We start from the raw sequence: 67,702 nt of genomic DNA, 5'->3' as shown, positions 1-67,702 counted from the left end.
GCAGTTGTGAGCAGGGACTGTTTATAAAAACTGTTCCTTGGTGAAGCATTCATGACAGCTCCAATATCTGAAATCTGCCGACTGCCAAAATGTGTTGCACAATAGGCTCTCGTCAACAAATCAAACCTGGAGGACAAACTGAAACAAACGTTAATCATGTTTTATATTGTTGTTTTGAAGGAAAGTGTAAATGTGATCCTTTCTTGCATTAAAGAGAATGCTATTTGACAGTACAGTCACCTATCCATAAATGCACCGGCACAGAAAAGAAAACAGCCCTTCTTTTGCAACTGCATCGTCATGCCATGACAGTGTTACTTTTACAAATAAATAAATGTGTTTAAAAAGCAGGACAATGTATTCTCTGTGATGGATTACTCAGGTCAAACAGGTTTAAAATATCCTCAAGTTTATTGTATTACTAAGTGCACTAAATGGAAACTAATGGCTGCCTGGAAGGTAGGAAGTCATGTGGGAAAAATGTTTAGCACTTATGTAAATTACATGAGAAAACCACAGGAATGATCCCTTCGCTGTCATCACAGCCATTGTTTTGTTGAACTCAATTTCTGCTGTGAAAATGTGCCATTTTTTTTTCACAAACATGCCGACATCTTAAACGGTTATTTTACAGTAATGTAAAAAAGGTGCTCCTGTTTTCAATGCAAGGGTTTATTACCACATGGTTTCACTGTTGTTTGAGGCATCTTTCCAGTCAAATGAGGAATGTTTCTGAGGGAAAGGTTTGATCACACCAATGGAAGCATCATCAGGGTACGATACGCCACTGCGTGCACCAGTTAAGAGTTGATGTGTATGTTATTCAGGTCCTCTAAAGCTAAAGGCTCCATACTTCCAGTGTGCTGATCCTGTAAACTCTGTGTTGCTGCCTCTCTCACACACACACAGACACACTTCCTGTTCCATTTGACAGATACGTGCTAAAGAGAGACTGGGACTCATTTGTACTATTTAAGGCTTCTGTGAGAGTTTTCTCTTCCTCTCTTGTGCTTTGCTCAGCATCTTACTCATCTTCTGTGTGTACAGTGTGCCAATTTCCCTCTCTCATTAACTCTAGATGTCTTTCACACACACACACACACACACCTACTCAGCTAAATTTCTGTGGGTCTGCTGCTGTCCATTTCGTCACCTCCCACTCTCAGTGATCACTCATATCTTGTGTCAGTACAGCAGAACTCACAATATACTTTAAACATAAATCTAACCTACTTTTACTTTCTGTTTCTGACGTCAAGTGGATGACAAGTAAAGAGTGTTTTGATCAAATGCTACGTGTTCATCAAGGCGAACCAAGACTATTCTTCAAATCATTATTTTAGTCTTACAAAGCCTTCTGGCAAAATAAATGCAGACCAATGTCGTGTGTTTGGCTGTATTGACATTCAAATGAAGGTTATCAGAAAGAGTTTGAGGCACTTGAAGCACTTTCTGAAATGCTCCACTTTAATGTGAAAAACACCAGCTAAATGTGGACTGAAGACCAAAATTATGCATTTTCAAAATTGCTGGCTTGGTTTGGACACCACAAAAGATAACTGTGTGACAGGACGAAGCGAGGGTGGTCGAGTGTGTGTGTGTGTGTGTGTGTGTGTGTTTGTCAGTCCCATGTTAAAGGGAAGTGTCTGTGCTTATCAAAGAGCAGGATGAGGTGACATGTACCTGCTGAGGAGCTATCAGCTTTTTTACTGTGTCATTACCCCCAACCACATACAGACAGTGTGTGTGTTTGTGTGTGTGTGTTGGGGTCAGTTATCAGACCCTGCAGAGACATTTTTCCATATTAAAACATTAAGTTAGAACTGATGGGCTTTTATTGTCCAAAGGTTGACAACAGAAATTGGTTTCCTGTAATTTTTGTTTTCTTCTATAACATATGTCCATGTGTGCTTTTTTTATTTTGGGTAACTTACAAGTGGTGTCTGTTCCCACCATGGCTCGAAACCCCTTCCCCTGACATGGATGCCGTTATTTAAACCTGGAGTATAAAGTGTATTACAAAATGTTGTAGTGCTGCTCACAGTGACGTATTCAGTCTGCAGTCTAATTTGATCAGTGTGATAATAACTCTTTGACACACAATGTTTGTCTTCTAAATTCCCCCAAAGGTGCCCAGTTGGAAAAAGATGACCTGGCAACGCCTGGGGTTCACCTCACCAGTGAAATGTCCTCTCTCATTTTTTTTTCACTGTGATCAAAGAGGTTCCAGTCAGGCATTTACAGCCATGACTTGTGATTTACACAGAGGAAGACGCCACTGTGGTGTGACAGACTTTAAAAGGTCAGTTAAACTGCTGCTTTTCCATTTCTCCTTCTCAGACAACGATGCATTTTCAAAGCATATTCTGGAGACAATTGTGATGACTAATTAAGATATTATGCTTGTTTCGATGAGCGCTGTGTTCACTTCACAACCCAGCTGGCTTGCATTGCTGCCATGTGGACTGACTGGCAACATAAGCAAACATCTTTATTAGATGATGCGTTCTCTCTGAAATATTAACAGAAATATATATTAGGGCTGTCAATCGATTAAAATATATGATTGTGATTAATGCAAATTAATCACAGATTTTTTATCTGTTCAAAATGTATCTTAAAGGGAGATTTGTCAAGTCTTTAATACTCTTAAAAAATATGCTGCTTTATGCAAATGTAAGTATATATTTATTATTGGAAATCAATTAACAACATAAAATAATGACAAATATTGTCCGGAAACCCTCACAGGCATGACTGTAAAGGGGAGACTCATGGGTACCCATAGAATCCATTTTCATTGAGATATCTTGAGGTCAGAGGTCAAGGGACCCCTTTGAAAATGGTCATGACAGTTTTTCCTTTGCCAAAATGTTGCGCAAGATTGTACGTTATTTAGCCTCCTTCATGATAAGCTAGTACGACATGGTTGGTACCAATGGATTCATTAGGTTTTTTAGTTTCATATGATACCAATATCTTCACTCTGACTTTAAAACTGAGCCATATACAACCGCCGAAATATCGTTTGCATTAATGCATTAAAGAAATTTGTGTTATTTAAGAAATTTGTGTTAAGTTATTATCGAGTTAACTTTGATAGCCCATATATTTATATGTGTATAGTATATATTTACAGTATATATATATATATATATATATATATATATATATAAGACAAGAAACAGACAGGAGAGTTGTACAGATGGCTAAACCAAGCAGTGCACGCCTTTTACAGAGTCGCTCCTGTTGTATAGGAAACCACCTGTTGCTCACAGTATGGCACAAACAGGATGGAAACTGGCCATATGCTGCTATATATAATGTAGTTGCAAATACTGTATGTCTAAATTAAAAAGAAATGGTCCCCAGCAGAGCTAACAGCCAAATAGCAAAGAGCACAGGGGATAAAATAGTGACAAGATAGCAGAATATGTAACAACAGTCACCTGTTGAAGAAGACGTACTGCTGACGAACTGCAGATCAAAGCAGATATCTGAAGTAACCGTCCCACAGGAGGATAAGTGGCCCTGCATTGAGCTCTGGGATTTCCCTGTTATCCTGACCTCTGACCATGACCCCCTACACCCACCTCCAAAACCTGCCTGCTTGTTAACCTGGCCGTCATGCGTGTGACCCATCAGCACTTCAGAGGAAGTGCCACCACAAAGTCATCTGTGGAGGGTTAAACCGTTACCGAGGGAAAGAGAGCGAGAGAGTACGATATGAATGAGGACGAGAGAAAGGAAGAAAGAGACGCACAGAGTCAAAGTGTCATGATTCATGCATTAACACAGGAATGCTATTGAGAAGTGGAACAGGCACGGTAGTTTCCAACAGCAGGAGGGCATGCAGCTGATGATCTAAAGGGAGAATCCCCAGCAAAACAAAATCCATGTGTGCTGTTGTTTCTCTGATCTAGCACTCAGAAAAGTAAAAGTAAATATAACCATACTGCAGTACGTCAACAATAGTATATCTATTAATAATAAAGATTCACGATTGAACTACAGTGTTTTCACACTTCAAATCTGGGGACTCGTCGATTTTTGTAAAATCTCAGTTTATTGGCACCCTGATAAAGATTAAGGGGCAGCAAGGGCATTGGCTGATAGCAAGTAATGTGATTTATTACTTTTATTGAACAATATAGATGATGACTAAACTAAATTTCATGTTATGTGATGCTGCAGTAAAGTTGAGGACATTCTTTGATGCACAGTATTACTTGACCAGTGATGTTTTACAGAGAGGGAATAGATCAACGTATTCTCATGCAACAGTTCGTATGATATCTTGTGAAAAAGTTATTCAACATGTGTCAATTTCCGCTTGTTACATGCATACAATCTTTTAAAAATAAACTTCCGTCTTCACAGGAAACAACTTCCTTAGGTTTAGGAAGAGATTGTCTTGGTTAGGTTTAGGCAACACAACTACTTAGTTAGGTTTAGGAAAAGATTGACTTGGTTAGATTAAGGCAGCAAAACTACTTAGTCAGGTTTAACAAAAGATCGACTCGGTTAGGTTTAGGCAACAAAAATACTTAGTCAGGTTTAGGAAAAGATCGACTTAGTTAGGTTTAGGCAAACTCCACCTTTGTTAAATGGATAATAAATACTTTGTAAAGCATCTATAAACATTATTCAGGTAGATACTTTTGTCAATGGTTAATAATTGGTTTCTGGTCCATCCATGTAATGTTTATAAATGTTTTACAAATGATTTCTTTAAAGTTTTTATCATTTGGTAATCATCAATGAATACTTAATATAGTACATAAATATTATAATGTGTACAACAATAAACTGATAAAAAAATACTTTACTAATGTAATCAGAATGTAATTGTTATCATATCTCATCAGCTATGATACAATATATAATTTATAAACTATTTATTTCATATTACACAAGCTACTGATAAAATAACAGAAATTATAGCATTAATAATAATTAGTAAACATTATTAATTATCATTTCATTGTTTGTTAATTTAGCTGCTAAATGCTCCACTATGTTCCCCAGCTAGTTGCTAACTGTGTCTGTCTGCTGTTTGGTGCTGAGCAGGTCGTGTGCAGTCGGTTTTTAGAGCTCTTGTGCTGAAAACATCTGCCTGCTGCAGCTGAAATCAACATGAGAGCAGTGAGAGTGAACAAAAACTGATTCTTAAGGAGCTGAGGAATCCTGTGGAGAGTCAGCTCACTCTAACCCTCTGTGGGATCTAGTGTTTATATAAAAACATTAACACTCTCTAAGAGCCAATAAATATTCTTCCTTTTGATGCTTAAGCACATTTCCTGATTTTTCCACCATCGTCAAAAGATACTAGTGGGTATACCCAGCACACTCACATATATTGTGGATTACACATAAAAACCTCAGACATTTGTAAAGATCACTGTCTCACAGTAAGAGACAAAACAATGGAATTTTTGTCTCATTAGGACGAACACAAACTAGCTTCAGATGGAAGCAGTCACTGTGAACACAGACTAAATTCCTTTCTTGACCCAGTGGAGAATGAATTATCTAAACCTGTAAGCAGAACTAAAGACTTATATTTATAGTTGTAGGGAGGAAGGATGGATGTCTCTGCACAGTTGTCAGGAAAGTACAACTGCACTAAATTCCACAGAACCCAACACAGATCTGCTTAATAAAGACATGAGAGAAAAAAAGTGGAAAGAAGATGAGGAGAAAAGAGAGAGACTGATCTCAGAAAGGAGAAAACAAAACGAAAGATGTCAAGAGAAAAAAAAGAAAGAAATAAACAACAAAGTGGTCTGAGGCGCACACAACCAGATGTGCGACACAACTAGTTTGCATGCTTACATACAAAATGCAGAAAGATGTGTTGGTTAACCATAACTAGTTGACGATACTGTGGTCAGTAGTAATGCTGTGTTTGCTGAATTTTTTCTATGATTCAATTGTTTTTGTGCAATATTACACCCCCCACGTTCACAGAGAGTGTTCATCGTGTTTTTCTGCATCTGTCAACCACGATATCGTTTACAACTGCTCAAGAAACTTCAGAATCTGTCTTCACTGAGACTCTGGAGACTAGACTGGATCAGGCTTTGTGGCTCCAGAAGGGGCGGTGTGAAGTCTGATTGCCTCAAGGGATGTCGGTGTCGGTTGGGGCTGAAGACTACAAGTTTGAAATTGTGAAATGTGTGGAATAAAAAACACTCCCTGGTTCTGCTGCATTGATTTTGAGTGTAGAAGTGCAATGCTAAGTCAGTGAAGTACTAATGGCCAGCAGGGGGCGACTCCTCTGGTTGCAAAAAGAAGTCTGATTATATAGAAGTCTATGAGAAAATGACCCTACTTGTCACTGGATTTATTACCTCAGTAAACATTGTGAACATGAGTTTATGGTTTCGATCGCTAGTTTTCGATTCTCTTCTTCAATAGTCTTCTTCAATACAGCATGATGTTCATTTAGTAAATTATGGTCCCATTTAGAGTCAAATAGACCATAAAGCAGGGTATGCTTTAGGGCATGGCTACCTTGTGATTGACAGGTCGCTACCACGTTGTCCAGTCTGCGTTTTCTTCTTACAAGTTGTAACATTTATTTCGCCTAAAAATATCTTATTCAGCGTTTGGTTGTACTTAGCTCCACCCTCTCGTGTCACAAGATGGCGACGGCCAAATTGTCAAACTCGAGGCTTCAAAACGGCAGTCAACATACCAATGGGTGACATCACAGTGACTACCCACAAAACAGGCACACAGATGTCAAACACATTGACTTAAACACACATTGAACATGTCTTTTCTCTGTCTGTTGACGAGTGACGCTGTATATTCAGTCTTCCTCAAAATATTCAGTCTCATAAATCAGGAAACAATTGTCTCTTGTCTTGGGATGAGCAATGAAAACAAATCAGCATAAACACTAATAACAACAAAAGCATTACTTATGGAAACTGTAACCGTATATTTAAGGCATGTCTGTTTGTGGAGACAGTGGTGAGCGACCAAGAAAATGGGAAAGAATTTAGGTGGTTGACATTAAACCAAGATCATAATTCGGGCTCAAACTCAAAACACCACAACATGGAATGAGTCTCAGCTGCCATATGCTGCAGTTACTGTTGTATTAGAGGGGGATCCCTGTGTGGGGGGTTTTAATGCTGTACTACACAGAAAGTGATTGTTAACTTAAAACGTCTTCTGATGTCTTTACACACACAGTTTTTATGCTTTTATGTCTGTAAACATCTCCTGAAAGCATTAAATATGACTTAAAGAGTCTGTAACTTCTAAAAAGACGTAGCTGAGCTTCATACTATCCCACCATGATCATCTTCATATATTAAACATGAATTACACCCATCATCTTAACTCTTGATATATTAAACATGAATTACACACATCATCTTAACTCAAATTCTGAGTTCACGTCATGTCTCAGGAAATCAATGTCAGTGATGCCCTGCAGGCAAACAAGCCACAGGGGCCCGACACTGGGGCAGCAGGTTCAAATTAAAACACGTCTACTGGTTTTACTTCTGAAACTCACAGCAGAAAATAGTTTCTGTCTTCACCAGAAAAAGAAGACTTTAACTGTTGTTAAGCAAGACTATTTGTTACCTTTGTGAAGTTTGTTTTGGTGGATGTTGTTTGGGATTAAAGGTACAGTATGTGATTGGTGAGTACAGTCCCAGTTCAGTTTGTAGGAGCAATGCGTCCCCTTTGAAGGCTGAACTGGTTGGTCTCAACAGGAGAGTTGTTGTTTTTACTTTAGTGTGGTGGAGACTGTGGGTGAGGACAATATTTTCGGTGCATATCCCTGGTTTCTAGGGGGTCGCCAGTTTCTGGTCGCCTTTCGGCTCTGGTGGAATGACTGCATAGGTATCCACCACCGGTATCTGACCGAAGACCAGGGTTGAGACTAGCAAGATAAGTTGAATTAGTTAGATAAGGCTTGGGAGATTGGGCTCAGTGTTGGCTCTTTTATTTCACAGTTGCACATGTTCCATACATGTGTTTTTGTCTTTGGTTTTGTGACCTTAAACGTAGGATGGTTCATGGACCATCTGAACAAGGGGGAGGGGAATCATAGTTTAAAGGCACACCAGGCTGTTCTCATTCCCATGGCGTCAAATACAGATGCTTTGTCATGGCCCTCGGTGTGTGTGATACAGACGCACAAGGCACCCTTTAGCGCCGGTATGAGACGCTTCGGGCTTTCCATTAACTGCAATGTAAACCTATCTGTGTCAGTATTAAACACCCAGAGAAATTGGTCAGGGAGTGTGGTGACATAGCACTAGCAGAGCGCTAAATACTTTTTAAACTTATGAACGATTCTCTATGATGTCAAAATCAGCAGGGAGAGGTGTAGAAACAGCTGTTTGTGGCTTGTAGCTCTATACATCATCTTTTTTTCACATCCACAGCTCATCACCCAAACACCCATAGTTACATGAATTTAAATTTATGGCTGTCCCGAATACCATTGTGTGGGCTTCGAAGCCTCAGTAAGAAATATTCAAAGGTATTGGAAACTTTGCGATCTCCGTCTGAGAATGACTAATAATAATTAATGTTGAATATGAGTAATTAATAATGTAGTGGGATTATTCCTTTTTTCATGGACTATTTTTGGATTTATACATTATTATTACAAATCTATATTAAAAAAACAAAAAAACGAAGCATTCAAATACTGATTTGGAGGTCAGTTACCATGGCAACGGTCGGAGCTTCGAAGCATTCGGGTCAGCCCTATACATAAATTACACTTGTTTTAAGTAACCTCTTGCGTGGACTCAATATAGAGATAGCGAGAGGAGATGGCAAACACATTAGAGAACACACACACACACACACACACACACACACACGCACACACACATCCATACAAAAGAAGTGGGGGTCCCAGGAGAGGTGTCTCTGATGAGCTGGGCTGACATATGGCCAGCAGACCACTGTACTGGGTGGAGCAGGGTGTGTGTGTGTGTGTGTGAGGGTGGGGCTGCTGAATGGTCTGACTGGGGGTGCAGATGAATAGACCGGTGGTTAAAGACAGTTGAAACTCAGTATTCATTTTCACTGTTGCCCTGCTGCTGTTTGTGTGTGTGTGTGTGTGTGTGTGTGTGTGTGTGTGTGTGTGTTGTTGTTATAAGCACAGAACATACTTTTCTATTAATTGGTAATAAATATTCCTACTTTCCAACATCCTATATATTGTTCTGACGTCTTTTAATTATCTAATAGGATCCAAACAACAGGAAATATTTGATCATATTTTTGATGTAGTTAAAGTGAAGGAAATCTAACGCAAAGTCTTCAATAACCACAACAACAGTTTTTTTTTAGCTTCTTTAAGGCTACATTTCTTAAAAAGGAAACACTTAGGACGGATGTGAAACTCAACAAGCAACACATTTTTTAGCTCAAACAAGAAACTACTTTGTTGCTTCTTATTGTAATAGAGTTCAAACCACTCTTACCTCTCTCATTTTAAACCTTAAAAACTGCTTATATATAATTTTTATATATATATTCATATCTTTGTCCATTGTTTTGCAGTAGATGTTTGGCTGGGTTAGTAGGTCTTCTGGAGACAATGTCCTCAGTCAGCTACAGTATAAATAAAAACATCTTTGTGAATGTGGAGACCAAAGAAAAAAACGGAATAACGTAGGAGCGGGTCGTTTTAGAGGGTCAACCTCATTTCATCAACATGTGAGAATTCCTCCACTCTGCCAGTCAATTCCTAAACATAAACACATACAGACACACACATACAGAGACACACACACACACTCACACACAGAGCCAGGGGTTGTTTGACGGGCTATTTGACTGAATGGCCTATCGCCATGGTTACAGCAGCACTCCATCAGTCCATTCAAGGAACAGATGGCCGATGTGCAACAGGAGGCATATGTTTCAATGAACACACACACACGCAGTATTCACACAGGGACAGACACACAAACACACACCCACGACACTCTCTGTCTCATTCTCACACACACACACACACACACACACACACGCACACAGAGAGAGCACACACACATGCATGGATGCGCCCCCGCTCAGAGGGAGGGTATTGAACAACCAGCAGCATATGTTCCACTAGTCAGAGAGCATTCATTCACGGACAGACAGAGAGAGGAGAGGAGGAGGAGGAGGAGGAGGAGGAGGAGGAGGAGGAGGAGGAGAGATGGAGATACGCGAAAGGCAAAAGAGCGAGGGAGGGACGGGTGGAGGTGGAACAAGATAAAGGAGGATGAGAGGAGCAAGGGAGGGAGCTGATTGGAGGAGAGGAGGGAGGGTGGGCCCCGAGCCACCACTGGAACCGAACACACTGTGAGCTGATGTTGACACGGTGCCGAAGAGAAACTGGTGCAGTTTGTTTGGGCAGTTGTGAACGCAGTAATCGTACTCTGATGCGGACCAAAACAACCAGTCAGAGGCCGCTTGCAAGAGGTGGGCTTGGACCATTTCCAAGCAAACCAAAACACAGGCTGCCTGTGTGGGCATTTGTTGATATGGACAGAGGTAAATGAAAGGTTAACATGAGCGAGAGAGGACTGGCATGGACTTCTGCAGAAGTCCGATGTTTGCTCGACACCGGGGCTGAAGAAAGCATACAGAATATGCTAAATAAAGACCGCAAAAATAGTGACATTTATAAAGTAATTTGAGGTAAACTGGAGGAGAAGGGATTCGAGACAGTAGATCAGTGCCGAGTCAAAGTAAAACAAACTTCGACAGCAATCAAAGTCCACGATTCCCTGCATAGAAGTGGCAGCTCTCAAGACGAAAAAGATAAATTTGCTTCTTTGTACATGCCCCACAGCAAATTAATTTTTTATTTGGTCCTCTTTAATTTGTTCATTGAGAAACCGCAGACAGAGTTATACTTCCTGATAGTCGCATGTATTGTTATTGCCATGACACCTGTGGAGCAGCACTGGGAATAAGTTGCTTCACGGCCCGTATGAACAGGATGAATGAATACAGCAAATAAACGTACATATGACACGTGAGTATTGTGTTAAGAGATTAGAAACTCCTTTAAGAACAAAGTGTCTGAAAGTTGAGCCTTCATGATCAGCTTCAGACTTTGTTGGTGGTTTAGTAGGAGAGGAGAGAGGAGAGATCAAACAAGGAGGAACATCCAACACATTTTAGGTTAATAGAGTCCAATTCCACTACTACATTGGGCAGGAGGCTAGAGTTTATAGTTTTGGTTACTCACAAACACACTCACACAAAGCAGTCTGGGACTTGTTCCCTCTGTTTTGACCTCAGCTAAAGAAAGCAGTTTATATTTATAGACTGTGCTGTAAATACAGAAGGGTTATATTTGGTCACTATGGCTCGGTGTATTTTTGGACGCCTGTTTCACTTCTGTGCGTGCCTCTGTAAAATCGACAGAAACAGCAAAATAACAGCCATTTACAGACGTAGGCAAAGTTGTTGGTACCCTTCCGTTAAAGAGAGAAAAACCCACAATGGTCACTGAAATAACTTGAAACTGACAAAAGTAATAATAAATAAAAATTTACTGAAAATGAACTAATGAAAATCAGACATTGTTTTTGAATTGTGGTTCAACAGAATCATTTTAAAAAACAAACTAATGAAACTGACCTGGACAAAAAATGATGGTACCCCTAGAAAAGATGTAAAATAATGTGACCATAGGGACATGTTAAACTAAGGTGTGTCCTGTAAATAGCATCACAGGTGTCTTCAAACTTGTAATCAGTCAGTCTGCCTATTTAAAGGGTCAAAAGAAGTCACTGTGCTGTTTGGTATCATGGTGTGTACCACACTGAACATGGACCACAGAAAGCTAAGGAGAGAGTTGTCTCAGGAGATCAGAAAGAAAATTATAGACCTTCATGTTAAAGGTAAAGGCTATAAGACCATCTCCAAGCAGCTTGATGTTCCTGTGACTACAGCTGCACATATTATTCAGAAGTTTAAGGTCCATGGGACTGTAGCCAACCTCCCTGGACGTGGCCGCAAGAGGAAAATTGATGACATATTGAAGAGACGGATAATACGAATGGTAACCAAAGAGCCCAGAACAACTTCCAAAGAGATTAGAGGTGAACTCCAAGGTCAAGGTACATCAGTGTCAGATCGCACCATCCGTCACTGTTTGAGCCAAAGTGGACTTAATGGAAGACAACCGAGGAGGACACCAAATCATAAAGAAGCGAGACTGGAATTTGCCAAAATGCATATTGACAAGCCACAAAGCTTCTGGGAGAATGTCCTTTGGACAGATGAGACAAAACTGGAGCTTTTTGGCAAGTCACATCAGCTCTATGTTCACAGACGCAAAAATGAAGCATCCAAAGAAAAGAACATTGTACCTAATGTGAAACATGGAGGAGGCTAGGTTATGTTATGGGGCTGCTTTGTTGCATCTGGCACAGGGTGTCTTGAATCTGTGCAGGGTGCAATGAAATCTCAAGACTATCAAGGCATTCTGGAGCGAAATGTGCTGCCCAGTGTCAGAAAGCTTGGCCTCAGTTGCAGGTCATGGGTCCTCAAACAGGATAATGACCCAAAACACACAGCTAAAAACACCCAAGAATGGCTAAGAACAAAACATTGGACTATTCTGAAGTGGCCTTCTATGAGCCCGGATCTAAATCCTATTGAACATCTGTGGAAGGAGCTGAAACATGCAGTCTGGAGAAGGCACCCTTCAAACCTGAGACAGCTGGAGCAGTTTGCTCACGAGGAGTGGGCCAACATACCTGTCGACAGGTGCAGAAGTCTCATTGAGAGTTACAGAAATCACTTGATTGCAGTGATTGCCTCAAAAGGTTGTGCAACAAAATATTAAGTTAAGGGTACCATCATTTTTGTCTAGGCCAGTTTCATTAGTTTGTTTTTTTAAATGATTCTGCTGAACCATAATTCAAAAACAATATCTGATTTTCATTAGTTAATTTTCAGTGAATTTTTATTTATTATTACTTTTGTCAGTTTCAAGTTATTTCAGTGACCATTGTTGGTTTTTCTTTCTTTAACGGAAGGGTACCGACGATTTTGCCTACGTCTGTATGTCGCCAACACTCTTTCTTTGTGTGTGTGTGTGTGTATACAGACACACATACACACAGTCAACCAAGGAAACAAACAGGCCGTCTTCTTTGCATGTCTGAATGCAACAACAGTTTGGATGTCTAAAGACGCATCATTGCATAAATACAGCTGTTTATTTCTAAATGTGTCTAACCGGTTTTCCTCTGAGATCCTGAAGCTGTACCTGTATCTAAGAAAGAGAAAACACCAACTGGGTGCTTTTTACATAACAACACTTTAATCTGAAGGTGCTTGTTAACTTACTAGAACACATGTTATTCACCATATAATGATAACAATTACCCTCTGTAACAGCTTGTTTGTTGGCAGGTTGCTGTGTGTTAACAAGTGGTGTTGTGGTTGAGGTAAATTGATGTCTGCTCTCACGTTTTCTCCCAAAATGCTGTAATTGGATGCTGCTCAGAAAGTGAACAAACAAGGGAACATCATCCGTCTCACGTCACTTACTGACAACCAGCACATAACAAAAAGTATGACTGAGGCTGATGGGAAGGTCAGTTTTGCAAGTATTTGGTTGCAAACAAGTAATTTACATTTTTGAACTGATGATGGCGTTAAGCCTAGGCTTGTCGCGGTAGTCGGTGTTACCAGTGTTTGCTTTCTTTTTAATAGAAATGAAACCCTTTTTGTTAATTTTTGCGTATCAGCGCTCACGTTCATCCAATAAAAAATCTTGAATTTGTAAAATGCTATTAATGCATAGTCAGACGACGGACGCTACAATCTGAGAAAGTGTCTGCTCTGTACAGCGTCTCAGCACAGAGTAGCAGGAGTCAGATTCCACACAGACGGGACGAGAGAGAGTTGACAGACAGGACGATGGCGGAGGATTTGGTGTCAGAGCGAAAAGCAAAAGTGCCTATTTGGCAATACTTCGGATTTAAACCCAATGCTATAAAGGAACCATAACATTAATGAGATAATCGCCGTGCGCAGGATGGAGCGGTCGCAGCCGGTGTGCCACTCAACGGCGCCACTTGGAAACCTGAAGCCCCGCAGCGAAAGCTCGTCCGATGAGGTCAGACACACAGCCAACCAACGTCAAAGATCAAAGTAAGCGCTCGATAGATATTGAGCGTCATCTTTTCTCATAAAATGTCCGGTGTAATCGGTAACATCGGTGTTGTCAAGAGTCTATTAACCGGTGGGAAAATGTCCTCACCGTGACATCCTTAGTTAAGCGTTGATCATACTCATGATGATCATACTGATACATACCCAGACACGTTCCGCACATGCGCACTAAATAAACATGATGGTGACCTCCTAACAACAAAAAGAAGAGCTCCTTTCTTTGCTGTATTTGGCTGAACAACATGAAAACGTAAAAAAAAAGAAGGAAAACAAGGATATGACCGAGGATGATGAATACAGTACATACAATGTGTGCGGGCGTCCAGTTTTTATAGCACACTTTTTCAGTGTGTTTGTAGTGCGATCAGTCACAGCCACACAGATGCAGAAACGATGAATTGTCCTTTAGATGAAAAGCTGAAGAATAACCAAAGTTATTACTATTCATCCCGAGGGGAACATGAATGTCTGAACCAAATTTCATGGCAATGCGTCCACAAATGTAAACCTCATGGAGACCCTAGAGGAAACGTCAGTACTTTGACTTCAATCAGAACGCACCATTGTACTCACTAGATTGAGGCTGGAAAATCTAACATCTAAAACCCCTGTGACAAACACTACACAGCATGTTACACCTTTCCAGAGGTAAATGTGTGGGATCATGAAAGTGTAACTCTGCCTCAAAGGGCCTCTTGGCTTTGGCTGAAGTTTGTTGAAGTGGTTTTGTGGTCATGATGGGATCCATTTAGGTGCCACCCATTGTGGCCACCACTAGCCACCACAAGGGTTTAAATCAAATCCCCTTGGTCCAGCTGGGATACACAACTGGGTGCCTAGTTTGATGACTTCGGCAGGAAGAAAGCCTCAGAGAGTTTAGATAAGACAGAGAGAGACAGTGTGGGACAAAATAGAGTAGACAGCCTGTTGAATGACTGCTACCGGAGAGGAAAGAGTCAATCCCAGGGAGGAGGCCTGGGAAGGGGGTTTGACTGTTTGTCTCCCTGCTGCTGGAGGGACCACGCCCAGACCTCCACCACACACACACACACACACACACACACACAGGAAGCTGATCTGTCAGGCTGCCAACAGGGTTTCCTGTGGTTGAGGCAAGACTACCGACTCAAATTGCTTGTGTTCTTAACTCTTCTGTCTTCCCATTTCCTTTCCTCTAAATCCACCTCCTCTCTTTTCTCCACTCTCATCCTGTTTCCTCTATTCTTAGTCCTCCACCTCTCCATCGCCCACCCCTCTGCTCCACGTCTTCCTCCTCTATATGTTTACTTCTCTCTCCTTTACACTCCTTCATTTCCGTCTTCCACTTCGTTTTCCCCCCTCTTCCTCTCTTTTTAACCTTCCATCCCTCGCTTCCTCTTCACCACAAAAACATCCCTCCGTCTGTTATTGTTATTATGTAGAAGGGGCAACTGGACCCGACTCATGTATGTCTGTGTTGTGCGCCCCACCCTTGTCGCCCCTCCTCATGTACACACCCACACCCACTCCCCTCACCACAGTTACTAACTTAAAACACACTCCAGAGTTGCCATGTCCACTTATTATAAGCGACTTTGGGCTTGTTTTTCTAAAAAGTTGCTTACAAATATTGGTAGTTTGCGTTTTTTTTGGGCTTGTTTCTGACGTGTAGTTGCTAATTTGGGCTCCTGTCTCTCTCCTCTATACCGGTCTAGTTTGTCCTGTTGCAGTCGTTCACCGCCACCGCCACCACTCAGAGCGTTGCTGCTGTGAGACAAATCTTCGCGGGGTTGATGGAGTTTAGCTAACAATGCGGAGGACACCGGAGGACACCAGAGGACACAGGGGCACATGATTTTTTTTCAGGTTACCTGTTTCATGCACTACTGTCAGGATATACGGACCGTTTTATAAAAATAACTTTTTTTAATCATATTCGCTCCAACCTCTGCTACTTCAGCTTTAAATGAAAAAAATACTCAGTATGTTTCATTTGTCACATATTTAATTCACACAAGTATACAAAAAAAGACTTTACCATATAAGACTATTTATTTATTGAATTATCAAAAAACATTCTGTATTATGATATATATTATTATCGAGATATATCATATATACAGTATATCATGATAGAAGATTTTGGCCATATAACTCCAAAGAAACAATAAAAAGGCAATTATTCCCCAAAAAAGGGACACAACATAGTAACACAACATGTAAGATTTATACACAACATAGAAGATTACTATCACAGTGAATATCTGAATGATTTTATAAGTCTTCAATAGGCTTCAAAACCTGTGTGACGTGTACAGGAAACACTGAACTGTGAGAAGTCACCACCTGATGTATCCACCATGCTATGTTGTAATTAAGTCTCCAGGATTTTCATTCCTCCAGCATTGATGGTGTTGTTTTAAGATCAAACCTTTCCCACTGGATTAAATGATAAGCATGTACATCGATCAGCCGTAGCATTATGACAGCATGGGCACCCTGACCGGTCTGCGGCTACGCACTGCGATGCTCTGTGTGTTCTGACACCTTTCTATCGGAACCAGCATTAACCTTTTCAGCAATTTGAGCTACAGTAGCTCTTCTATTGGATCGGACAACACGGGCCAGCCTTCGCTCCTCACGTGCATCAAGGAGCCTCGGGTCTGACCCTGTCGCTGGTTCACTTGCTGTCTAATATATCCCACTCACTGCCAGGTGCCATTATAATGAGATAATCCATGTCATTCACTTCACCTGTCAGTAGCCTTAATGTTATGGCTGATTGGTGTATATCTTCAGTCCATGTAAGACATGTAGCTCTCAGCAGCCTGTATCTGGCCGTGTAATGAGCCAAACACAGTCTCACCATCACTGTGTCAACACTCTGATTTCCCCTCATTTGTTTCCTTTACTATCTCACATTTCTTTACTGCTCTGCTTATACAGTAGGCAAACACACACACACACACATACACACACACACACACACACACACACACACACACACACACGCACACACACACACACACGCACACACACACACACACATACACACACACACACAGAGGAATGAGAGCACTCAGGCTGTGGAACTTTCTCTGCATCCTTTTCCTCTCTGGTGGTTTTACGACGTTCACAGTGCTACAGGAAGACCGTCTGTCAGCCTGGCTGTAAAGGCTATACATTCCTCATCAACCCAACTAACACACATTCTCAATGCTCTCAATGTTGCTGTGAAAATAATCTAAACTGTTACCACAAGTAGTGAAAACGAGCACTAACATCAGGTCAGCTTCAACAAATACTGGTCATGTTTACTAGACTTCATTCTAGTCTTAATCACAATTATAAGATCAAAGTTTCATTATACATACTCGGAAAAATGTAATTATTGAGGCAATAATCTGAACATAGGCCTACTTGACCATTAAGTAACCTGCCTTATTTCATGTATAAAATTAGTGCAATGGCTTCATATAATACAGAAATATCATTCATTGCTATCAATCAATCTATCTATTTACATGTTTTGGAGTTTAAACACATTGGAAATGTTTTTCTTCTCCCTTATGTGCAAAACAAACCGAAACCGTGACCCAAAAACCACAACACAAACCAAACTGTGGGCTTGTTGAACCGTCGCACCACTAAGACATCCAGAAGAGGAGCGGTTGACGCGTCGGCATCAAGAGAAAATGTCTTTGAGACACAGAACAAAACAGTTTAACGTACAAACCTCTTTTTTTTTTTAGTATCTATTACAGACAACTCACATTCTTCTGTGTATGACAAAAGCAGAAACTCAAGTTGCCTCACTTGTGTCACAAACGGCTCTTGGTATCAGTTTACAGAAGTGTATAAGTCTCCGGTACTGATGCCCTATTTCAGCCGATATTTGATACCAGCATTACTGTTTCTCTAGTTAAAACCATTCCCTTAAAAGGATTATGCCACTGGACACACACAGCTTTTAAGATCGTTGCTCTTTTATTGTCGAAGATAAGAGGTTAAAAACAGGCTGGAGGATTAACCATTAATCCACTTCTCAGTGGCTCATTTCTGTGTTTGTTTGGTGAGTGCTCATGCGTCCTGTTCATTCTCTGTCACAGTGAGACAGGTGAGTTGCCCTGAGATTAAAGAGAGGCTTTAAAATGATTGACTTTTAAAGTATGGCTACAGGATTATTTTGCACAAAAAGACAAATTCAGGTTAAACTGGCAAATTAAATGATGTATTCCTAATCTCTTCCTTAATCCCCATTTCTCTACCTACTGCATCCTTTAGACAAACATTCCCGACGGGTAATTCCCTAATCAGTTTGTTCAGAGAAATTTGATTCCTTCACTTCTTTCATCGTGTCTTTCCCATCCTCTTAACTCCTCAAATCCTCCCCTTTAATCCTCCTCTTCTCTCCTCTCTGTTTGGGGTCGAGTTATGTCCCCGGTGCAGGAGACTGCGACCATCTGAGAGGAGAGGAGAGGACGAAATGTGACATTACAGAGCAGATAAGAACAGACGAAACATAGAAGAACATCTAGTTCCACACTGGTGTTACCTCGGAGCCAGATGGTGTCTCCCTCTGCTGCGGTACGATCGACCTCTGGACTGGTTTGGAGGACGGCTCGGGTGCTGGGGTCCTCCGTCGTGGTTGCTAGGATAAGAGTGAGGATGAGGGTGAAAATGGCCTCCTCCTCGCTCCCACAGTCTCTCTCTGTTTTCACATTCCATCGGCTCTCCTCTCTCCCTCCATCCTCCTCCATGATGGCCTCCTGTCGTCTCTCCTATCTCCCTCCATCCTCCTCCATGATGCTCTCCTGTCGTCTCTCCTCTCTCCCTCCAGTTCTCACCACCACCTGGAGGCCGACCTGAACGCGCAAAATGTAATATTTAAAGGACAGGAAAACGTATTTTCTTACAGTGAGCGATAAGTCCTACATGAACACACTATGCTCTACTGATTGTATTACTGCTGGCTGTGCAGCAAATTGCCCCTCTGGGATAATAAAGATTATCTTACCAAAGTGGAAACAGTTTCAACAGTATGTTGTGTTCTGTTCGTGACCGTCTTGTTTTAAGTGCACTGGGCTCTAATGGAAAAGTGTGATGTCGGGTATTTCTGTGTTGCAATCAAAACTGGCCACTGGCAGTCAAATCTGATTAAACGGCACCCAGATCAAGCAGTTATCAGAGTTATTGCAGGGTTCAACGTTAGTTTATTTTTAAACTTGCCCAGTCATGCAAGTGGGCCAAAAATCTACTTCCCCAAAGTCAGATTTTACTTGCCCCTATACTAATTGTTTTAGAGGTTATCAAATACCAACAAAGACTAAAGTTAATTGTCATGTTTTATCTGCCTTTCTCTCAAACTTGCGCAATAAATAATTGGAGTTTCGCCTACATCTTCTTTAACGCCACCCAGCTAAACTCCTGTTTCCAGGTTAATTGGAAAGCTCGCTTGAGCTTCAGCTCATAAACTTTGTTTTTACCCATCGCCATTTTCTCGCGGGTACCCGATCGGTACTGCGCATGTGCAACTCTCATCAGAGATGAGACGGAAACAAGATGGCTCACTCCTTAGCTACTTCCATCATCAGCTCTGGAAAAAAAAACAATGAAACAATGTTTTTGGGCAAGTGAGTTGCTAGATTTATTAGCCCGACGTGGCATTTTACTTGCCCTGGGCAAGCAGGCAATCCTTATTGTTCAGCCCTTTATTGGGTGTTAAGCTTTTTTACCTTAATATTTACTTTAATTTGTTGCTTATTTAGTTTTGGAAATTTGATGTTAATAGTACTGTACTGTCTGCTTGTCCAAACTGGGGTCGTGCCGACTGTCATCTACTGTAGGTAATACGCTGACTATAGATAAGTAACTCATACAACCCCACTTCAAAACTCCCAAACGATCCCTTTAATCTCTAATTATGGTCGGAAATATCTCGTCTCTTCAGCTGCTAAATGCTCCAAAGTCTCTAACTGTGTCTGTCTACTGTTTGGTGGTGAGTAGGTAGTGTACAGAGGGTGTATCTGCTGCAGCCAAAACCAACGCTGATGAGAGCAATGAGAGTGAATTAAAACAGTTAAGTTGTGGCAGGGAAAACCAAAACAAGTGATTTTATTTTTTTCTGCTGAATTAGGGGCCTACATCAGTCTTTATTATTTTAAGAGTCTGGAACGGACTAATGGAGCTGGTAAGTGATAAGTTAAAAAGTTTGACTTTGTTGAATTCAACAAGCTTAGTCAATCTTGGAGAAATGCCCCAGATCAACAATTGTTCCTCTCTCAAACACACACAGCTTGTCTTTAAAGTCTGTCCGCAATTATTTCAAGGCTACCCACAAAAGAAAACCCAATGCCATATCACCGAGGACATACACACTCATCAAGTCTGACGAACGCTGCTGCCACTGTTGAAAGCTGAATTATTCAGAGAAAGGCATGAAGCTGAATGCGTACAGATCTCCTTGTTATCCAACAAATAACAAACCCAAACTAAGATGAAACACGTTTTGTATTTATGGCTTGTTGCTCTGCTATTGGTTACAATCGATTAACAGGAAAAAAAAACGAACTGTTTCCCTACTTCTGTTCAGCTACCATTAAAAGCTATCCTCGCATTCAGAAAAGCCTGTGACGTACTTTTCACTTAAGGGTTTTTGACAGATGTGGCAGATTTTAAGCCAATTACAATGTGCTTGAAATAAAACACCAAGTCCAACTTTAGACCTTGCCAAAAGGGAGCTGCAGCCTGCTAGACCAAATCAGCCCGCCATCCTACCATCAATCCACTCACTGAGTGTGAAAGTAGAGGAAAATAAGCACATGAAAGCATGCCATGCATAAGTAGATGTGTCAGTCAGGCCACAAGCACCAAAACTTTTTAAGGTTTCTGTGGTTGTCTTTTGGAAAAGTTTCTCAGATTGAGATTCAGACTAAAACCAGAAGAGGGAGATAAATAAGATTAATGAGAGATTAGAGAAAATATGTCCTTTCTAAATTTGTGTTGATGAATATTAACACAAGCAGAGGACAGATTGGATGAGACTACTCTCAGCCAAAGTAAAATGTACCTTATAAAAAATGACGTTGTTTTCATTTACTTTTTGTCTTGTTTGTACAGAAATAAACTGAAGAGACGTGGGAGAGCAGCTAAACTGGATTCACTGCTGGAGTGTAATTGCGAGGGCAGGCGGGCAGAGGAGATATTTGCTGAGGAGACTAAACATCAGGCCTGATTCCAAACAAAAACCAAACCGGGCCCTCAACGATACCACATAGCGCCACCACTACTCTCACGCACACACAAACTCTCTGTCTCTCTCTCACACACACACACACAGTCCGTATCCCCACAGTTCTGTAGTAATGATTGGTGTCTGCGTCTGGCAGAAATGAACACTGAGGTATAAAGAGTGTATAGCCTTCCATCTATAAAACCAGCGACATCCTCATGAGACCCACAAGGGTTGACTTGGGCAAAGTGCAGACAGTTCGGCGCAAAATCAGAGACTCTGCGCCAACATGGCACGCAGAGAAACAGTCGCAAAAGGGTTTACGAGTCACAGGGTTGAACAGAAACTACGGGTTCACGTTTCATAAGCTGCTGCTGAGTCGTCTTCTGAGATCGACCACTGAGCAGGACAAACAGGGAGCTCAACTTAGTCTAAAGTCTGCACACTACAGTGAAGACCATCATATAGAGACAGGCCACATTAACACAAAACAAAGTAGAAGGTGTGTAAGAGGGTGATTACATTTGAAAATCTGCCTATAATAAAGCTCACCGTGTACAATTTTAGAAATGTCGTTGTGTAAATCCTGCTCCTAGTGTACGAGTAGATTGTTTGCGATGTAAAGCCATAGCTCACGATTTATGTGCTCACACTGTACGGTCTGATCGTCTGCCACGACCTGAGCGCTCACACTGTACGTGTAAAATAGAAAAAAAACCACTTCGACCCTGAGGGCTTTTCTGGCTGTTGACAGTTGTCAATAAAGATTCTTTTGAATGCACCGAGGCAAGTAAAGTTTGTTTGCTAGCAGAGGTCTGTACGGGTCACAATGCTAACAAGGCAGAAACGTGCTGCCTTGATCAAAAGTCAAAAAAAAAAAAGAGGCGCCGGCGTATATGGACTTTTTATATGGCGTATATCTTACGTTTTACTACATCTATTGTACATTGTTATCTTGATAGCTACGCTCTGATTACTGTAAAAAAAAAAGTCGAAAAAAGGCGCTGACGTTGGGGAATCGGCTCCAGTGCGAGAGCCTGTGGACGGCCGACAAAAATTTGTCAATGTCAGAAATTCATCCGACTGTCCGCCGGCTGGTCAGGAGGAGTTAATCGACCTCTGTCCCCCCTGTACACTGCACGGCAAACAACGCCCGACAAAGAAGAAATTCGGTCCGACTCTAAAATCAGTTGTGCGGGCCACAAAAATTCGGGCCATAAACGGGCTAAAATGGTACAGTGTATGCCTAACTTAAGCTGGAAAGGTGTCTGAAGAGTGTCAAGGCTCTGCACGCAGCACCAGGAAGAGAACAACAGTCAGAAATAAGAAAAAGAAATGGTGAGACGGTGAAGAAAAAAGTAAAGAAAAACAAAAGGATGAGGAGTTAGACAGAGGGGAGCGACTGAGGGGAAGGGGAGAGACAGAGGAGAGAGAGGTCTGTAATCAGTTCGCCTTGTTGTGTGTCTTAAAATAGAGCTCTCTCAGCCTATAAACAGAAACCTACTATTACTAGTGCACTGACAAAGCAAGTCTCCGATCCAAGCGTGCACGTGTGCGTGTGTGTGTGTGTGTGTACGCGTGCACAGCGGTATGCATTAAGGCCGCAGCACACATGGAGCTCGTTACAGCGCGGCCCTCTGGGTAATGTGGTTCGGCGAGGGGCACCAGAGAACTACAACCACAGATGGACTGTCAGATTAAAATGCTGCTTCTCTGTTTGGCTCCAGGAGTTTTTCATATGAGCCTCAGTGTGTTTCTACCGCACAGATCACTGGAGGCACTTTTACTTCTCCGTGCTTTGAACAGTGATTAGAAATAAAGGACTGAACTACTGGAGCCTTAAACATAATACAGACATCATAACATCACTTTTATCATGTTTTCTTGGGTGCACTTTGCCTATTTATTGTAAGTTTGATGGCATAAAAAGGAAACTCGGGAAGACAAAGAGGGATGTGACATGATGCCACAACGGTCCCCAGCCAGATCTGCACCAAGGACAATGTGGTTATATGGCATGCATCTTAACCACGGGGCCACCAGGGCGCCCTAGAAACACCATAACATTTCTTAATTCAGGTCAAAACGTTTTTCTCTCTCTGACCTTTATTTAACCAGGATGGTAACAAGATCAAAAACTCTTTTTCCAAAGAGTCCTGGCCAAAATAGCAACGTAATTATGTTACACAAAACAACACAGAACCAACTTTCACAGAAAGAGTTGAGCAAGAGTTGAGTAAGAAGGAGAAACACACAGCATCTCAACAAATTTAAAGCTATTAATTACTACTAGTATTACTTTTCAGTGCTTAAAATATCAATAATTTTGAGTTTAAAATCATCAAAGATTAATTTGAAACAGTGGGAAAATTGCCATACTTTTATCATGCATCGTGTGCATGCTTTTGATTAAGTCTGTGACTTGAAAAAGCTGACTACCTCGCTATGATAGTAGAGAAATGAAACCTGATTTTAAAAATACAGGAATTATCATGTAAGAACGAACAGACTCACACAATGTTTCTGTTTTTTATATATTTAATGTTTCCTTTATTTTGTGGGGAGAACCTTATGATATACCTTATTTAAGGTGGTTTGATTGTTTTTCACAAAACAAAATGAAAAAAAAGATGTGTGTCCGATCTGTGATGCAATAAAAATATTTGTTTTTTAACAAAATATGAGGTAAAGTGATTCCAGTATGTTTTAGTGAAATTTTAAGAGCATATTTTGATGATTATCAGGATATTATTGTGAATTGCTACTGTTTTGGCCAAGATAATTGTGAAATTTCCATATTGTCCCATGCCTAACGGCATTCTACGGTCTGTTATTTTTTTTATAGCAGACCGTTGTTATGTATAACAGACCGTTGCTATGGACGCAGTTTTGATGTCGGACTCTGGAAGACCGTTTTTGTGTCAAATTATTGATTTATTAAGTAAGTAGCTGTGTAATAAGCGGGACAATGCACAGCTAGCCGGTCATTATTGTGAAATAAACCCCTTCAGGGCGATGCAAGAATCACCCTGTCGGGGTTTATTTTCCAAAAATGACCGGCTCACTGTACATTATTCCTTACATGTCGGTCAGTCTTGTGTCTCACCTGTGTGTCTTCCTCTGTGTCTGGGTGCTGGTGTGGTTCTATGACGTTGTTCTGGTGCCCTAGGACTGGACTGCAGGTCTCTGCCTTGCTTCCTGCAGGTTTCTGTAAGTTTCTCTCTCAGGCGGAGAAACAGAGACAAACAGGACGACTGGAGAGAGAGAGAGAGAGAGAGAGAGATGGGCAGACAATAACACACTTTGGATTACACGTCTCAAATCATTCTGTTCTCATGGTAACAAATAATACAAGCAGTTGCAACAGCACATACAACACACACACACATTCCCCTTTTTGTTTTTCTGTCTCCACTCACATCGCTGTCCAGCAACACAGTCTTCTCTGTGCCGCTATGTGCCAGCAGGTACTTTGAGTGGAACAGCCGTCCGTCGAAGATGTGCCAAGGCATCGGGGCAGCGTTGGGCAGCGGGCAGCCGCTGGCACAGTTAGCACCCAGCAGGTGGCTCAGTCCTCGGACATAGAGAGATCCCAGCTGCACCGCACGACTGGACAGGGAAGGCAGCTGAGAATGGAGGAGGAAAAAAGTTTGGTTTTACATTTGGTTGGTAGTAAATCTTTATTATGAGGCTTAATACTCCAAATATAGCTGCAATAGGCAATGATCGTGGTCCAAGCCAAGTCAAGTCAAAGTATATTGTAGTCCAATATCACAAAGCATGCCTCAAAGGGCTGTACATATAACAAAAACAGGAATAAGCAACATTAGCAAAACACACAGAAACTTATAGAAGTGAGATAAACTACATACATAGCATTATAAACTGAAAAATTAGACATACATGATTTGAGCAAAGACGCAGAAGAAAAGGCAAGCCGTTTTCAAGATGATTGCGAAAACGTAAACTTGATTGTTACAGCGCCACCTTGAAGTCAATGAGTATCACTTTATGTGCCGAGTTGCCAATTTTGCAGTCATGGTTATCTCATCTTTTAAGGTCCCATATTGTAAAAAGTGAGATTTTCATGTCTTTTTATTATAAAGCAGGTTATAGTGCTATATAAATACCGTGAAAGTATCGAAACGCTCAATCCACAGAGAAATACACACAGCCCGTATTCAGAAACTGTGCCTTTGAAACAAGCTGTCAGGATTTCTGTCCATTTGTGATGTCACAAATATACAATATATAGGCCATTTCACAGTTTTAAACATAAACTTTCTAAACATGTCCCAGTTTATTTCCTGTTGCAGTGTATGTGAATGACATCAACTGACAGGAAGTACACATGGACCCAAGCTGTTGCCTAGCAATGCAGTTCTTTTGGAATTCCATTGAAATGAGCTAAAACTGTTTCAGACAGAGGGTAAATACAGGCATATTCAGGCTGACAGTATGAGGAAAATAAAGTTTTTTTGAACATTACAGCATGTAAACATGTTCTAGTAGAAACATAAAATACATGTATGAACCTGAAAATTAGCATAATTAAAGTTAAGATAGTTATTTTCTCAGCAAATGGAGTTTGTTCAGCAGTATGTCATGATTACTCAATAATATGTATCATTTTGGTTCATTCGCCTTACACACATTGACATATTTGCCATGACACTCACATAAATAAAGCTTGTTAAACTTAACTTAATTGGAAGAGAAGTAGAGGTTGAGGCATACCAACTTCAACTTCAATCAGCACACCACAAACATCTTCCTGTAGTGTAGCATCATTTAAACAGTCCTACTGCAAAGAGCCATCTGTTTCTTCAATATGCTCAGTGTCACCACCCGGAACAAATTTCTTAAGATTTTACTCACAGCTGCTAAAATAATTGGTGTTTCCCGACCCCAATTTGCCTTACCTGCTCAATCCTGACACATAAATCACACAATTATATACGACTCAGACCACCCACCTCACTGCCAATAGCCAGCTAAAGAGCCAGGTAAAATGCATTGGCTGGTGTGGTTTCTATATTTGACAGTGAAACCTCTGTAATGATATAACATAGTGAGTCAGCAAGTCATTAAATATCCAATTAAACCCAGAATTTGATAAAGAACTCTTTAAAGATAACATCTTATCTCAAACTCACTGGCTAAATTTAATAGAGAGGCTAAGAGAGAAACAAACACCATCAGGGGTGTACTGGGAAAGACATTCAGCTCTGGACTTAGGTCTTCACACACACACTGCTGGTGTGTGCGATTAATTCACATGTCAATATATTTTTTCAAACTGTTGTTTTTGTTGTCGTTTTTTCTGGAACAAAGTAGATTTTCTGAGCTTTCCCACTGCGAGTAAAGGCATCAACCAACCACATTGTGCGGAAAGGATTGAGTTGCCCCTAACAACAACATGGAGGCTCCGTAGTCCGAACCAAGACGGCAGACTTTATTATTCCGTTCAACCTTGACAAAGGCAGCGCAGACTAGATCCACTCCTTCCGTTCTTACCTTTCTAAATAAAAGCCCTAGAGACATATAATATCACAGGTGAGTACTTCGCATTTTTGTGTTGTTTATTCATCACGCCCCCAGTGTGTAAAGGCCTTTATCCAGGAGGGGTTAAGGTAAATAACACCCCAGAAATTGTTGAATAGTTAGTTCTTTTATTATCTTTCATAATTCCTACTTACTGACAAGAAATAAAAAGATGTTGTAAAATACATATCTATATATACAGTATATATATAATAATATATAATATAATGTGACCCTCAAAACTATTTATCCACCGTTTTACAGCTGCAACAGTAGCGATGCAGTAGGCTACGACAGAACCTATGACATAAGCACAAATGTAACTAACTTGGTTGTGATTGGCGAATGAGCCCAGTACGCTCTCACGTGCACGCAGGCACGCAGGCACGCAGGCACGCAGGGAGGGCCCCAAGCCCCCAGGAAGAAAGCCCGTCATTGATCCCAACTTTCGTAGTGGCCAAATGGCGGTACTACAACTTCCATGTCCGTCACGTGATGCCATCGGGCCCAAAAATACTTTTTCCCATAGACTTACATTGGGAAAAAGACATCTGTAACTCAGCGGCTAATTTTTTGTGAGGTGAATCAACTCCCTTATTTAAATCATTAGTTCCTAAAAGTTGTAAAATGCCAAATCCAGAGTTATTTTCCTTCCTCCGTTCATGTGAATGAGCCCCAGACCAAAGCTGGACCGAGGGCTCGGAGGCGGAGTTAGCAAGCAATGACGACACCGTGACGTTGTGACCCCGTGACCGAGCCATGTGACCGAGCGGACGCTACAGCGCCTGCTCTGTGGGCCCAATGGAAGCGGAAGATTGCTGCAAGATCCGGGTACTTTTCCAGTCGGAAGTCGAGCCATTTTGGCTTCATGCGCCACTGAGCAACTTTTATAGGAATGAACGGGGCCCCGCCTCCAACACTGTATCCAGTTCTCTTCATACATCCATGGGAGGGCCGGTAAAGAGACAGACTGGGCCCGATGGCCGGTAAAAAAATGTATGGACTTTTTTTTACCTCCCATCGGCCCACCGATGCGGCGGCCCAGTATTGCATTGTGGTCAGTACACCACTGGACACAATATTCTCTACAGATGTTTTATGTTTCTGCAAAATAAATGCTGGAGCAAAGTTTTTTTTGTTTTTGTTTTTTATACAATGAATTCAGTTACGATAGCTTCAGTGGACCCATTCAAGGAAAAACAGAAGGACGGTTATGTTTGCTGACAAAGAACATAAAAGGCAGCAACAGAGATGGAGAAGAAAGAAGAAACTGGAGGAGAACAATAAAGAAAACGAAGATGAGGAGGATGATGAAGAGGCAGAGAGCAAACTAACTGTTACAACAGCAGGCAGATGTTCTCCGTGTGTGTGTGTGTGTGTGTGTGTGTGTGCTCACACACTGTTCTCACCTGTCGTCCAACAGATAGCCCTGATAACAGTGATTACGTGTACACACACACGCACACACAGCCCTGCCTGCCACCTGCTTCCAGTCAAACACAGCTTCACCTTCTGAAAACAATGAACCACTGGACAGAGACACAAAAGCCTGAAGACAAACACACCGACACAAAAAGAAAGAGAGAGAGAAAAAAAAGAGATGAAGAGCAACGTGAAGAGAGACAGAAAAAAGAGAAAGTGGTCGAGTGTATAAAGTAGAAGAATATGAGACAAAGACAGAAACGTGTGTGTGTGTGTGAGTGTGTGTGTGTCCAGCGGGGCGGAGTGTGCTTGGTGTAAATAGCTCCATGTGGTGAGCGTCAGCCAGGACAGACAGGCGACTGTCGCCAGCACACTCTCTCTGTCACACACACACACACACGCCACAATCACAGTCCCATGGGGAGGAATGCTGCAATGAAACCGTCGCATCCCGAAACCTACCCACAACCCCTTTCCCCTAAACACACACTCACACAAATACAAAAAGTGTGACTCATTTTCACTCAGTTGAACACACACTGATGCACACACACTATTCTCATTTTTATTTTGTTGGGGGGGTGGGGGTTGTTTTTGGACAAATAGAGGTTTTCAATGTCTACTGTGATGTGCTAAAGGAAGCACACTACATACACGATCAAATATCTAAAACTGAGTGTGTGTTAACCCTCCTCTGGGTGTATATGCGAGTATATTCACGTGTTTAGTTTGTGTGTGTGTGTGTGTGTAGTTAATCCATACTAGTCACTCAGTTAACCCCCCTGCTGCAGCTCTGAACTTCTCCCAGACAGCATATTCAAATCAACGCCCAGCCCTAATTATTGTGTAGAAAACAGACGAGCAGCAAAAATACAAATTACTAGACATAAGTATGGTAATTAAGCAGTAAAAATAAATGGGGCTACAAAAAGGCAGCAAACAGCGTTGCTGGTTTCCCAGAGAATGGAAAAGCACAGCTGACGGATCTGTGAGAGCTCACGAGTCAGATCCACCGAGCTCACTGAACAACTGCGAGGAAACGAGGGGTGCACACATACGACTTTTTCAGTCCCAATACCGATAGCGATACCTGGGCTTTGGGTATCGGCCGATGCCGAGTACCGATCCGATACCAGCGTCTAATTAATAAGCTGTATGCCTCACTGTGTGGGAGTGACTGGGATCATTCATTCATTCTGTTATGTATAAGGCAACATCAGGCTTGACTTTAACATCGCTTTCCTAACTTTGTAAAACAAAATGTAACAAATAAATACAGATACAATTTTACTGAATTGTATGAAAATAATAACTTGTACACCAGCAACTCGGTAAAAAATCTTCAAAATTAACAGGAATTACAATTCAAGTGTAAACCTTTTTAGTGCAGCTACAAATTGGTCAAAACTTAAACAGGAATTACAATTCCAGTACATAATAATGTATATACTGTAGTATATATAGAATTGAATTGAATAGATCGGCTCCATTGTGACGAGAGGAGACAGAAGTAATGATGCTGCCTCACTGATTTCATTGACACTTCTGTCTAGACTAAGACCACAACTGTTGAGTATTGGCATTATTGATTAATCTATCAATTATTGTTTATAATTCAATCGACCATTTAGTAAAGATTGTGGAAAAAGCCTATCGCAAGTTTCCGAAGCACTACGTGACATATTCAAGTTAATTGTTTTGTCTGACCAACGGTCCAAAAAATTAAATCGAGGGTGATAATACGGTGAGAAAAAGAAGCAAATCCTCACATTTAAGAAACTAATCAGAGAATGTTCAGCATTTTTGCTTAATAAACAACTCAATTGATTGTCAAAATTGTTTTTGATTAAATTTCTGTCTAAACAAATCGTTCTGATCTGGTTCTTCATCGCTGGGCATCAGAAGTGCTGCTCTGATCAGTCAGAGTTTCATGTCCAGCAAATGTCTGCAGGAAGTTTGACTCAGTTTGTACTTTAATAACCAGCAATCATTTAAAATACTGTGACGTAACAAGATGATCACTGTGAAGCTCTAAGTCTTATTAGGCTCTAGTTTCCCCAATTAAGAAGAGGTGAACATAGATTTCTCATCATTTCATCATTAGCTATAATAAGTGCAACTTTAACTACAGCTGCTTCAGCTGTGACAGTGATATCACATCAAACCATCAGCTTTCAGGTTGTGTCTGCATATGTTATTTTTGGGATTTTATTCATCCAAAATACATAAATACACTAAGAATCCAGAAAGGTATGCCTTTTTTTGAACATTTGATGTTTAAAAATCTACAATAGAAAAATCACCAATACAACCACACTGCAGTTTAACCATAATTGTTTTAGTTTTGTTTTGTTTGTTTATTTGTTTGTTTTTCTGGAGACACAATCAGCAGCTTATTTGTGTTTTCTCCCCATTTTCTATTACTGGAAACATTTTCTGAGCTGTGTTTGTCACAAGATGACCTTGTTTACTGTAAACTGCAGGGGACATTGTCTTCCTGCGGCAGGAAACTCAACAACTTTAGGTTTTGCATTGGGACAAAGTGAGCGAGTGAAAATCAAAAAACTGATCTGTTCCTTTTAAATATATACAGTATATAGTATGTGTGTGTGTTGTGTAACTGACCTTGATCTGTTGAAGCTCCTCAGGGGATCTTAGTCTGAGACACACAGCCTGACTCAGGTAAGCATCCACGTCCTCTTGAGACAAAGTTTGTACCTGAAAACAAACACAAACACACACACGCACGCACGCACGCACGCACGCACGCACGCACGCACGCACGCACGCACGCACGCACACACACAGTAGACAATATATGGTTAGCCAATTCAATCACATCCCAGTGTGTCTTCTGTGTGGGTCAGTTTGTTTTGTCTGCTCGCTGTGCAACAATTCAACAGAGAAAGGAACAATGCTGAATGCAGAAACAAGGCTGCCCAGCTGTGTGTACAAAACAAACAAACCCTGAAGCTATTTAAATTGAAGAGTGACGAGGGAATGTGAATGCAGCAGCGATCAGACAACAGCTACTGTTGTCTGCCAGCCTGACTACTCGTCTAACGGGCCGGCTAACAAGCCGCTCTTCTGTCTGTCTATTGGTTCTTCATCCAATTTAAATAATTGGCTCCAAGTGTCCATCTGTCAAATATCTGTATCTGTCTGGAAGGCTGCCTATTGACCTTTGTGTCTCTGAAGTGTTCAACTCGGTCTGAACAGAGTGCTAAAATGATGTTGTAAAGGCTGGTCCAACATACAGAGATGTAGGATTAACATCCTCATTTAGCTGGTTTGTTAAAACTTCACTGATCATATGTTTGACTCTGGCCCATAGACTGTATATGAGAAGTGGATGCAGTCACCATGACATCACCCATTAGCAACTGCAATTTTGTTATGCTTGCATAATGATGATAAAGTTCTTGAGACTGCAACAGTGACACATTATTTTGAAACATGCAAGGCAAGTCAAATCTCATCTCAGCACTTTTTGAAAACTCAACATAACATTTGAGATTTATTTCATTGAAGATCAGCTTTGTTTAAGACCTGTTTGTCACGGAGTTGATAAATGAATCTACAGTATAATTTTTGTTTAGCTTCTGCATAATGACGCATGCACCTTTATCCAGGTGATGCGATCCTGTGATCTCTGTTGTGTTAAAGCTCAATCAGATGACGTCAATGCAAAATGTACAAACCAAAAACACAAACCTCTGCTTCTTTCACTTGCTTTTTTGGAGGAATTCGAAAACAAGGCATTACAACAGGATTACAAACAGCACGCATGTTTAAAGTTTAATATTTACAACCAAAATACAGACACAATTGTAGTGAGGTGAATTAAGAAATGGCTCTTAAGATATTCAAAGCCCCCGGGTGGTTATCAGAGCAGTTGTTGACGTCAGAGCTGGAGTTACAAAGACCAGTGTCTGTGGCTAAACTGGGCACTCAGTGGGTGATAGTGGTTACCATTAAGCCACGACAAAACAACACAGAACAGACCGTCAACAAGTGATGTTTAACTTCAAATCACAAGTTGACAAAAGAGCAGGATAATTGTTGTGTAGGTTAGAGTAGTAAATCCCAAATCAAAAGATGAATTGTGTGTTTAATTGTCACCAAATACATTTGGTCTTTCATTTTCTGTTTACATAAATCAACAGGTGTAGCTTTACTACCCATACACTGGCATTATCATGACTGAAATGCCTAAATACAAACTGATGCCATTGTGCTTGACTGCTTCATTTAACAGCTTAACTTATTCCTTGAAGGCTAAGCCAAACATGCAGCCTCACCTACGAAAACAGTCACATCAATCACATTACTAATGATGTTTTCATGTTTTTAGCAACTGGAAAACCAACATGACTCAAGAGAGGGTTGTAGTGGAATAGATACTAATGTAACATCAGAGGAAATCACTTACATGTATCTTCAATTCAAATAAAAATAAAAATAAATTACATTTCCCATTCGTCATTGTTTGTTTTGTATAAATACTGGCTGACACGACTCATGTGATATGAGAATAAATAAATAATCAAATCATTGGACTGCTTCTTTACATCCTTGATTGGGTTTTCCGTTTCCTCTTCCCGGAGGATTAAATGTAATTAGACAAGTGTTTCCACCTTTTCCTGTTGTAATTCATTTGACTTTTGTTCAATAAATACTCTTCTCAGCAGTGATTTTAATTTGGCCAATGACCTCTGCTCTCATTTCTCAAAGAAACAAGAAAGAGTTGACACTACCTGGAGGACGATGTAGGTGACGAGGCAGAGAGCAGCCAGGAGAGAGTCTTCGATAGCTCCGTACAACTCAGAGAACTCCTGGCAGTCAAAAATTGAAAGGAAGGTCTTCAGGCGAAGAGCAGAAACTTCAGGACCGGTGCCGAACCATAACAAGTCCAGACTGGGCTGATCATCTGCACATTCAGACATAGAAATATTACTGTGAGACTTTGCTTTGGATAAGAAAACACTACATGAAATGTGACAAATGTCTTTAGTATATTAAGCATAACCAGATGTAACTTTTCAGTCATTCTGATGGCCAGTGATGTCTAGACTAAAACTAATTTAATTACAGAAGGACACATCGTTCCTAGAAAACATCAGAAAACGTTTTATAATCAAATTTTGTTGTTGTTTTTGTTGCTCATCTGAAGCTTTGTAAACTTAAATTGCATTACCCAAGACTGGCACAGTGTCATAACAGAATTAGGACCAAAGAAAACACTAATTTCCTCATCCTCATGATTTGCATGAGCTGCCGCAACTTGATTGAAATCAGATTTTGTCTTAACCCGAGCCAAAGAATACAGAGAGCAGCACATGAAGAAGAAACTAGCAGGTACCGTACACGGGAGGCTGAGTGGGACGGGGTGGACCATGTCGGGTTCCTTCAGAAGGTTTCCGGGGTAGACGAACCATTCCCTGATTGCTGGAAGGTCGACACTGCTGCCTGAAAGCATGCAAAGTCAAGGTTAGACTTGGATTGAATTTGCACCATTATATGGAGAAAACAAATAAGCATTCTTGTCTTTATTTTTAAACTACTCGTCTTAACTACTACTCTCCTCTACAAATTTGCGGGTGTCTACCTTCAGATGTACAATTGTCTGTTTGTGACTTAGATATGTGGTTTTCTGACTGTGTGTATGTTGTTGCCAGGGTGCCTGTGTATCTGCGTGTGTGTTTATGACCTCCAGTAAGTTTACTGTCCTACCATCATGCCCGTGCAGCAGCAGCAGCCCATAGATGCGCTGTCGGCAGGGCCTGTAGACGAGGGCCTGAGGCAGCAACTCGGCGTCGTCCTCATCCTCCAGAGTGTTGCTACATTGAACGACACCCTCGCACAAAACGCTGTAAACCATGAAGCCCTCTGCTGCTACATGCTTCTCTCTACAGGCCTGGTAAAGACCACAAAAGAAAATATTTCAATGTGACATTTAGCACTCTTAAAAAACGGGAAAGACAGAATGAGGTAGAGAACATACCTTTAATATTTCTGGACTAACATGTTTCTCAAAGGCAGAGTGAAGTGCAGAGATGTCACCTCGCTGGAGAGCTTCCTGTCCAGGCAGCAAGTAAGAGCGAACCCCCCTCTCCAGTAGCTCTCTGTGAGGAGCTGACAGATTCAGAGACTGAGGAATAAGCCCAGTCTCTTGCTCCTCTCTGCCCCACAAGGAGCTCACAAAGTGGGATACAGCTAGCACCTTCTGCTCCTGAGGAGCGCCGGAGTGTGGAGCGGGATTGTTTGTCCTGGGAACCAATAATATTGTTGTCATCTACACTGAAACTAAGTTGACTCCCCATCAAATGCCTAGTCTGGCATAGAAAATTATTTCATGGAACATTTTTCAAACATATTATAAATGGGTGCATACTGGAGCTGCAAAATCTAATCGATTTATCAGTTATTTGTCAACTATTAGTGAATTGCCAAATATTTTGATAATCGATTAATCGGTTTGAGTAATTTTTTAAGAAACAAAGTCAAAATGCTCTGATTCCAGCTTTTTAAGTGTGGATATTTTCTGGTTTCTTTACTTCTCTATGACAGTAAACTGAATATCTTTGAGTTGTGGACAAAAAAAGACATTTGAGGACGTCATCTTGGGCTTTGGAAAACCCTGATCGACGTTTTTCACAATTTTCTGACATTTTATAAACCAAACAACTAATCGATTAATCGAGAAAATAATCGACAATGAAATTAATCGTTAGTTGCCTAGTGCCGCAGTATTCATGCTCTTATAACTAAATGTAGTCAACGGCAAAGGTAACATTTATCCAGAAGGGGATACGAGTGAAAATTACAATATTCTTACATTACAACAAATAGTACGCAAACCCCAATGTAAAACCCTAAACACCTGTATGTTGCCATGGCGTTGTTCCTGATGTGCAGCATCCGCTCCTCTGACACCACATCGTTACCTAGGAGACAGGCCAGCAGTGGTAGCTGGGTAACAGTCAGTCCGATGGTTTGGCAGAGCCTCTGTCGGTCGTACATGACAGTGGTGAGGTTGCCTATCCGCAGCTTTGCCACAGAGAAGTAGGGGGCACTTTAAAAGATAAAACTACATGTTCAGTTTGCCCACATTTTCCACGACTTTTCAATAACATAAAGTCCCAGAATCTATGAAACACAAAGTTCCCTAGTACAGCTTAATACTGAGCAAGTCCTCAAAAAAGCATAGAATATTATCAACAACCCCACACATGTCCTCAATGACTACTTTAAGCTGCTGCCATCAGGATTGTCTGTTTGTAAAACTAATAGAAGGAAGTTTGGTTTTATTCCAGAAGCCATTAGACTTGTGTACAGCCACAGTACAAGAAATGGTCAGTTCATCTTGCCTATAGACTGATAAATGCACTTGCACTTTTGACCTTTTACATTTTAACCTGTGTCAGATATTGCTGCTATTTATCCTGTGTATGTCTTTCCAACACATTTGTCATACTTGTATTTTTAGATTGTTTTTATGTGTATAAATGAATTGTCTGTGTATTTCTGTTTGCATGCTCGCTTGCCTTGAATTGCCCCTTGAGGGACGAATAAAGTATTTTGAATTGAATTGAATTTAATCTATTATCTGCATTTTAACTGACCAGTAGGTAATGTAGTGCAAGTCTTTCTGCAGCAAAGTATTTGATAAAGTCAAAAAGTATAATAACATGACCATTTTAACAAACCTGTCGTATATGAGGAAGTCTGAGTCCTGTCCCAGAATGCCCATACTGCCATGCTGACGAGCATAGCTGGCGATCTCATAGTCAGCCTCCTGCACTGAGCAAATAACTTCCTGACCCAATGACCTGTGAACAACAATAAAATCTACAATAAGAAAATAATATCAAGCCAGAACAAAGACAATAATTCCACCATGAACAGAAATAATTTAAAAAATTGGATATCACATCAAACCCTATCTAATGAAACATAGTCTTTTAAATACATTGTTAACTTTATTATCACAGTGTATACATAATGTACAGGATGTCTTGTAAATGCTGACCTGAGAGCAAAGGGTGTGAATAATCCCAGACCAGAAGGCAGACAAAAGAGCTCTCTACCAGGCTGCTCTTCATATGCCTTTATGTGATTAAACAATTTAGAAACGTCCCTGTTCACTCTGCGTCTCCTCTTCACCTGTGGACAGAAGAGGAAGTTGTATAAACTCCAAGGTCTGTAAGTTCAGAGTTCAATATGAGAGACGTCATGTGTTCTAAATAAAATATACACCAATGTAGTATCATATAAAAATAACAAAGATGCAAACAGTAATCAAGTAAGACAGGCCTCACTTTTGTATGTGAGGACACAGCCAGTACATGTGGATAAGGATGGAATCATTGTTTTTATATTTGTCGCAGGTGGGGGTGATATCAGCGTAGATGCAAGACAATTTGACTTTCAAGATATTTAAGCTCAAATACTTGAACACCACAAGTTCACAGAGTTTCTTTCCTCACCCACTCCTGTCTCTTCTGCTCTTCCACCACACCATCAAAGATGAAGACCAGTCTGATGCCTGCTGACGTGAAGGCCTCCACCCAGCGCTTCAGCACATCCATGTACTCCGTCCACTGCCCCCCACACACCCAGTCCTTACAGGTGTACCAGTGGCACAGGCAGGCCATACCATCCACAACGAGTGTGGGGCCTACATGAGAGTGAAAACGGAGATGTAATATAGAGCAGGCCTGCATGCAAACCTAATCTGAGAAAAGACAACATCCCAATAATAGTCAAGAAATGTGTAGTTAGTTTCCTTTTGTTCATATTTTGGTTTACAGCCATTAGATCATCAAAACTTGTTAAACCTCAATGCTGCCTGTCCTTCGGACTGCTAATTTTGACTGTCACTGATTTCACTCTTAACTTTCAAACTTCTAGCATCAGTCTAAGTCTATGTATGTTGTTGTGAACAGCAGTATTGGTATTGTTACTTATGTAACTACTAGGGCTGTCCTCGACCAAAGAAATTCTTAGTCGACTAACACTCGTACGATTTTGTCGACTAATCGATTAGTTGATCTAATCGACAGATCTGTGAAACTGAAGTTTCTCAACAAAGAATCACACAAAAGCACCACTTTAAATCTTGTGTTTACCAGAGATGTGCTCATGAGTTTCTTGGAAATAAGTCATTCAGCATGAAAAAAGAATGACCGATTAGAAGACTAATCAACTAATAGGAGACAGCCCTATTAACTACCACCAAGTTTAAAATGAGAAAATACAGGACAAACATATACTATAAATACTTTCACTAATATTGTGCAATAAATATTAAAGTAGCCCCAAATGAAATGTTAACTCCTTTAAGAATTAGAATTTAGTCACAGTTTTTGGCACATCACCCAGACAAGATAGATGCATCATGCATGTGTGTTTTCATATTTGATTGCATTATCTAAATATCTCAAAATGTCAAATCTCAAAACAAGCACGGTGGAAGGTGTATAAAGTAGGGCTGCACAATTAGGGCTACTCTTTAAGCGCACGCACTCCACACTGCAGAAGACTTCGTAGCTCTGAGAATATCTAGTGAATGAACAGTGGACGTTTGTGCAGAAATAAATGCTGCAGCTCCTCCAGACCAACAGAGGTTTCCCGTGTCTTGTGAAGTGACGGGGTCTCCGACCGGGTGCCGGTGTCTGGAGGCTGAAGCAGGAAAAGCCAACACTAGGATCAGCATTGATTCATGGCGAGACCTTCGTCTGGTCAGCTAACATTACTGCCAAGCAGGTGAAATATAGAGTGATATTGTGCTTTTAGCTGACGTGTGTCACCTCACTGTTTTGAGCGATGCTGGTTCATGTCTATGTAGAGCGAGCACAAGCGCGAGCCCGACACTGACTTTCGTTGACTTAACGGCCACAGATGTCGCTGTTAACAAGCATTTCTGATTCTTACAAACAGTCCCTTTAAGTTCTCTGTGTTTGGCCATTTCCTGAAAATCTTGTTGTATTTTATTTACTTATTCACTAATAAAAACAAACTAAAAAGTTGACAAAAACGTAGACTAAATCAGTTGTATGACACATCTACTGCTGCGCATCCTACTTGAGCCCACTGACATGAACTCAACTGCTAGTGTTAGCTGAGGGTGTGCAGCCTTGCTGGCTTTTGGCAACATGTTGTCTGGCCATTTCCCTCAGGTTCACAGTCACACAGGCTTCTGGACAGCAGCGGTCCACAAAGGACTGAAGACCTTTCACACCCATTCCTGCAGAAGAGAAGAAACAGACACACCCACAGAGTGGTTCAGTTCAGTGTTCAGTGAGGATGAATGCTAACAGTTAGCCTAGCTTCTAGCAGATAAACTCATTTATTGTGATGCTGCTGCTTCTCCTGTCTTTACAAACCAACTCGTCTTAAGTTATTTTATGTCCGCAAACACTTTAACCCCATAGTATTGCTTCACATAGCACAGACTTACTGTAAAGTCTTGGTGAACATGAGCAGCCTGCTGTAAATCCGCATGTGTTTGTTTACTCTTCTGGCTCTAAATTCAAATTACTTCCTGTAATCTACGCGTGACGTCATCACGTTGCAAAACAAAGCACACGTGCTCTGGAGCCCACCAAAGACCACAATGCAGATATATTATAGTCACATTTTCTGTTTGATTAATCCAAATATAAAACACTATGACAATACAACTACTGACAATAACCTGATATTTTCGGGTGGAATTTCATTTCATGTGTGTGCAATATCATTTTCCACTTGTGCAATTTTGTTAATAGTCTGTTTATTGTCAATACTGTAAATACTACAACTATTTTTATACTTCCTTCTATTTAACTGGTTCATATTTTGTTACACTTTGTTTAGCTCTTTTTTTTTTTACTGTGTTATCTGATGCATCTTGTTTTTTGCACTATCCCCTTTGCTGCTGTACACTGCAAATTCCCCCACTGCTGGACTAATAAAGGAATATCTTATCTTATCTTATCTTATAGGACCAAAAATAAAATGCACCTTCTGAAACACAACTTGGACAACTCTAACTTCCAGTTAATTCATCGTTGTACTGCTGCTGTAATGAAAAAATAAACATCTTAATGTGGCATGAATGAGAATAGGCCATTGAGTGTTTTTGTGGGCTCAGTCCACCCATAATAACTCCCCAGGCAAGGATCAGAGACGGGCTAATTGCTCTCCAGGCTCTCCTGGAGAATGGGGGCTCTTTTCTGGAGTCACAAGCTATTAGGTCTACCTTCTCAACACAAAGCACCCCCGTCCCTTCCACTCTATTGTCTGAGTGGAGCAGGGATAAAGAAAGGGACATATGCTGGATGTCAGTCCAGCTGTCAGCATCTGTCGTTCCTCAGCCAGATGCTCTGTGGACTGGGAGGACAATCCGCCCCTCCCAGTCAACTGATCTTCAAGGAGGGAGGAGCTGTGTTGTAAATCTGCCCCCCATGATTGCACTGGATAGTTATGACCACTGGACTCATGAAGACCACATCGGCATTTTGGTTTTAAACAGAACTTGGCCAATTGTTTGTGCCTCGGTTTTCAAAAAACACCTGCGACTATGTGATCATAGCTCCATGTTATAGTTTAGGATTTGTTTTAGGAAACAAGGCTTGACTGTGCAGATGTTGAATAAACAGCTGCTTTACCTCTTCTTCTCTTGGCCCACTTGTCTTAATGTCACATGTTCATGTTCAGCTGTAGAGCTTCAGGTAATTTCTCAGGTTTAGGTCCATGCTGATAGCCTGATAATCAGACTGAATTGCTATTTTTATTTGCAATGTAAACAAGCCACAAGGCACATCAACATAACACAAAAAAATTATAGTCACACAAAACAAAACGTGGCACGGGGAGGACAGAACATATGACAATAGCTTTATAACATATACACACACATAGTGTTATATATACAGTTTGAAGTTGTCCTGTAAAGTTAGTGTAGTGGTCTGTCAACATGCTAAATGGATGATTTTATCTTTCCAAATAGGGGTGGAAGAAAATATTGAAAATATCGAGTATCGCAATATTATGTTTTGTGATACTGTATTGATTCTCAAAAACACTATAGATTTTTAATTTATAGTTTACATGCAAAGATTAACTCAGTCAATACTTTATACCATCTGCAAAGATATGTGTCCTCTCAAAGTAGTGCTGTGATGTTGGATGTTGATAAATGCTAATGTAGAGCCCACTGTTCTGATTGCATAAGAAAGTAAACTTTTTTAACTCAGATTTCAACTTTCTTACAGTATCGCAATATATGGCAATATATTGAATCGTAACCTCTGTATCATGATACGTATCGTATCGCTCGATTCTTGCCAATACACAGCCCTATTTCCAAACGGGCAACATAATGTTCTTGTCCACCATTAATGCTATTAATAATGGTTTAGTCTGATATGAAGTGCAGACCGTCACCCAGCAGTGAGATGGTTGGACAAAGGGGGCTGCTGAGGCCGAGGATCTGGGATAGCATGCTCTGTAGGAATGAACTGGTGTGTACAGAGCCAGAAGGCATGACAATGAACGTAAATTGCATATGGCAGTTTCTGAGTTGTCTTTTGAGCTCTATATGGAAACTTGTATTGCACTGACTGGGTTTTGGAAGTGCAAGTCATGGTAAATATGTTGTTGCCTATATTGTTGTGCCAATTTATACTGAATGGCCAATTTGTTTTCACCTTAAAAAAAGATCAGAGATGCTGGTGGCAATTCAGAGGTCTGCAATCAGGGTAATGAGTTGTATATCCAAATGAAATTGTACCTTTATTATAATGTTAGTGTCAAGAACACTGTCAGACTGATCATGACCAAGCTCAAAGTTATTGTTTTCATAACATAAAACATAATGTACCTGGATGTGTACATGCTTTATATTCATGTCCCTGTGTTTATCCTCTATATATGCGAACACAAAAGAAAAGAGCAAAGGTGGAAAGGGGTTTATATAATCCTGCATCCCATTTTCAGTAGTCAGTGTTTGGGTCTGTTGCCTATTCACGTTGAATCTTTTCAACTTCCTCCTCCTCCTCCTACGCTGACTCTTCCTTCTCCTCTTCCATCTCCTCCCCTTCTTTGAGTTCCTCCCCCCTATCGCCTCCCCCTCCTCCCTGACCAAAGCTTGACTCAGGAGAAACAGAGGCAGATGTTCCAGGAGCACACGACCGCCCTCAGCCCCCATCCACCCCCAACCCCAACCCCAACCCCTCCCATTTGTACTGGATCAGCAGTTAACCCCCGGAAAGAATTGACCATACAAGCACGCACACACACATACAAAGAACACTGCTGCACAAATCTGTACTGGCTCAACAGTTGTCCAACTGAATGAACAACACACACACACACACATACACATACACACACCAAGTGCTGTCCAAATCCCCTCAGTGTCCCTGATAGTAGCCACCCCGGGGTCAGGCCTGGTGTCAGCGTCCAAGGCCCAGGGTCTCTCTGGGCAGCTGGCCTGGCTAATCCTGCTGCTGGAGGCCACTGGCTCTCAAACTAAAGGCCAAGGACCCACGGGGGGGGCCACAGGGCAGCGATCTCAGCGAGCAGGGAGTGTGTGATTTGTTCAAAATGCAATTTCTTTTTTGTTTGTTTGATTGTTTTAAGTCTGTTAAACATTAAATGTCATCGTGGGAACAATTGTGGGAATTTAAGAGCCAGATCAACAAGTATGTTTCATCATCAAAAGCAGATTTGTCATTAAAAAAATCATGTTTTATAACCAGTTCAAAACCACAGAGCGGTATTTAAATTCTAATCAAAAACACCAAATATTGCATGGTACAGTAAATTACAGGGAAACATGCAAACCAATGCACAAAAAATGTAGATGTGATGTCTTCAGATTGCTTGTCTTGTCTGAGCAACAATCTGAAATGCAAAAATATTCAGTGAAGAAAGGAGGTGAGACGCACTTCAACCATTTCACGAGGAATAGTAGGCCTGTCCGATGCTCACAGAATAGGGCGATCTTGTAACAGGAGAGATTTCAGAGAAATAAGGGGAGGGAACAATAAGCTGCGTGTAGGCAGAGTAAACAATCATACATCATATAATAATAATAAAAAGAGAGAAGTAAAAGTAAATATATAAATAGCTGTTTGTGACTTTTCATTAGTGACAATGTCCATATACATGTACCAAAAATGATTTAGTAAGACGATAAACAATGGTAAAGATAAATACATCCAACATCCAAATATCATAAACATCTTAAATATCTTAAATACCACTCCCTAATGAAGAGTTCTCCAGTCTACAGTGGGAGACTGGGCTACATTTAGATTATCAATAGATACAAAAGAAATAAATAAGGGGATAGAAAACATCCCTATACCATAGACAATGATAACACACAGGTTTAGGCTATAAAAAAACAAGTAAACAAAAAGATTCAATTTGATATGACAAAAGAAAAACAGCAAATCGTCCCATTAGAGACGCTAGAACTAAGTCATGTTTGGCAAATTTGCTCGACTTAAACGATTAATCAAAATACATGTTTATTGATTAACTTTGGAACAAGCAGAGGTGTAAAACATAAAGAATATGTGATGTGAAAGTGGAAAAAAAATATATTATCTTACATTGAAGCTGTTAAATTTTACATTTAAGAGGAATGTCAAAAAGTCAAATTAAACAATCAGACATATTTTCTCACTAAATTGACTTCCTATCTTTCATGTATCGGTCAGTATGTCATATATGTACTGTAACTCAGGTATCAGGCTAACAGGTGGTGTAGTTGCTACATTCCTGACTGGTATGGTAGGTAGGCCTCAGCCTCAGCCTCGGGACTCTGTGGCTCAGATAGGGAGGAGACACGTGAGTCTCCGGTTTCTGACATCACAGCGTTGTTGTTGCTGGGGGAGTCTTATCCATCCGGCCACACGACTCCTCCTTTATCATTATAATCAGCACTGGGATGATCCTCACTGCATCAGCACCTGTCCATCTATCTATCTATCTATCTATCAATCCATCTATCTATCTATCTATCTATCTACATCTCATGAATTACATAATGAATCAATGCATCAGACTAATGAAATAACACTTGTCTAATTGAATATCGGTCTCTATTCAGCCGTCCGTAAACCTTTTCAGCCCAGTCACAAATTAAATATCTCAGTCAGCACCCCGGCTGATTATTAAAACACCGTATTCTTGTCGTGCATGTGGGAACCCGAGCAGCGTATAGACGGAGTTACATTTGTTCTGGCTCAAATTGAATGATCCAGAGTCCCTGTGAACTCTGATTTCTATAACTGACCAGACCAAAGGCTGCCATGCTATGTGCAACGGTGTGTGTGTGTGTGTGTGTGTGTGTGTGTGTGTGGGTAGATGGTGTGATGGTGATATTGTGGAGGTTCCCACGACGGCCATCCATCCATTTCTTGGCACGCACACACACACACACACACACACACACACACACACACACAGAGGCCATATGGCCGGTGGCCACCTCATACCCCTCGCATGCCTCCACTGTGATTTGGCCCAGGGACCCATCGAGCCACTAGTCGCTTCACACTACTACGCTTGGCTTGTAAACCAGAGGATGGAGAGGAGAGAAACAGAGGAGGAAGAGATGGAGGAAGATGAGAGATAACAGATTAATAGAGTGAGGAGGAAGGGTAAAAGGATATAAAAGGATATATTAAAAGACTTTATAGAGAGGTAGAGATGATGAGAGAAGCCATTTGGTGGTTGGTTGGTGTGGTGTGTTGTGGTGTTTGGTGAGCAGATGGCCGGTGCTCGAGGAGGGGCGTGTCTTGTCCTCGCGACCCTTCACAAATCACACGGTTTCTCCCCCCGAGGGGCTCGCGACTCTCCGTTCAATAAGAATCAATGGGAATTACTTCGCGAGAGAAAGGGATGAATGGGCGGCGGGGCGCGAGACCTCTTCCTTTGTTGTTTCCCCCTGCGTGTCACAGAGCTCCTGCACACACACACACACACACACACACGTATGCGCACACACACATGCGCACACACGCAACTTTACGCACACACACACACATAGACAATAGGAAAGCACTTCAGTTAAACAATCGACCTCCAGTTAAACAATTTTAACCTCACTCCTGCGCATGCACGCACACACACACACACACATACAAACATACACACACACACACTCAAAGGGAGGAGTTTGTGCTGTTTCCTTAAAGACACAATCAGTGGCGTAAATTATGTTTTAGGGGAAAATGTCCCCTTGATGCTGATGAACGAGGATGGGTGGTGGTGGTGGTGGTGGTGGGGGGGTCACTTTCCATCTCACCATGCCTTTCAGTCACACTTTGCTGGCGTAATCGGAAAATGTGTGCCACGTCATGGTGATGAATGACTGATAGTATATTGGCCTGATACAGAGAGGGTAAAAGAGAAAGAGCACCGGGGACCTCTGAAAGTCGGGATGAGTGTAAATAAAAGGCTTCAAGAGAGGGGATTTTACGCCACGCCACATAGGAGCATTGTAGTTCCATTGAGAAAGGGGGCTGAAATCAACTGGTTAAATGAAATGAGCAGCTCGGAGCAGCGTCCTCCAGCTAAACACACATACGGGTATCTGGGAAAGACTGTGGCAGGCAAGGATAATAGTGTTAAAGCTTAAGGTTAAAGGCCTTTCAATCAGCCTGGAGGGGTGTAAAAGAGCACATCATGGACACGCAACCACATTAGACATAGGCTTCTCATTTAGCCTCTATCTATATACACTGACCCCAGAGGGAGGACCCACCAAACTTATGCAATGACAACACCAGCTCAATGCATCAGCACTGTCAGTGTGTTGACATGATAGACTGAAGGCTGTCCATATAGGGATGAGATGAGTTAGTGTGAATGGAGGCCCAGCCGCAGATCAAAACAGTGGTGCAGAGAAAGCAGCTTCTATTAGAGTTATTAATTAGCGGTGTGGTGTTATGTAGTATAGTTCTGCAGTGGACTTCACTACAGACACATGAATGAAGAAATCATTCAGAAAGAAGGCCCTCTCAATGTGTTGAGTTGAGGTTGAGTGTGATCCAATCAGCAACTCCCCTCCCAGCCTTTCGTTTCCTTTTTGTGAACAGATAACAGGATAGATAGATAGATAAATGCAAGGTGCTCTACCTAGTAAAAACAATCGCAAAGTGCAACAGTTGTTCCTCATTCGCTTTGGCTCAATTTTTGAATGAGAATTGTTTTTTTTTTCAAAACGATAAGTTAAAATCTCTGGTCAATTAGTTTGATGTTCATAGCAGATTTGAATTTCTCGCTCATTCGAGAAAATTGCACGTGTTTTCGCACATGTGTGCAAAAGAGTAAGTATTTGTACACGTCCTGCTGATCAGAACTGATGAGTTGACTCTCAGTGAACCCGTCGTCCTCTTCACAACTTCTAAACTTTCTTTCATAGTTTGTGCCATCATGCAAAATCCAAGATCCATTCAATTATCAAAATCTGCCAGACATACATGTATATTCCATAAATATCTATGACATGGTGTTACATACTGTGAGGAGGTACAATTAGTTGTTTTTTGCTTTACCTATTTTTGGCATGGATGCCATTTTATGGCAATTTTCTGTTCATTGTATGCATGAAATATGCATACATTTTTCTGTGCACTACAGTAGGCCTATTGACTTTCAGTAAGCTTTTACCTCTGTTGAAATCAGAGTCTAAACAGCTCGTTAGAGCTGTATTCAGATATAGACAAAACTGATATTCTTGTATAGTATATACAGATACTACTATAGTACAGTAAGCAGTCAGTGTCACCAAAAAGTAGAACAAAACAGATATTTGTATAGAAACACTTCCAGGGTTAGGGTTAGGGTTAGGGTTGGATTACCATGGTGAAAAAACACCTAAACATTTTGACCAGTATGGCTCACACGATGACAAAACAACTTTTCATTTTGGTGGCAATTTACTGACACAATAACTAGGTTTTGAAGCATGAATTAAGTGTTGTGGGTGAGTTACTACATTTTGCAGACATGCAATAGAGTTGTGATGTCCCATCAAACAGTTGTGACGATTACACTTACAGTTTAGAGAAAGTTAAGACTGTTTTGCAAAATGAGCCAAAGCGATTGAGGAAAAACTGTAAATCAAGCAATGCAGCATAAAAAATAGTAAAAAAAATCACAAAAAAAAACATGACAACTAACATTAAAACTACAAAACAAATGGGGGAGAAGGTAAAATAGAAGGATCACAGGAAGGCTGGGGGCCCTGATGGCAAAAGCTTGATCACCTTTGTTTTTCCACCAGGATAGATAAACCTAGATAGATAAATAGATAGATAGATAGATAGATAGATAGATAGATAGACTTATAAATCATAACCTCATATGACTCAGAATCACAAAACAGAAGAACGTATTTGGCTGATTTGCTGACTGTCTGCTTAAGTTTAATTCAAAAGATGGACAATATTCATGAGATACCAACATCTTCAGTTACTTCACAGCCAGAGATGAGCTCATAACAACATCATGCCAACAAGTGCGAATTCTTCCCCACATTTTTCTGCAGGATACACACACACAAATATGCAAATGAGCTAGTGGGTCCATGTGTGGAGTCAGTGTGTTGTTGTCCCATATTACAGTATTAGTATTCTTTCAGGGACTTGTGTAGTGTCCATGGTTAACTATAGTGTATAATGTATTATCTCTTGTGATTATATGCAGGAAATGTAATATTTTGTTATCAAACATATTGTAAGATTACTGTTTATACACCCGGCCATGCTCTCTCTCTCTCTCTCTCTCTCTCTCTCTCTCTCTCTCTCTCTCTCTCTCTCTCTCTCTCTCTCTCTCTCTCTCTCTCTGGTGTTGTATTATTGTGGGAGAGCAGGTGCTGCCGGCCAGATTACCATACAGCTGAAAGCACAAAGAGAAAAAACTTTACTCCCTCTATGCCTCCTCCTCCTCCTCCTCCTCCTCCTCCTCCTCATCCTCCTCCTCACAAAGTCCCTTAATGACAGCCACGCGAGTGACACACCACCAAGTCTTTTTTTACTGCCTCTACCAAAGAGCAAGTAAAGGAAACACAGAGGCATGCGGTGACAAAGGTTTAGGTGCGTTGGCCTGCTGCCAGCGTGTGCGTAATCTGGTGCGTCTTTGCGCAACTTGGTTTTAGAGTATTTTGCCTTCAAACAATCATAATGATGGTCTTTATCCATTTAAAGTGGTTGAAATATAATTTAGGAGTATAAATACAGACAAGTTGATGGGAATTTGGTTAGTCATCACCATAATTCGGATTTATGAGGATGGTGTGAACTGTAAATGCATACGCGTATTCTCGGCATTTAAGATAAGATAAGATGAACCTTTATTAATTCCCGGAGGGAAATTCAGATATCAAAGCAGCAACATCAGCAAACAGAGTGAAACAAAGGAGAAATCAGGTATATAAAAATTATAAAAGCAATAATAGAGATATAAAAGATACAGAGTGAATGGGTGAACATAGTGTGTACAGTCCGTCAATAAATAAATGTAGTATGTGCATATGTGCAGTCTATAAAGTGGTATATACGATGTATAATGTAAAGTAAGTTGTGGTTAGAGTCCAAGTTGGTTGCAGATAGTGCATGTTTAAAGTTTTTAAAGTCCTCAAAGTTCTCATATGTAGGGTTAGGGTTTTATTGTGGAGCCTGATGGCTACCAGCATGAAGGACTGACCCAGGCGCAAATTTCCCCACTGCTGGACTAATAAAGCAATATCTTATCTTAGCATTATGTAAGATAACATGATACACTTGGACTTGGAGAGGTATGACAGTAAAAATAAAGATAAGGTAATAGGAACTAATAGGACTTGTTTTTGTGTGCGTGTGAACATGTGAACACCAGGGCTGGAGTATAACAGCATAGGAATGTGTTGGAGCAGATGGTCGTTGTGGTGCAGTTGGGACTGCTGGCTGCCGGCTGGCTGCAGAGGAACAGTACCAGATTAAGGCTTTTACCATATAACCATACACTGTTAAGAATTTCCCAGTAAAATAACAGTAAAGAACTGGCAGCAGGGTTGCCTTTATGTTAATGTAAAATTATCATTATTATACTGTCGCTGAAATTTACAGCTTTGTACTGTTAATGAAAAATACAGTTTGAACTGTTTTTTTTTTATTAATTTCACAGTATTTTACAGTTAATTTAGTGTTTAAATATACATTATATAGCTATTTTTCACCTTTCTTTTACATTATCTTACTGATTTGTTTTAATGCACTATTTATGTTGTCACACTAAATACAATTAAAGGCACTTGTTAGGAAAAAGGCTATAATAGACTTGTTGATACTTTTCCCAAAGTGTCTGTCTATAGCTGGCTACAAGCACAGAATGCAAACCATAACAACATGTGAGTGAAGAACAGAGCTAATTCACTGATTTTACAATCATGTACAATGTACAAGCCTCACATGTGCAGATCAGGTCCCAGAATTAAAAAAATACTGCATGAAACTGTTACTTATGATACTTTAGACAGTTGATCAGCATCAAAGTGCTGCTTTTTAAGAATGCATTATAGTTCAGTTAAATTATTATTACTAAATTATAATTTAACAGGTTTTCTTTTGTATTAACAGTAAAGCACTGTTTTTAGCAATAACAGTTTAATACTGTTGAAATCCTGCTGTAAATTAACATCAATTGTTTACAGTGTAAATATGAGAAGCCACCAGCCTGGACTGGCTTGCAGTGTATAAATCACTTGATTGCTGAGATGTGGAGGATTTCGTGCTGTGGGGGTTAAAGAATTTGCACACTGGCAATATTTGCACTATCTGTTTATATCATGTTTATTTTTGTTTATAGCTTATTTTGTATATTGTATATTGCTAGAAATTAAATTGTTTTATTCTTATTTTATTCTTACGTTTTTATCTATTCTTTTGTTATTATACTGTTTACTTGCACCAACAACAACCAAAGCAAATTCCTAGTGTATACCTCTTACACCTGGCAATAAACACCATTCTGATTCTGAATCTAATTCTGATTCTGATTCTGATTCTGATTCTGATTCTGATCTGATTCTGACTGGCTGCAGTGTATAAATCACTTGATTGCTGAGATGTGGAGGATTTCGTGCTGGAAGGTTAAAGAATTTGTCGGAATGTAAATGTGCCTCTGTGTGTGTTGTGTTGTGTTGTGGAGGAAGGGAGGCATCAGGGGAAGCGAGGGGTTGTTGCACATTTAACAGCTCACTAGCCATTTGGTCTGTCCCTTTGAGAGAAAGAGAGGAGGAGAGGAGGGGGGTTTAGAAAAGTTGTGTGCACCCCCTCCTCTCTCCTCTCTTTCTTTGTGATGGCCCCTGGGCGGACTTGTGGTGGTGGTGGAGGGAGGAGGAGGAAGAGGAGCTCATTTGCATCTTATTACCCTTCGCCTGCTGGCCCAGTATAAAACCCTGTGCAGGGCAGGACACCCATCAGACACACGCACTGTTATTCCCAGAGAGAGAGAGAGAGGGAGACTTATAGCATCAGCATATCATTATCAATCAAGTGGGAAAAAATAAACAAGGACATCAAGATCTGCCTCTTCTCCTCCAACAACAACCACTGACTGGAATTAACTCTCATCGGGGATTTCATTCACCAAGAGGATCCTTCTGCTGAGGATTACTTTCACTGTAAAACTTTTTTTTCTGTCAAAAACTTGTGCCTCGTATGGAAAACTAGAGAGGCAGAAGAAAAGGCGCACCAAAAGGAAAAAAGTTTCTTCATCTTCTTCATCTTCATCTCCTGCGCGTCAAGAGTTCACCTTGACTGAGACATAAGGGAACACTTTCTCCATGATTGTTTGAGTGTTGGAGCTTTCACTGCTTGTTGAAGGGCTGTCAACACAATGGGACGCCTGTGTCTCCTCCTGGTTGTCACCGTCTCTTCTCTACTAACCTGCCAGGTAAGGTCCAACATGATGATATTAATAAAGGGTATATTACGCACAGCTGTCTGTGTGTTTGCATACTTTTGTGGCTGTTAAAAAAAAAAAGTTTTACATATTTATACAGCTCCTTTCAAGCAGCTCACAACAAGAGTATGCTCAGACTTGCCAACAGCATCTCTTCTGATCCCTTACATTTTAAATATCAACTTCTGCCCTCCAAGAGGCGATTCAGAGTCCCTACATTTAACCTCATCAGGCTAAAGAACAGGCTTTTAGTCCATCAGTCAATCTTGTTGCTAAATAATAATTAATGTGCTGCTAAAGACATGTAAATCCAGAGGACATATGGTCATTTTGTAATGGGTTATGTATGAATAATGTGTTTTGTTTTTTGTCTGATGGGTCTAACTTGTCTGTCTGTCTATGGTAACAGTATGTCTATTGTATGTGTACTTTTTCTCAAACTGAGCTGCCTATGGATGCAAAATGAATTTCAGTGCAAACTGAAAATGAAGTTGTATCGTATTTCTCAAACACATCCTGAAGTTACCTGTTATACCTTTTCTAGGTTTCATGCTCCGGAGTGTTTGAGCTGAAGCTGCAGGAGTTCCTCAACAAGAAGGGGATTCAGGGCAACTCCAACTGCTGCCCATCTGGAGGCTCTGCACAACACCAGCAGTGCGAGTGCAAGACTTTCTTTCGGGTTTGTCTGAAGCATTACCAAACCAATGTGTCCCCGGAGCCTCCTTGCACCTACGGCGGCGCTGTGACGCCCGTCCTCGGATCCAACTCCTTCCAGGTGCCTGAGACCAACGCGGACAGCTTCACCAACCCAATCCACTTCCCTTTCGCATTCACATGGCCGGTGAGTCCCTAAACACATCTTATTATGAGACATATTAGTGCTTATAGACATCTTATTATGAGACATATTAGTATGTTTGCCATCATGGACATCACTACAACTTTTCCTTGCAAGACCACTGTAGAATATTAACTCTTTACGCATCTTTACGCACTCTTTACGCATCTTTACGCACTCTTTACGCATCTTTACGCATCTTTACGCACTCTCTACGTATCTTTACGCATCTTTACGCATGAAGTTGTGAAGTTATTGTAGTCTTATTCCATTGGGAAATATTAGTATGTCTGCCATCATGGCCATCACTACAATTTTTCCTTGCAAGATTACTGTAGAATATTAACTCTTTACGCATTTAAAATGTATAGTTTTGTGTGTGTCTTGTGATCTATTTTGTCATTGATGTCACATTTTTTAAGGAGTAATGGCATTATGTGAGACTGTGAAGTTATTGTAGTCTTATTCCATTGGGACATATTAGCTTTGATGGCCGGTGAGTGCTCATAGACATCTTATTATGAGAAATATTAGTATATCTGTCCATCATGTACATCACTACTGTGGTGATGGGTCCTAATACGTCACATAGGAACTAGGAAGAGAGAGAGAAGTTGATACTTGAAAATATTTTGTTGACTATTGTATCAATGTTTACAGAAACATATGTTGGAAAATGTTTTCATACTAGTGGTATATGGCAATGTTTATATATATATATATATATATATATAAGCTACTAAGTGAAAGTGAAAAGCCTTAAGTGTTCTTATTGATAGAGATGTTATTGTTTTGATAATACTTTAATACCTTCAAACTGTTAACAGGTTACAAAATGTTGAGGTATGGAGAAGAGTTTTTCATAACTTTGTTCAGGAAGGTTATTTCTGCATCTCCACAAGAAATGTCTCTTAATTAGAAGGGGGGATGTAGTGATGGGTCCTAATACATCACATAGGAACTATCCTTTAGGTGTATTGTGTTGCGCACCGGAACAATAACCGGTTTATATACCTATAAACAACTGAACAACTACAACTTTTCCTGCAAGATTACTGTAGAATATTAACTCTTTACGCATCTTTACGCACTCTTTATGCATCTTTACGCATTTAAAATGTATAGTTTTTGTGCATGTTGTCTGATCTATTTTGTTATTGATGTCACATTTTTTAAGGAGTAAATGGCATTATGTGAGACTGTGAAGTTATTGTAGTCTTATTCCGTTGGGACATATTAGCTTTGAAGAGTGCAAAACGCAACAGATGCTCCCAAACTCAACACTTGTGAGGGTCTTTGTCAGCACTGTGTGAGAGGGGCTATTGTAGTGTTTCTGTGCTTTTTGGGGTAGGATAAAACGGGGAGGGGAGGGGGGGCGTGTGTGTGTGAGTGTGTGAGTGTGAGTGTGTGTGAGTGTGTGTGTGTGTTGTATGGAAGAGGAGGAGGAGGAGGAGGGGGGTGTTTTCACCAAACGCTCCTCTCCTCCGACCAGGCTTGGTGGGAAATTTAACATCCTCTGAGTTGGCACATCATTGGCAGCACAGCGTGAAATTCCGCCTCGTTTGGTTTTACGGCAGTGTCAGAGTGTGATAGTAGCAGGGGTGTGAAAAGGGAGCAGGTAGTAGCCCTTATTAGGCCCCTAATCAACACGAGAATTAGGCTGTGTGAAGTTTATTGGGAGGCCTCCTATAATGGCCCTCTGCTGTTCTGCTCCTTCCAGGCCGAGCAGCTGTTGACTCTGTCTGTCTGTCTGTCTGTTTCTCCTCAGGGGACGTTTTCACTGATCATTGAAGCCCTGCACACTGACTCCCTGGACGACCTGACAACAGGTGGGTGACAGCCAGAGAAGGCAGCAGTGTAACTCAAAGACATGGCCAGAAGGCGAATGGTGGCCTTGTTTTCTCCCAGTAGCATGTTTTTTTCACTTAGTGCTCAGTCATTAGTGCAACACAAAGCTTGATGAATGTTTTATGCTGACACTCTCACTCCTACATATAGAGATTCTTTCCCAAGTGGATGACATATTCTTATATATTATCACAATAAACCTTTAGATTTGATGATTAATAACTTGAGTTTCTATGTGTCAAACTTCTCAACAGCTGGAGGTTTATTTAACATCATGAGATAAAGGCCACCCACAGGTTTTGCAGGTGCCAGTTGAGATTTGACCCTGCAGTGTGGCAGTTATCTTTATGTCCTGCTCTTATCACTGCACTAATGATGACTAACTGACCCTAACATGAGAGTGTGCGTGTCTGTGGTGGCCAAGATAATGAAGAAGCTGGCTGTTGTAACCTACTCTATTTCTAAAAGGAGAGTGCATAATATAGAACAAATATTTTCATTATGGCAGTCAACCACCTCCCCAAAACAATCATATACTAATAGTAATGTAATATGTGTGGCCATCTTTCTATAGAAGGTTAAAGAAAGACATCTTCATTATAAAAATAATCTTAAATCTACTTAACAAACTAGATAAAAGTCATAATTTGGCAATCATAACGCCCCTTGTGCACCTGTTCTGCAGAACATCATGCTGCATTCAATCACAACACCAACCGTGATAAAAATATGACCATTGATGACTTTTGCAGACAACCCGGAGCGTCTGATCAGCAGGGTCACCACCCAGCGTCACCTCACCGTTGGAGAAGAGTGGTCCAAGGACGTGCAGACAGCCGGCGGCAGAACTGAGCTGCGTTACTCTTACCGCTTCATGTGTGACGAGCACTACTACGGCGACGGCTGCTCTGTCTTCTGCCGGCCCAGAGACGACGCTTTTGGGCACTTCTCCTGCGGCGAGCGCGGGGAGATCATATGCAACTCTGGCTGGAAGGGGCAGTACTGCACTGAACGTAAGTGGGTTTGCTTATTAATCCAACACTCAATCATTCAGGCGGCGTGGTGGAAATACCATGAATGGAGGATAAAAGGGGCAGTTGTTCATCTCTGTATTGTTGCACTAGTTAATATTTAAATTCTCTGGCAGCTGCTTGTTGGATAGATAAGGTGAAGGAGCCATTAGTAGGATTTGTTGATGTTAACATAGAGCGTCTGATCCCAAAATACTGCCTCAATACATGAGCAATAATAATGTACATTAGTTATGGCTGAGAGAGCTCAAGAATGTGTTATTTAACTCTCAAAACTAAGGAGCTATAAATGAACTCTGATGAGACTTTCTGGTTTTCTGAAAAGTAATTGCTTTTCAAAGTTAATCACTTGCCTATCTTTATTGTTGAGGGACTTTTTCCACCTCCTAATGCGGGGCCCGTGTGCAACAGGCGTCAGTTAGTTATCCCATAGCACCAGAGGCCTCCATTCTAATGAGCCGCAGTGGCTCCTCAGTAATTCACACGCCGCGTGCCTTCCATTAGACCACTGGGGCCTCCTCGCCCCCAAACCTCCTCCCCGATTGGCCAAGTGGGGGTCCTGTATTGTTGCGGCCTGGGCCGGTGATTGGCCGAGCGGGGCTGTGTATTGTTGTGGAGGGGGCAGCTGCTCGGTGAGAGGAGACAATGGAGCAGCTGTCTGGTGGTTAGCTCCACACAGACCAGCTGGCCCCGGAGGGAGGAGGAGGAGGAGGAGGAGGAGGAGGAGGAGGAGGGGAGTGAGGAGAGACGGGAGGAGCGGAGGAGGGAAAGGATGAATGTAGGAGAGGAGAGGAAGAAGAAGAGGAGGAGAAGAGAGGGGATAGGTTGATGGAAGAGGAAAGGAGGAGAGGAGTAGGAGGGGGGAGAAGAGGAGAGGGGCCAAGGGTGAGAAAAGGGACTTCTGACCCACAGTCAAGGGGAGAAAGGAGGCTTTGTGTGGGATGCTTTTGTGTTGGAGAACAACCATGTTAAAGGAGAAGGCTTGGCTTGGCTGGTTCCCCCGTTTGGTGACCAAAGTTCCCTGTGGGCTGTTAAAGCTGAAAGGTAACATTTTCAGCAACTTTTGCAGCATTGACGAGACAAACACATTTCAGCCGGCGGTCAGGAATGACCTTCAAGATTTTACCCATCTCCACTTTGCAGCTCGGTTTGGTCCAGAGTATCTTTAACCACCAAACACGAGCCTCTGTCTGGTTTATTAGGCCTCTGACAGGGAGAATGAAAGAGACTGTAGACAGACAAGTCAGCAGGTAAACAAGCTGGAAAGACAGACAAACAGATAAGAAGGCCGAGGCGCCAACCAGACGTTTGAAAAGCCCCTCTGTGAATGGGAGACTGATGGAGGGCAAACACATGTTTCCACCCTTGGGTTTCCTATGATTCACCTGTCACTATGTGTTTCCTCCCTGCAGCAATCTGTCTTCCTGGCTGTGATGAAGAACACGGCTTCTGTGATAAACCTGCAGAGTGCAAGTAAGTTACAATGAAAATGCATTCCTCATATCTGGGAGTTGCTTAACTGGATCATAAATAGACAGATAGATTGTTATTAACAGTTTGATGAATGTTCCCAGGTGTCGCGTTGGCTTCAGTGGGCGTTACTGTGACGACTGTATCCGTTACCCAGGCTGCCTCCACGGCACCTGCCAACAGCCGTGGCAGTGTAACTGCCAGGAGGGATGGGGCGGGCTCTTCTGCAACCAGGGTGAGTTTACCGAAAGATTTACGACTTTGTTTGGACGCCGTGGCGTTCAATCAGCCCTCTTTTTCTTCATATTTAAACTGTATTATTTATGAATTTATTGTTGGTGTTTCCAGATCTGAACTACTGCACACATCATAAGCCCTGCCTTAATGGAGCCACCTGCACCAACACTGGCCAGGGCAGCTACACTTGCTCATGTCTGCCCGGATACACAGGCGCCGGCTGTGAGATCCAGGTCAACGAATGTTCTGGAAACCCGTGTCGCCACGGAGGCAGCTGCACTGTGAGTGTCAAGCTAGAGAAGTGATGTGTTAACAAAAATATGTATATTCGTGGAAACAAGCCTGTGTGTAACCACCGTTTATATTGTTTCAGGACAACGATAACGGCTATAAGTGCACCTGCCCACCTGGCTTCTATGGCAACAACTGCGAGTTAAGTGCCAATACCTGTGCAGATGGGCCTTGCTTCAATGGCGGACGCTGCGCCGACAACCCTGAAGGTGGCTACTTCTGTCAGTGCCCGATGGGATACGCTGGTTTCAACTGCGAGAAGAAGATCGACCACTGCTCCTCCAACCCCTGTTTAAACGGTACGTTGTCCTCTGCGTTTGTAAGTTTACCAACAATCAAACCTAAAAATATCCTGGAGACTAATCCTCCCTCTCCCCTCTGCAGGTGCAGAATGTGTGGATCTGGTGAACTCTTACCTCTGTCAGTGTCCTGAGGGGTTTTCAGGTCCTAACTGTGAGGACAGCAGCAGCAGCATCTCTGGATACTGTCTGTCCTTCCCGTGTCAGAACGGCGGGACGTGTCAGGAGGCAGAGAGCGGTTACACCTGTACCTGCCCTCCAGGTATGACAGCGCACAAACACATGCGTCTTTTATGTAGTTTCATATTAGTTTTGTTCTAGACTCTTAAACTCTGCTTCTTCCACAGGATATACTGGCGAAAACTGCAGTTCCCCCATCTCCCGCTGCCATCACAGCCCCTGCCACAACGGAGCCACCTGCCACGAGCGCGGCGGTCGCTATGTGTGCGCCTGTGTGCCCGGCTACGGCGGTCACAACTGCCAGTTCCTCTTACCAGAGGTTCCCAGGGGTCAGCCGGTGGTGGACGGACCAGATCGGCGATATTCTTCCCCAGGAGATGAAAACGTTGAAGACGAAGAGGACGACGACGGCGGATTCCCCTGGACGGCCGTGTGCGCCGGCGTCTTCCTCGTTCTCGTGATCTTGATCGGCTGCTCGGTGCTGGTGGTCTACATTCGGGTCAAACTGCAGGAGAGGCACAGTCACCACGGCGACAGTGTCCACAGCGACAGCCACGAGACCATGAACAACCTGACGACCACCAACAATTGTCTCCGCAGTGACAAGGAGGTGGGCGCTATGATGACGACGACGACGTCAATTAAAAACACCAACAAGAAGGTGGATTACCATTCGGACCTCGCCGGGTCGCTGGGTGGTCTGAGTGGAATCAGCGGGCTCAACGGATCAGAGAAGAACGGCTTTAAGACTCGCTACCCCAGCGTGGAGTACAACCTGGTCCACGAGCTCCGGCCTGAGGAGCTGTTGCTGTGTAAAGAAGAGGAGCGTGAAGAGCCAGAGGTTAAATGTGAAATGCTGGATGAGTTTGACTCGGAGGAAAGATACAGGAAGAGACAAAAAAGGTACATACAAAATACTGTCTATAATTACAAAGGTTGGAAATTTGGTATCATGCATGGAGTGAAACGTACACGCGTCAGCCTAAATGCAATGATAGCATATGTTGTGTGAAGGACGGCATTTCTGAATCTGTTTGTGTTCTTTTTTGTCCCACAGTGACGCTTCAGAAATGAAACAAGTAGAAGAGTCACCGAGCTGCAGCGAAGCAAAATATCAGTCATCCAGCGAATTGAACAATCACGCAGCAAGTGATCTTAAATACCAGTCAACCAGTGATGTTGAATACCACAGTCCAGTGACAGCAGGTACCAGTGTACCAACAACGCCAAATACCAGTCCGTCTACGTCATGTCGGACCAGAAAGACGAATGTATCATTGCCACAGAGGTGAGAATACACAAAATACAATAATCTGCCCGAAAAAATATACAGAATCATTTTCCCCCAACACGCATATAAAAGCACACTAAACACTAACTTTTCTCCCTTCTGTATTGCAGGTATGATACCAGTCCAGACCAGATCAGACCAGTTTCCTGTGGTTAATGGCGGTCCACACACACCAGCCCTGAGCAGTAGAGCTCAGCTTGTCTCCGGGAGGTTTTACTCCTGCTGTTTGCTGCTGTTCCCTGGGATTTACCGGAGGACTTTGAGCCAAGGTGCTACTGAGCCAGCGCGGAGTCAGCACCGACTTGGCAAGGACTTTAGTACTACAGTAGTACTACGGGTGAATACTTGACATTTGTGACCTGCGATGGATGTCAGGTCTAATGCTGACTCAGTGGATGAAGTACCAGAAGACTAGCACTAGTAAAGAAACAGTGCTGAGCGAGTACTCGTGCAGCAGTGGAAGATGTACTGCTCGTACCAGGATGGAGTATTGACTTGGATGTTGACCGATGATATTGTAGTACCGTGGAGTACTGGTTGAATGAACAGTGTAGTACCTTTTGGAGTACTGAGAACTTTTGAAGTACTGTTGTAGTACTGTTACGTGCTGTGGTTTTACAATGCAGTGTAAAAGCTGTTGTGGATATTGGACAGTTCATGTTGTGTGCAGTGCTGCAGAGTAAAGGATGTAGTAACATTAGTACTGCAGCTGCTAGTCTATTTATTGTTAAGAATTCATTCAATTGGAGCTTTTCCTGACAAAAAAAAACCCAAATTAAAATCAGAGGGACTTCTGCAGCAACTGTACGTCTTTAGCTCTGCAGCACTGACGAAGACAGTGTCGGCTGAGCTGGTTCTCAGCAGGAAATAGAGAACTGGAGACTCCAGTAGTGACTGCAGATCGATCCAACATGGATCCTGTTGGGCCATACTGGCCCCCTGACCCCTGAAGGTTGTGATACACAGGGCAATGTTTTGGGCAGGGCGACTTAGGAAACACAACAATCAAACAAAGGAAGAGACAGTGAAACAAGGAAGTGTAATTATTTGATTACATAATGTTTTCCTTTGGCCACAATTTGTTGATTAAAAACACCCTAAAGAAGTACAAAATCCTCCTCTGATGACACTGTTGTGTTTCCAAGTAAGCCAAGCTATAAAGGACTAGTCTTAACTGCCATTGCACTATGGAGGTGTGCGTGTGTGTGTGTGTATGAGTGTGAGGATACCTGTGTGTGGTGTCTAATGTATGCACTGCCCACTCCCGCTCCCTTCACCCCCAGTCTTCCACTATTAGCCAATTGAAGGACACCATCACCCCGCCTGCCGTTGGTTAGGATCATCTGTTTTTATTATGTTATTTGTTATCTAAAGAAAAGATGTATTCTTTTAATTTAATTATGTAATTATTTGTGTTCCATCTCGTTGTGATTTTTGTTAAACCTGTTATAATTTAAGTTTTTTATTTGGCAGATAATGTATGTATGTAAAGTATGTATGTATGCATGTATGTGTTAGGCACTTGAGACCCCTGTGACTGTGTTTGTATTTAAGAGAAGAGTCGTATGTACAGAGCCTGTCATTTTTATTACTGGAAAACAGCGCAATATTTTTCCACAAATAAAAGAGGAATGAAATATAGCACGTCTGGTGTTGAGAGTGATTTTATATTAATATGTGGCTGCTTTTTCTACAGTGAAGATACATAGCGTGATTATGACGGTGGCTTTACCTTCATACGGATTCATAACTAATGCTTTAGCTTTGCATCATCACAAAAGATGGCCAAAAAAATGGCCTCATATGCAGACATTTTTACATTTGCAGATCCCTTACAGAGCAATTTAACAAATTCAAGCTGAGGGATTTGTTGTCGCTAAGTGATAGTGTGTTGGTATTTGCATTTGTGTGTGTGTGTGTGTGTGTGTGTGTTCGTCTGACGCAGCAGAAGACTGTCTCCTTGTGGAACCACTAAATGAGACAAAGACACACCCCATAATCATAGACCGCTTAGCTAGCCTCCTCTGAGGCCAGAGCCATCTCTTTGTGTGTGAGTGTTTGTGCGTGTGTGTGTGTGTGTGTGGCTACGTATGTGTGTTTATATTAGTCTGTGTGTTGATGTGCTTGTGAATGAGTGTTTTTGTTCTCTGTACATGAACATCAGCGCTTGTGTGTGTGTGTGTGTGTGTGTGTGTGTGTGTGTGTGTGTGTGTGATCTTGTTTTAAGCAGAGGGGTATTTATAGCTGGAGAGAGAAACCACCAGTCTGGATTTAGTCCCGGTTGCCCCTGCCTTGACTACTCTGTGTGTGTGTGTGTGTGAGTGTGTACATGTGTGTGTATGTCATTTAGCGACCACTGGGAGTGTAGCAGTAGTCATCAAAGAAACTCATCTGGTTTGCAGTCTCGTATAAACACACACTCGCACACGAGACTGAAATTGGATGACAGATGATCAGAAATTTGCTGCAATTACAGAGGACAAACTGTATTAAGTGTCGACATGGAGCACACACACACACACACACGCACACACGGGTCATGGCCTTGCTGACTAAAAGAAAGTAAAGCAATCGGAAAGAAAGTTTAGTTACGTTTCAGAGAGACATTATAAGTCAAGTTACAGGCGGACATATTGGAGCAGTGACCTGCCCGGTGGTTGTAGACACGTCTGCGACTGTGACTGCTCAAAAAGTATTTGCTTGTATTACACAAGCGGCAGGCAGTTGTTAGCACATACCATGCTAAGCTTTTTAACTTAACTTTTTTTCGGTGCCACAATAGCTTTTCGCTGAGTTGGAAAATCACAGGAGACAGGCTTAAAGCTGGTCCTTTGTTGTTGTTAGGCTGTCCTCCGGCCCCCGAACAGTCGCACACACTCACATCCTCCCTCGCTGCATCTCTCTGGTGTCAATAGTCAGACAAAGCCCTGGTCACTGGCTGCCATATGCCGCCCCGCTGCACATAAAGAGCAGCATTCTTTGAACTCCTGAGGGGGAAATCGAAACTTCTTCATGGTTAAATATATATAGAAGTGTTCGTATGGTGCTTAACAGTTCAGCCAGTTTACATCTTCTTGTTAAGGATATGTAAATTGTGCCATAATTTGTGTTGCAGGATTTTAGAACCTCCATTATTAAGTAATACGAACATCGGCGATGTTTAATGCCAACACCGTCAACAGAAGCAACACAAAATTTGAAAATACACAAAGTATACATGTGTGTCGGGTAAGATATTGTCTCTTTTACTCTCCCCCCACTTTCTCCTCCTCGCACACACTTTTTTTATTCTGACAGGGAGTAGGCAGGACCGTAGCTAATCCAGAGAACAGGCTGTTTAAGTGTGTCTCTGCTATAATCTGATTAATCTGTCCATTCATACTCTACGCTCCTCTCCTCTCCTCTCCTCTCACAGATCTGTTTGAATGTGTGTGTCAGTGTGTAAGCATGCATGTCAATGTCCGTTGGTTTGTGTCTGTGAGAGAGAGAGAGATTACTGGGAAGACGGCAACAAGGGGGGAAGAAAAGAGCCCACACTTTGCCACTGACCCTTCTTTTGTCCACACACTGGTCACCTGTCATACGCACACACACACACACACACACACACACACACACACACACACACACAAACTGGGGCACCCTCGTATCCTATAGGGGGTTAAGGTACCAACCGTGGACCACAACATCCTCGGTTCGAGTATGCATGTTGATCCCCATCTCTCTCCCCCACTCATTTCCTGTCAGCTCTCTAATGAAGGCATAGATATATTCCATATACACTATAAAGTATATAGGCCTATATTTGTATATTTTTTTAGGTTCAGTTTACAGTATCAGCAGCATCCTACATAGACAGTCATCTATATACAGCGATGTAGTAATGAGGGGAACAGTGCAACATACTACTCAGGGCCCCAACATGGGGAGGCCTTTAAGCCTGAAATTAAATGTTTGCTATTACATGCACATGTGAACTTAACCTCATAAGTTAGTTATTATTGTTTAAAGTACCAGTGTGTAACATTTCGGGGGATCTATTAGCAGAAATGGAATATCATATTCACAAGTATGTTTTCATTAGTGTATAATCTCCTGAAACTAAGAATCGTTGTGTTTTCGTTACCTTAGAATGAGCCCTTCATATCTACATAGAGAGCGGGTCCTCTTCATGGAGTCACCCATGTTGCTCCGCCATGTTTCTACAGTAGCCCAGAACGGACAAACCAAACACTGGCTCAAGGGATAGCCTTTCTATGTTACCTGAAGGCCACCGTAGTTCTCTGACACACATGTGAAACTCAGTGGGCAACATCCGGGTCTGAAAAGTGAAGTCAATGCTGAAGTGCCCTAAACGTGCATTCTTTCTAATAGCCAGCAGGGGGCGACTCCTCTGGTTGCAAAAATAAGTCTGATTGTATAGAAGTCTATGAGAAAATGACCCTACTTCTCACTTGATTTATTACCTCAGTAAAACATTGTAAACATGAGTTTATGGTCTCAATCGCTAGTTTCAAGTCTTCTTCAATACAGCATGACGTTCATTTAGTAAATTATGGTCCCGTTTAGAGTCAAGTAGACCATAAAGCAGGGGATGCTTTAGGGCGTAGCTACCTTGTGATTGACAGGTCGCTACCACGGCATTGTCCGAACTGGGAGTTGTCCGTGTTTTTGTCTTACAACTTTAAACCTTTCACAGTGTGTTTTCAGTTCATGAACGTTAATTCTATCAGATGTACTTAGCTCCACCCTCTTGTGTCACTTCTGGTTGCAAAAAAACAACAACATGGCGACGGCCAAATACCTAGATGCGACGGCTGAATACCAAGATGGTGAAGGCCAAAATGCCGAACTCAAGGCTTCAAAACAGCAGTCCACAAACCAATGGGTGACGTCACAGTGACTATGTCCACTTCTTATATATAGTCTATGGTGAAACTGTTATAACGTGAGTCGCAGAATGCAGAACTGTAATGCCGCCTGCCGCCGTCTGACTTCCGTTGCTCCTAAAGTAATGTTATTATGGTAAGGATGGCCTACGAGCAAGGTGAATGGCGTTACCACGGTTTTGTACTCGGCAGCTCACGGTACCGCAGTCTTGGAAAGAGAGGAGCGAGCGGAGGGGTACTCAGTTGGTTGCAATCTGCAACCACACCACTAGATGCCGCCAAATCCTACACACTGCACCTTTATTATTGGTGTATTGATTGAACCTTGCTAGCTAACATCTTGCTGATAAACTAATCAACATTCTCTCCATCTTCTTGTGTAACTGAGGATGTGAGAGAAAGGTGGGCTCATGAAACGATTCACCAAGCAACCGTTTGCAGCAGTTTACACTGAAAGGAGATTTGCATCAAACATCAAGAGTGAACAAACTAATAGCCCTGTAAAACATGACTGCAGTGAAGTCTCATTCAGTTGTTTATTAAGGAATACAGTAGTCCTCAGTGTAGAGGCCAGAAAAGAGTTTCATGGAGTAATATTTAATTAAATGTGCTATAATAACAGTCATTAATGACCACTAAAGATGCAGTGTGATAATTAATGTATGAAGAGACACAATGACACCAAATATGCCAAACTGATATCATGCCAAAGCGTATATTAGACCTGCCTGTCCACCAGAGGATAAGGTGTCACATTTTACCTCGCCGTGAATATTACATGAATATTACATGTGTGTATGAGTAGGCAACAAAACTACTTAGTTAGGTTTAGGGAAAACGTTATGGTTGGCCTTAAAATAAGCACGTCACAAACGTCACTAACGTAACTCCTGTTCCCCTTCTGCCCGCCATAAGCAGTCTTTCTCACTTTTTATTCTACGTCAGCTCTGGGTGTAGCATATTTATGCGCATGCATCTACATTGCAGTCAGTACAGACTACATGCCGTACAAATGACACTTCAAAAGCAAGAACGGCGTTCTTATTTCACACTTTTGCCTTGTGCATTATTGTATTTACACACATTTTCATGCGACCAGGCTGAACATGTACAGGACCCAAATTTTCTGGCTACACCTCTGTCTATATAACATCATATAACATGTGACAGTATCCATGGTATTCACACCTTGAATTAGTGATTTATTGTTTATCTTTTTATCTCGAGACTCTTGTCATATTGTGGGAAACTTGATGCTGAACATATAGATTTGCCCTTCTGCTCCTGACTGACTGAAGTTTAAGATCTTAATTTAGATATGCCACTTGACCGCTAAAAGCATGACGTGTACACAAAAGTAAAGTACTTTTCTTCTTCTCATGTCTTCACCTATTTTGCTGATTTTGCAGTTTCTGTCCCAGCAGAAGAAGCAGCATCATAACAGTGACTCGCTGACTTTACACCTCTCCTCCTCTCTTGTCTTTTATTAGCATTTCAATTTGTCAACAGAACAAATCCCCTCACACACACGGAGCATCACTGATTTTTTGGGGCTAAATCTTGTGGGAAAACAGAGATTTCTCTCTCAGCCATCCTCCATTGTTGAGTTTGAACAAACGAAGTGACCACAGCGGCCCGAGTCACACAATGACAGACAGCTTATTCAGCTACTTCATCTGTCGCTGCTCCCCAGGGACCAGGCTCTGATCTTTTCCCAGAGCTCCATCTCTCTCTTTCACTTACGCTTTCTCCCCCTCTTTCTTCCTCTTTCCCTGATTGTCTCTCTCTCTTAATATCTGCACATGACTCAATTAAATGTTCCTTTTCTAACGTTAACGTACAGATATTCTTTATTTAATTCATAGTTTTGGAGGTTATAATCGGAAAAAGAAGCAGTTAAAACAGAACACATTCACGCAGCTCTCTTTATGTTGGCGCTTTGTTTTTGTTTTTATTTTGTTTATTGTTATTTCTCGCTGGGGGTTAAAGTGGTTGTAAAGGCAGAGTCATTCCTTCAGAGACACCAGCTCCCATCAGCGCCTTCTGGTCATTACTGGTGCATCGTGGGAACAGCTTGGCGAGGACAATGATTGGCTAGAACAATGAAGCTGGGGGGGGGGGGGCAGTACAAAGGACACGCCCACTGCATGATGGGAAAGAGTAGCGGAGGAAGCAGATGTTGCCACAGAGGACACACAGGAGGAGAGAGAGAGAGAGAGACAGCAGATGTCTCTCTCTCTCTGATGAGGTGGATTTTGTAGCAGCAGGTAAGAAGACACAACAGCTTTACCTTCGCACTCCTCTATTGTGGTGGTGGGATATTTCCCGACTCTTTAGGGATCAGGCTTTCTGCCAGACAACCACAAGGCTCCTGATGTTTTCTTCAAAATGTCTCTAAATGCTTCACTTCCCCATTAAACGCCTCTTGACATAAGGAAAAATATGATAATTGCACTGTATGACAATATCCCATACAGACGGTTGACAAATTAAAGGCAAAGTCTGAATAAATGAGAGGAGAACCATAACAATGAATGATGAGGATGCTTCCCTGCCAAACCAAACTAGTTGAACACCTGTGGGAGATTTTGAAGCGATGTGTTATCATCAAAATGCCAAATGAGAGTATATTTCTTAGAAGAAAAGTAGAGCCCTGTAACCTATAGAATCTATGCTAAGGTGAGTAAAACTGACTCATGGAGGCCCAACACCTTACTAAGACGCTTTATCTGGTTTTGTCATTCATTCATCTATAAGTATTCTCATCCCAACTCGTCACATACTGCCGCTTTGTCACACCCCCTGGCGTCACTTTACGTTTAAGCAACAAAACTACCAAGAAAAAACTACATGGTTCGGCTTAAAATTACTAAGTTTGTGAAGTGAAAATAAAACTGAACGTTGTGAACACGGGACATGAACAAACAGCTGATTATAAAGTGAACTTTCCCTGTGTTCCGCCCACCCAGTGTGTCTCCTTTCACTGTTTAAACTACGTCACCACAGCACTTTCTCTGTGCGTTTACTGTTGCCACGGATGGGTTTACATTGTTGTTAATTGAAAGCCTGATGCGTCTCATACCGGCGCTAAAGGGTGCCTTGTGTGGCGGTATCAGATGCCAACGGCCGTGACAGCATCGGTATTTGACACTTGATTGAAGCTACACTTACAATGAGTAAGGCATTCAAACTCAAGGCAGCATGTATTTGTATGTGTGTGTATAAACCTGCAAATGTCTGATGCATCACTTTACACACATTTCCCTGCACTTTTAGACTTTTAGACTCTTAGACATATTTGGTATCTTTCGAATTGGCATTTTTAACATTGATGAACTTTAACACACTGTGCAACTTTGACACATACTGTATAGTGTATTTATATTTTGTGAATATGACAACGCATTCTCATCCCCAGGGCATTAGCGCGTGTTACCGCTGCACAAGGCACTGTTTAGCAGCAGTTTGAGACGCACCTGGCCTCCCATTAACTACAATGTAAACCCATACACGGCAACAGTAAACGCTCAGGGAAAGTGCGCAGGGCGTGTGGCGATGTGTGTCATGTTTCACTTTCATGTTACAATCAGCTGTTTGTTCGCGCCCTTATGTTCACAACATTCAGTTTCATTTTCACTTTACAAACTTAGTAGTTTTAAGCCCAACCATGTTTTTTCATAAACCTAACTAGGGTTTGTTGCCTAATCCTAAAGCTCAGGTTCTGAGCTCTTCTTTAACTTCTGCATGATATAATTCCTGTTAAACAGGGAAACGTCATTGGTTCCACATGTCAGATACCAAAACATAAATCTAACATAATAGTGGCAGCTAAATTAAAAATGTTATTTACCCAGAACAAGGTTCAGTTGGCACTTCAACACTTCAGCCATGATAAAGAAAACCAGTGAGACTTTAAATCAGTCTGCTGATAATCCATAGGAAACTGAATAGACATGCAGTCTTGATTGCACTTTTTCTGTCCTTCATCTGTTACCCCACTGTCTGTCTTTCTGTACTAATCTTCCTCTGTTATCTGGTTGAAGAGTAGAAGTGTTGGCTTATAGTTTCTGCAGGAAGCATTGATGTTTACAGTGGAAAGTCTGCATGAGTCAAACTGAAACTCACAAAATATGTTAACAGTGAAAGTGGCTTGAATCACTGTTTACAACAAGTAAATTGATTGTAAACATCATTCAGTTTTGTTATAACAAAGGAATTTATCCAAAGTCTTCTTTTTTTATATCATGCATGCTGTTATTTGTTCTTGGTCAGGCTGCAGCAGCTCAGATTTCACCTCTTGAGCTCATGCACAATGCAATGGATAGGATTGAAACTTAGAAAATAAAATGTAATATCTCCTATTTCATCTTGTTTCAGCTGCTTGCCAATACAAATTTCACACCAAATGTCATGTTTTACCTCAAGATAAGTTAAGCTGTTAGACGTGAGGTTTTTAAATTACATCACCTAATAACCATATCACTTTACAGCTTGTAATGCCTGATTTTACTCACGCATTTTTATTTTGTGTCTTATCTTTTTGTTGCAGTTTCTTTCTCATCATGTCCTCTCTGCTTTCATACCTTCCTCATATATTTGACTATTCTTATTGTTACGTTCTGTAATGCACTAAATCTTAATTTGCCTTTACACACCACTCTCATTTACACGAGGAATAGTCAGTTCATGGGAATACACTCTTCTCTTCAATGTGGCCATTCATAATGGCTAGACAAATTAGACAACAAATTCACCCAATAATACCAATGCCAATTCATCCCATGAAGACAAAAAGAGAACAGCTGATGGGAACAAATGTCCCTGTGTTCACTAACGGCGCCACGAGGGAACAGTAATCACTTCAAGAAAAAAAAAAAGCAATTGAGACATCACTAGGTTAAACATTTGGGTTGCCAGGTCTGATCCGCTGAGACGAGAGGTGTGGTCGAGACCTACTAAAGTGTGCTCTGGGATGTTTCTGTGTCTCTGTGTGTATGGTCTTTGTTTTCATCTGTGTGGTGGT

At 41.6% G+C, this 67,702-nt stretch overlaps 2 protein-coding genes across 2 annotated transcripts; one reads left to right on the top strand and one right to left on the bottom strand.

The window, feature by feature from the left end:
- Positions 1-17,835: 17,835 nt before the first annotated feature.
- fam120b (family with sequence similarity 120B) lies at positions 17,836-38,950 on the bottom strand. Its single transcript, XM_037755402.1, has 15 exons — positions 38,817-38,950; positions 38,466-38,603; positions 36,844-37,034; positions 36,387-36,520; positions 36,064-36,186; positions 35,238-35,429; positions 34,359-34,623; positions 34,088-34,271; positions 33,722-33,823; positions 33,112-33,284; positions 30,980-31,072; positions 24,808-25,014; positions 24,495-24,642; positions 18,713-19,022; positions 17,836-18,620 (listed from the first exon to the last, which is right to left on the bottom strand). Exons 2-15 carry the CDS (start codon positions 38,599-38,601, stop codon positions 18,590-18,592), a joined length of 2,289 nt encoding a protein of 762 aa, XP_037611330.1. The 5' UTR covers positions 38,602-38,603; positions 38,817-38,950; the 3' UTR covers positions 17,836-18,589.
- A 10,889-nt stretch (positions 38,951-49,839) lies between these two features.
- On the top strand, positions 49,840-59,416 carry dld (deltaD). Its single transcript, XM_037789349.1, has 12 exons — positions 49,840-50,296; positions 50,850-51,146; positions 52,912-52,972; positions 53,744-54,004; positions 55,435-55,495; positions 55,597-55,727; positions 55,841-56,010; positions 56,103-56,319; positions 56,405-56,581; positions 56,667-57,402; positions 57,557-57,787; positions 57,901-59,416. The coding sequence occupies exons 1-12, from the start codon at positions 50,240-50,242 to the stop codon at positions 57,944-57,946; spliced, it is 2,445 nt and encodes an 814-aa protein (XP_037645277.1). The 5' UTR covers positions 49,840-50,239; the 3' UTR covers positions 57,947-59,416.
- The last annotated feature ends 8,286 nt before the right edge of the window (positions 59,417-67,702 follow it).

Source organism: Sebastes umbrosus, chromosome 2, assembly GCF_015220745.1.
Source record: "Sebastes umbrosus isolate fSebUmb1 chromosome 2, fSebUmb1.pri, whole genome shotgun sequence".
NCBI classification, from domain to species: domain Eukaryota; kingdom Metazoa; phylum Chordata; class Actinopteri; order Perciformes; family Sebastidae; genus Sebastes; species Sebastes umbrosus.
The sequence above is the reverse complement of the archived record's forward strand: the minus strand, read 5'-3'. Positions and strand labels throughout refer to the sequence as shown.

Coding starts and splice junctions, on each gene's coding strand:
- fam120b (XM_037755402.1), bottom strand. CDS start 38,601: ATGGGTGTGAAAGGTCTTCAGTCCTTTGTGGACCGCTGCTGTCCAGAA. Junction 36,521..36,843: donor AGCAGAAGAGACAGGAGTGG/GTGAGGAAAGAA, acceptor TTCTGTCCACAG/GTGAAGAGGAGACGCAGAGT. Junction 18,621..18,712: donor AGACACCATCTGGCTCCGAG/GTAACACCAGTG, acceptor CTCTCCTCTCAG/ATGGTCGCAGTCTCCTGCAC.
- dld (XM_037789349.1), top strand. CDS start 50,240: ATGGGACGCCTGTGTCTCCTCCTGGTTGTCACCGTCTCTTCTCTACTA. Junction 56,320..56,404: donor CTCCAACCCCTGTTTAAACG/GTACGTTGTCCT, acceptor TCCCCTCTGCAG/GTGCAGAATGTGTGGATCTG. Junction 56,582..56,666: donor CACCTGTACCTGCCCTCCAG/GTATGACAGCGC, acceptor CTTCTTCCACAG/GATATACTGGCGAAAACTGC.